This window comes from Geospiza fortis, unplaced genomic scaffold (assembly GCF_000277835.1).
Source record: "Geospiza fortis unplaced genomic scaffold, GeoFor_1.0 scaffold186, whole genome shotgun sequence".
Taxonomy (NCBI): domain Eukaryota; kingdom Metazoa; phylum Chordata; class Aves; order Passeriformes; family Thraupidae; genus Geospiza; species Geospiza fortis.
The window spans coordinates 6,484,501-6,546,490 of NW_005054331.1; the positions used below are offsets into that span (position 1 = coordinate 6,484,501).

The following is a 61,990-nucleotide window of genomic DNA, read 5'->3' on the forward strand; positions in this document are numbered from 1 at the left end:
TGGCTAGCCTGCTGGCCAAGCACAAGGGAACATCATCCTCTGGAATCCAGCACCTGGAGAGGGCTGTTCTCAACCCAGCCGGGGTGTCTGCTCACAAAGGTGCAGGGCAGCTGCCAATGCCAGTGCTGTGGGTGACACTGCAGCGTTGTGCAGCTCTCCAGGCTGATTCTGGCACTGCAGGGAGGGGCTTTCTCCAGCCAGGCACTTATCTCAGGAGCTGGAGGCTTTGCCCCGGGCCAGCTGCTCCCTTCCCACCGCCCCAGGAGGGTTGTGGGTCCCCACAGCAGCTGACGTGTCTCTCACCAAGGAGAGCACTGGAGCAGGCTGGCATGGCGAGGAGAGGGCGAGCTGGTGCCACGGGCACATCCATCTTCCCGTGCCTCTTTGCCATCCTGCTTACCAGGTGCTCCCCGGCAGGGTGTGCTGGAGGGAGTGACTCTGCATCCCACAGTAAGTGAGCTTTCTTCCTGCCTTGGGGAAAGTCTGCTTCAGGGAGTCCTCCTTATCCAAGGCATGTTGAGCTTGCAAGAGAGGTTTGTGGGTGGGTTTGTAAGGTTGGGATGCTTGTGTGTGTGTTGGGGGGATCATCTTTGAGCTACTCCTTGTGTACACTCTGCCCAACCCTGACCTTTGCTCTGCAGGCACAGCCAGCACCAAAGACAAACCTATCCTGTTAAACAGCATCCCAGATGCCGAAGCCTTCATCAGTGGTGCAGAGGTGGCAGTCATTGGATTCTTCCAGGTGTGTTCTGAGCATCTCCCCTCTGCCAGCTGTGAGCTCTATCCCACCCTGATGAGAGCATGAGGGTGGATGTGGTGTAAACACCTGCCAAAGCAGCTGTTGTCCCAAAAAGTGCCCACAGTGCTGGGGCTGTGGCAGGCATGTGGAGGGATTAGGTGATGAGTGGCAGAGAGAGCTCAGGGAATTTGGTCTGTGCATGCAAAAGGAGAGGAAAAGGGAGGAAGATGAAGGAGGTTGTAGGAGCCCTGGAGCAGGAGAGAGGGCAATGCTGTAGGAGAAGGAACAAAGAAATGCACATGGTAGAGAAACAGTGTTGGTGAGGGGTGAATGGGAATGTCAGTTATTTGCTGTAGTCAGCAAAGACAGAGGAAAGCACTGCCTGTGTGATGGGGATGAGGAAGCCAAGTCTCAGGGAGAAGTGATAGCGCAGGGCCACCAAAGTCTGAGAGAGTTTGGGCTCAGGCTGCAGCCTCTTCGTGGGGAGGATGTAGGCATGGTCTCTGTTTCACTTCTTTGTTCCCCAGAGCAGATACCCTTGAGACTTCTGTCCTTTTTATCTAAATTCCACAGAATTCAAAGGTGAGTGACAACTACGAGTCCCTTGCCCTGCCAAATGGCATGAGTATTTTTCCTCAGAAAATAAAAGGAAAATATTTATTGAGCTACAGCACTGTAAAACAGAGGCCTCTTTAATAGGATCCTTATCACTTTTAAGTCCCCAAGTTGCACCTTTATCCATGTTTTCTTTGAGCTCTGTTCTGCTCTTCTGCTGTCCACACACTGGCCCATGTCAGAGAAGGCTTCAGACTTTCAAAACCAGATCCTTCTGCAAGCACCTTCCTCCTCCTGCCCTGTGCCTGGGGCTGGAGGGCAGTCTAGGGAGGGCATCGTGCTCTTGTTACAGGGCAGTGGCATGTCCCAGCCCAGCACAGAGTGAGTGAGGACTGATGTGGAGGACTGATGGTGCTGCCTGTGCAGTGCGGCAGCAACAAGTCCTTGAGCTGTGAGTGCAGGAGGCTTATGCTCCAGGGCCTTGTAAGCACTGATCACAGAGCACCAGCCGCCTCCACTTTGGTGCCTGCAGGCGATTGGAGCTCCTTGGGGGTTGCTCTTGCAGCTCTAAAGCTGCAGTGCAAAGCAGCCAGGCAATCTGCACACGCAGAACGAAAGCGCTGAGCTGCCTCCTTCCCCGAGGGCGGCTGCTGGGCCTTAGGCAGAGCTGCACCAGAGCCTCCTCCTGAGCTACAGAAGGGACACGGCTCCTTGTGTCCTGTGCCACAGTGGCCTCCCTCTGCAGGACTGCATTCTTCAGAGGCAGACAGGAGCTGCTGCTGTGCAGCCCCAGTGCCAGGAGCACAGGGCAGCCACATCTCGGGCATTCGGCACCTGAAGCACGGCCGGGCTGCATTTGAACAGCAGATAAAGACGTATGTGTGCCATGAAGGCTTGGCTCTTGGCCTGAAAGCATATTCATCTAAATAAAGCCCATGTTCTCCGCTCACCATGAATTACTTCTCTGCTGCAGCCTCTCAGTTCACTGCAGAATGTGGCTCGGCAAGCTTCCCGTATAATGAGCACGGCCTCCCTGACTGGGAACAGCATGCCGTGATGGAAACACAGCACACTGCTCCAGAAACCCCTGTGTGTCTCTGAGAAAGGGCTGTGCTCAGCCTGATTAAACCCCAGGTTTCCCAGGAATGCTCCAAAACTCAGCGAGATTATTCCCACCCTCGGCTTTAGCGCTCTCACCAGAGCAGTGTTGATGCACTGGCATTTCCAAAACAGGTCATGAGAGATGTTTTTCTTTGGAACGAACAAAGAATTTTGTTTTCCATTCTCTCTGGGCTCACAAACAGCTGAGCTGACAGTTCAAACTAAAAAGAAAAACAAACCAATTTCCAAGCAGAGACCATGTCTTGAGAATTTATATCCAATAAATAGAAGTATCAAAAATACATCACTAAAAAGTTGGGAATGGGAACAGCAAGGAAGGCTTTAATACAGGCAAAGGATTGCGGTAGTTAATGCTCTCTGCAAGAAAGAGAACGGACCTCAAAATACTGAGAAATTGCACATCTCTATCCTTTGATGTACCTGAATTCACTACTTTTTACAAGATGTACCTAAGATGTCCTTTTAAAAGGAACCATGATACTGATAAGGCAAGGTGTTCAAAATTTAATCTAGAATCAAGGTTAGCATAAAAATGGCGACGTTTATATATATGTATATGTTTTAGAAACACACACTTATATATACATGCATATATATATATATATTTGTTTGTTTGTTTGTTTGTTTGTTTGTTTTAAATGACACCTATGTTCTTGTTCTGGCGAGTTCCCAAGGGCTCAGCACCCTCCTGGCGGGTTCCTGGATCCCGGAGCATCCCGCCCGCGCAGGAGGTGGCGGCGGCGGTCGCTCCCGCAGGGACAGAGCGGCCGGCAGGTGTCGCGCTCGGTCCGCCCGCGCCCGCTGCCGGTGCCGGGGCCGGTGCCGGTTCGGGCTCGGCCCCTCACCGTCCCTGCTGTGCCCCGCAGGACCCGCAGAGCCCCGGAGCGGAGCAGTTTCGCCGGGCGGCCGGACAGGTGGCGGAGGTGCCGTTCGGGCTCAGCAGCAGCGAGGCCGTGCTGTCGCACTACGGCGCCGCGGAGAACACCGTGGTGCTGTTCCGCACGGTGCGTGGGACAGCGGCGGGGCCGGGGGGCATCACGGGCCGCTCCCTCCCGGAACACGCTGCCAGGCAGAAACCTGCATCTCCAGCATAAGAGTCTGGCTCCGGGTCCCCCAGCGCGCTGGTGTGGGTGGGACGAGTGCGTACAGCGGTAAAAAGCATAAAACTCATCTCTCCTTAGGGCAAGCCAAAAATAGGGTTCTCATTGGCAGTCAGGCTGCCTGCCCACCTCAAAGTACATCCCTCTTCTTGCCCCAAAGTGGGCTTTTGCTTTTCAACTGCAGAGTGCCTGTCATTGAGACACAGAGCGTAAATTACACCTGGTAACATTCTCCTCTTTAGGTGTTTCCCTACCGATCTAGTTCAGCACCCAGAGCTCTGCAAAGAGCAATGCCTATGTTTCTACATGACCTGCCCAGAGCTTGGCATTAACTTGGATGGGGTTTCTGTGGTTTTGGAAAGGGTCCTGAGACACATGAAAAGCGTCTAGAGTCATGTCACAATGGATCAACACAGCAGGCTTGATGCCAAAACTTGGCAAGTGTCGCTTCAGGCAGGCAAAGCTGTCTCCTAGGGTACAAAACTTTTCCAATGAGACAGAAAACACATCCAGACTAGGTCTCTGCAGTTAAGAGATGCTGTGCCACCCTACACTGTGGTTTGCAGACTCATTTCCTAAATATGCTTTAGGCATTAGAAATCTTGCTTTGGAGTTTTTTAGGGATGGATGCTGTGCTAGATCATATCTCTGTTGATTCCAGCTCTAAGTGCAGGTAGCTCAGTGTAGCCTCAATGTAGCTATATTGGCTGAAATTTAAGGAGATGACATTGGGAAGAGCCATGTGCTTGCTGCAAAAGTACCAAGAAGAGCTAAAAGCAAGTATTCTACTGGTTACATCAATTTCCCCACGTTGCTCCTTCTTGCACAAGCATGGCAGGTGTGTCTGAAGAGGAATGGGGCCCCAGGCAGCACAAGATGTCCTAAAAGCCAGTGAAGTGTTGTGACACCAGACCTCTAAGTGCTCGAGGTGGGGAGAAATGGGTACACACCACGTGTTCTAGGGAAACTAAATATGGCAGCTTGGCCAAGTTCTAGACCCAGTTTGTACAAAGATTGGACAGTTTGTTCTCTTTTTCCCCCTCACCATTTCCTGCACCATGTTTACCACTGATATTATCCAAATAATTAAAAAAGAATGATCTAAGAGTGAGCAATAGTTAGGCAGATCCTTTTATTTAACCTTTTATTTGCTAGATGTTGCAATTTTCAGCAACACCCATTTCAGTTTTGGTTCTTAGTCATTGTGGTTTTCTTCCAAAAATATTGAAAAGATCCTTTGTTTTTGCACTGTGCAGATAGTGAGGATGGCTGCACTGGAAGAGAGTTTGATAGAATAAATTGTTTGGATTGTTGGAATTTGTATTATATTGAATATTCTTTGTTCAGAGCCAAGTTTTTGCAACTGAACTCTTCTTTAATATGGAAAAAAAAAACAGCCAAGAAAATAATGCACTAGTCAGGTTCAAATATGGTTGACAATTCACTTGTCTGATTGTCAGTTTTTCTTAAATTATCAGACACATTATTTTTTCTTTTATCCTGTGATGAATAATGTGTAGGAGTAAGAGGTCAGAGATAAAAAGGAATTTTAAAAGAACGGATACAGGAACTTGGAATGAAATACTCATTTGAAGGATACAAAGATGTGTCACCAGGATAGAAGTGAATCAGAGGCATAAATTAATTTTTTCTTTGCCTTTGCAATGTATGAAACACAATGCTTAGAAGTTTAAACCATAATTACAGTAGTAGGAGGGACTGTGTCAACTGATGAGACTTCTTTGTAAATAGGGGAAAGAAACAGATTTATTCGAGTAAGAAATCCTGACAGACCTAAAAAGAACATAGTTAACAGATGCTAACCACCTAATTATATGGAGTGATAAAGACATTTTGACTAGAGCTTCAACTATTAAATGCAGGCTAGTTTCCAGCCTTATTTTCTTAAAAACATAAATGTTGAGTGCTGATTCAAGATGTTATTATCCCCAAATGGAAGTCAGAGTTTTCCAGAAGGCCATGAAAGCCAAGAGAAGACTTTCTGTAGAGTCCAAGCTGCTTTAGACTGGTTCTCAAGGCCAGTCTGATCTCAGCCACCCAGGTGTTGCACTGTCCTGATCTTATTTACTTGAGCAGAGCTGCCCTTTCATGTTATGCAGGAGGAAAACCAGTGAGAGGAATCATGCCACACTGTCTGAAAATCACCAGCTTGTGTTGTCAGACAGGGCGGGTGACTGGTATCAAAGACCTTGCCAATGACCACAGAACAGCAAAAATTACTTTAGATGTCTGCACACCACTGGAAAAACTAACACAAGAGCTTTCAGAGGTTGTCCACATGCAGAGAATAAAATCTGAGGTGTGCATGTGGACTGCTTCTCAGCCCCAAGAACCTCATTCAACATGTGTATCAATGGCTTTCAAATCCCAAACTTTGATCCTACTTCATGTCAGAGACCACTGCCTCCACAGCTTAACTCCATCACATCCTATGGTGGTACTACACAGGAACTCTGCCCTTAAACTCTAGTGTATTGCTATCATTCAGTGGTTGCCTGCTTATTTCCTGTTTATCAGGTCATGAAAATCTCAATAAAATCACATCATTTTGAGGGGATGAAGTGTGGGGAGATGTGTGGCAGGATGAATTTTCCTCTAAAGCTGAAATATGCTGGCCTTAATATTTTTTTCTTTTTTTTTTCTTTCCTGCTGTACTGGAAGAAAAATCCTCTTTTTATTGGAGAGATTTCCTGCTTGCACAATGTTTCCAGGAATTCCATACCGGGCGATGCCAATGTTTATTACTTGTAGAAGAAACAGAATAAGCAGATGAAGATGTTTAAAAGGGACATAAAGCCAGTATTGATGTGAGGAGTTAGACTATTTAATGGCCTCTCTCCACAATGCCTAGAATAGTTTGTCAGCTAATTCTCCCTGTTTCCAGTGCATTGAGAGCTGGTAGTGTAGGGATGTCTAGAGTCCTCAGAGATTTCTATTATACCATGAGTTTGGCTTGTCCTTGGGAGGCTGGAGAAGGCTGGGAGATCCTTATCCCAAAGAGCAGGCTCGTTCCTGTAGATTCTAGACCTCCAGGAGTGGTGATGGGAAGAGGTGGGGATTGTGCAGTGGGGGAGAGAGGATGGTGGTGTCCCAGGGGTGGATGTCTCTGTGAGTGAGGGCAACCAGAGCCTCGGGAGGAGGTGCTGGGAGGAGAGGACAGCTGTGACTGCAGGTGTCTTTGCCTGACTCCAGGTAGACAATGACCGGCGGGATCTGGACATGAGCAGCAGAGAGGTCGATGCCAAGAAGCTGACCCGCTTCGTTCGCATGAACGAGCTCCGCCTGGTGACAGAGTACAACCCTGTGGTAAACACCAGCTCCCTGCATCCTCACCCTGCGCTTGGCCTTCCTCTCATGGTGCCCTCTGGCCCCAGTTTGCATATCCAGATGGATGTGAGGGTCAGAGCAACAGTGCAGGTGGGACTGGGGAAGTCACACAGCTCTTCACTGCTGCTCCACATGTGGGCTGGAAGCAGATTTGCTGGGGCATGAGTGAGGTGGGAGAGGAAGGGACTCATTGCAGTTCCTTTGGCTTTCCAGTAAATTTGGGATGTTGAGGGGCAGAGAACTCCATTTCTTACTACTCTGCAGGCAGTACTGCTTCCTCCCATGGATATTTGTCATGTTGTGCCAAGCCCGCAGAGCCAGCTCAGCCAGAATGCCGTCTCTTTGATGATCCTTGAGAAACATGGAAGCTCAAACGACCTGATCTCAGAAGGCAGGATTTATGCATCACTCAGCACATAGGGCTTGATGTAAGCCCAGATATTTGAATGCATATTCAAGAATGGGTTGGGAACTTCCCAAGCAAAATCTTTCCCATCCCTTCTGTTGTTCCTCCAGAATTCATCAGTTCAAGAACAACTACCACCAGAAAACAAACAAACAAACCAACCAACCAACCAAACCAACCAACCAACCAACCACACACAAAATCAGGCTTAGAATGCTTCCATGTTGGCCATCTTCACTGGCTCACCCATCTGACTGGCAGTGGCAGGGTCCCAGCACTCCTCCCTGCTGTAGAGGTTGACCAAGGATTTAGGTTCTTCTGAAATCTTAGCGGTTCCTTGGTCTCATTGCTGTGGAGTCAATAGGTATTAGAAGCCCCAGTTGCTGCAAGGCTGAGACTTTATCATGGCTGATGGGGTATTTTGTGGCCTTCTGGATAGCTATAACAGTGCTGACCAAGCTCAGCTTGTATCAGGGAAGAATGGCCCAACCTGTTGCAGAGCTATACCTTTTCAGGATAAACTCAAGGATCATCTAAGAAAACCCAATGCATTCAGTCACTTCAGTTGCAACCCACCAGTAGGAGAGTATTTTGTTTTGAAAAGTAATATCTTTTCCCGTTGTGAAATATGGTAGGACTTTGTTGGTTTTTTTTCTGTAACAAAAAAAAAAAGTTTTTTCATCTTCGAAAGGGAAAATTTTGAAATCACAAAATATTTCTGGGGCCTGCTATATCCTGCTCCACTGGCCTAACAGCCCTTTAAGAATACCCACGTCACATCAGCAGGGACGATGTTCTCATCTTTGTAACTTCCCAGACCTTCTGAAACCTTGGAGCCCCCATTAGATCCTTTTGCAATTCATGGGTTCATGGGACAATGTCTCTTTCTTGACGTATTTCTGCTGATGCTTTGGGTTCTTGCTGCATGGTGTCCTGTTTGGCACCCAGGCTGTTTCCCTGGCTGAGAATTCCTCAGCTGTTCAGCTGGTCCCCTCCACCCTGATGTCAGTACAGATGTTGTTACAGGTTTTTTTCCAGACTCTCTGGAGCTCTATCAAGGTGCTGCAATTAACAGTGCCTCCTGCAGTCCCTGGCCCAAAGCCCTCCCAGCTTCCCTAAGGTAGCTTGGTTTTTCATAAATATTTATTCCCAGTGCATATGCTGTTTGCATCCAAACATGCTGCAGGTCAGCAGATAATGGGGTCACATGGCTCGCACCAAGTGCTGCCAAGAGCTCCTCTCCCCATCCTGGGGCCCTTACTGTTTCTCCCACATACTTTAGGAATTTTTAGGCCATGTTTACCCTGTGGGCTTTTCAGGCCAGTCAGATGTGATGCAGCCCTGCTGATGAGCTCTGCTGATTGCTCTCGCACAAGGCTGTGTGGACAAGCACACCTTTGTGCGGAGCTGCTCCCTCCTTGTCTGCTCTCACCCAGCCCTGTCAAGGGGCTTGGTGTTGGCTGGCTTCATCCTCACCTTCAGCCTCCTCCTCTCCCATGAGGTCCTCCAACGCTTCCCAGCTTAGCTTGCAACCTCTCCACTGTTCCCCACCTCAGCTGCACGCCATCAGAAAAGTGAAGGGATACAAAATATCTGATAAATATGAAGCAAACAGCAGAGTCCCGTCTGCCAAAGTCTAGAAGCTCTGTTATTCACGGCCCTTGCCAGCATGCACTCCCTGACCCCTTCCTTGTTACTCCTGGAGCATGTGGAAACTTTCTGCTCCCACTGGCGGGGAGCTGCACAGGCTGTGCCTCTGTGGTTTCGGTGGCACTAGGGAGGAAGCAGGTCTGGCCCCTCTTCTGTTTAATTTGAGGGAGAGGCTGCAGGCCTGCAGGAAGCAGACAGAAGAAGTGAGATGAGGAGTGAGAGGGTTCATGGAGATGGTGCTGTGGCTTCTTGGGCAGTGCCAGCCCTGGTCCCTCACAGAAAGCCAGTGTGCAGTGCCCACCTGGCCCTTGCCCAGGGTGTTCTCTCACCATGGGACAGCAGACACAATTTTAAACCCCAGCACTCAGGAGTGTCCAGGCCCTCAGGCTGCTGAAACTGTGAACTCATCCCGGTCTTACATAGAGTGTAACACTACAGAAAGAAAATAAGGACAAACACCAACCTTGACACCACAAATCCTTCCCACTTTCTTGCTCGTTTTTCAGACAAGTGCTGGACCTCAGCGATTTAGGACACCCTTATATTCAGTGTTTGCTGGCCTTGCTTTTCACATCTTTAGTCTTCCTGTATTCTGCCCTACTCCTACTCCTCTTGCCTAGTCACTGTCTTAAGGCCAGTGATGGATCTTTGTGGTCTTCAGACTCTTGTCTGGAGAATGAGCAAAGCCAGAGGGTTAAGAGCTTCTGCAAAGAATCCAGATTGGATCCCCCTGCTTTAAAGAAATCTGTCCTGTTTGTGATGCTGATTTGCAAAGAAGCCACAGCTGAGCCATGTCCCACTGACACTGCATCCAATGCCAGCTGAGCGTTCCCAATCTCCTTGCCTGTGTTTCTCCCTCTGTGCTGGGCAGACAGCAATAGGTGTGATGCAGAGCTCACTGCAGTTTAACCTCCTCCTGATCACGGACAAGATGTCTCCAAAGCACCCCGAGCGAATGCGCAAGTTCCGGGCGGCAGCAGAGCTCTACAAGGGCAAGGTGAGTCCAAACAGAGAGAAACAGGGGCTGTGCGGAGGGGAAAACCCAGTGATTTCTGCCATGAATGGGGAGGGCATGATCTCCTCTGTGAATTATGAGAGCAAAGGTCAAGTAGCAGGAAAAGAGGATTATCTGGATAATAAAATGGACGGGCTGGTTCTGTTCACCTTTTCCCAATTTGCCACCTCATGGGGTTAATCCCCTCTGTATCCTGCTCTCTGCTCTCCTGGTGAAACATCGGGGCCTTTGTTGCTTTTAGCCCAGTTTTGTTCCCTTGTACTGGGAGAGGACACACAGCTGCTGCTCTTCAGTCTGGCAACAGTTGTGCTCTACTGATGTGAGAGATGAATTTGTATCTACAGCCTGCAGGACGCCAAGGCAGCTTATATAAGTGACCAGATAGCAAATAATGTCAGTGCTTCTTAACCCTTTCACTTCTGGAAATGGCTATTTTAAAGGAACTGCAAATAGGCTGCTTCGATTTCCCACAATAAGGTGATGAGATAGATGAGGTGTTTCAAAGAAATTTTGCCTGAATTTCAACCCTCTGGGAACAGAGCTCCCCAAATAGTAAATTCTCCATTGTCTGCTTCTCTGGCAGCAGCTGGATTACAGTGGAATTTTTGTCCAAGGAGCAGAGGAATGAACTTGCAAGCAAAGGAGGATTGGGAGCAACAGGAAGGCGTTTGTGGCAAGGGAGAACAGCAGATGGGAGGGGGCAGAATGTCAGAGAAGCGGGGAAGGATGAGCTGAGAGGCACTAAGAGGTCTTCCTCTGGGAAGTGTGGAGCTGGAAAGATTTGGGATCTGATAACTAGAATATCTGTATGCATCTGGTTTTGGTATTGAAGGAACAGATTATAAATCAAGTATACCCTCACCTTTGAATCCAGGGACCATCTCAGATCCATGCAATCTCAGAAGTCTTGAGACTTGCTTATGGCAGGACTGCTTTGGAACCTTTACATCTTTCCTAACCATTGCAAGAGACTAGGCAGAAAATATGCATCAAAATCAAAAGGTCTCTTCAAAAATGTTTTGCTTTGATGAATATGTAGTTATAAAAGAAAACTCATTTATCTGTAAAATTCCATTTATCTATTGTGAGATGTGTGTTAAAGTGACACAATTAACACTGTTTTCCCTGAGAAGCAGCGTCTGATACAGGTCTCCACCTAGCAGCTATTTCTTCCAACACAATGCTGTTTAGCGTCACTATCCATTGCTGATGCAGCTGCATCTTGTTTTCATGTGACTTGCCTAGATCTGAGTAAATAGCTATAATTTTCCTAGAAATACTTCACAAAACATTGGATAAAATGTTGTACTGAAGTTCAGACAATTTATGAATTCTCAGCAAGCCAGATCTAGGGGTTTTTTATTTGTTCAGGAACATTTCCAACTGAATCAGTCAACAAGTTTGCCAGAGTAAAGTACAAACATTAAAGATGTGGGGATTTGACTAATTATTTCCACTTTATTGCTGTGGTACTTGAGGACACAAAGATGAAGTGACCTAGAGTCTAATAAGTTATTACTTCACTATTATTATTTTTCCCTGAAGGAGTGGCACTCTGAGGAGCAAATTGTGTTTTGGACTGCCCTCCTGGAAAGCAGTGGGAGAGAGCTAAGATCCCTCTGCTTGGATTTTAGGTCTGGATAGTAAGGAGTAAGCAGAGTGATATGCCCACTTAGGTTTGTCCCCATTGCTCTGCCATATAGAAAGTCCTGAATTAGTTTGGGTATCAGTATTCCACTGCACAATACCATGAAGATCCCTGCTGGCTAATTTTCCTTTGTGAAGTTATGTGTTGTTGGAACTACCAAGTTAATTGAGGTTTGCCTCAAAATAAGTATTGATTAGATTTTGCCTTTCAGCAGCTTTCAGTCTGAGAATAAAAGCAAGACTCTTGACTTGAATTTTGTTCAGGATTACCAGTGAATAACTCCTGTCCTGTGGGATAGTGGTGAAAGGTTTGTTTGTGCTGAGGGGTCAGTGCTACCAGTGGTTTGAGCAAGGAATCATTGCTGTGCAGTGGAGAGATGTTCAGGCTCCTGTGAGCATGTTCCACTGCATCCTGCACTGCTCTACAGTGACTGCAGAGTGCCAGAACAGACTGGGGGTACTTGGTGTGTGTTGCAGCATTTCCACAAGCCAGTAGAACACAAACAGAGCCTCAGAAAGGATCCCAAGCAGGAGAAGGGGTACTGATCGTGTCACACATCTCTGCTGCATGCTGATCAAAGAGCAGTCCTTGTCATTGGCATCACCAGTGGGAGGGAAAAGAGAAACTTGTCACATGGACAGAGAGATGAAGAGGAGCTGCTGCTGGGTGACTGACCCCAAAGAATGAAGGAAAACCATGGAATGGTGTAATAACTGAGGTTGGAAAACATCTCTAAGATTATTGAGTCCAACCTTTAATGGATCATGAGGAGGTGATTCATCTGTCAGTTTCTGGATTATGGTCCTTTCACCTCTGGTTTATGATATTTTCACTTCTGCCCGAGGGACAGCTTAAATTTTCAGCTGGAGGATCCATGAGGCAGGATGGTGAGGACTTTCATTTGAAAACTGTTGCACCTGGAGCAACAGTGGAGGCAGTCAGTCTGAACTGCACCTGGAGCAACAGTGGAGGCAGTCTAAATTTTCTAGATTTTATTGTGGAACCTGAGCCCTGTAAAATGTTGGAGACAAAAATGCAAATCATAGATGATGTTAAACCAGTAGAAGCTGACCACAATAAGAAGAAATATGGTACTTTTCTAGCACTTTTTGAGAAACAGTTGTGGGTGGATAACAGCTAACAGAGTTCAGAGCACTGCAGCTGTGGGAATAAATCCACCAGTCTTTTTAGATCTTCAATCAAATATGTGCTTATTTGAGAAAGTACTGCCAAGAGTCCAGGCAAGGAAAGGAAATGCACTGGAAAGGAGATGTCAGGATTTGCATTGCCGAGCCAAACTAGAATACTTATATTCAGTTTTCTAACATGATAATTACAGCCGGTGTAACTCATGGGTGTTTGCAGAAGTCTCAACAAGGTGATGTTGGGAATAACAAAAGCAGCTTTTGTTGCAGCTGACATATTTGGTTTCCAATGTCAAAATGATTTGGGTAGGGATGTTTGCAAACTCCCTTTTAATTTAGATGTAGGTCCATTTAGAAATGCATTTTGAGAAACTCCTGGTGTCCTTCAGGAGTTCTTCCATGGAAATGAAAAGATGATGCCCTTTCTCTTGAAGACAGTTATTCGTACAACTTTTATTCTTCTTGTCAGACACTGATGGCTCCAGAGCTGAGAGAGATAATATTTAGAGATGCCTTTTTTAGCCATAAACAGAGAAGTCTGTAAATACAGACTTTTTATCTCACTTAATAGATATCTGCAGTAAAGTTGTTTTTATAGCTGTCTTTCTTTTTTAATTCATGACTGGTGTTTTTGTTTTGCTTTGATGCACTATGATGTAGGAAATTACTCAGACATCAGAATTTGATCTTTTTGCTTATACAAAACAGTGAACTTCAGCTCTCTCTCTGAAGTTCAAAGTAAAAAACTGCATATAAGACTTGACCATCCTTTCTGTTTGTCTTTGTTGGAGGAAAAACTAAATAATGGCAATTTGGTTTCTATCACTGCAGTGCTATTTTCAATTATCTTTAATTCCCTGGGCAATAACATCATTCCATATCTTAGTATCTACCACCAACTTGATGTTCTAAAAGCACTGGACTAGGAATCAAGTTGTTAAGACATCACGACAGCACCAGTGTACAAAATTTATGAAAGGTGGTTTATTGCAAGTGACAGTGCACAGAAAATATCATGTGTGAAGGGGACATTTTGTGTGAAGGGATTTCTCATTGATGCAGGATCTCCTTCACTGCATGAAGCAGCAGATCTCTGAACACAGGCAGGAAGATTGCTACACAATGAAAAAAAAATCATGGAAATAATCTCAGAATTTAAAACACCCAACCAGCTGTTGTACAGGATGGTATGAAATGGAAAGGGAACTTTCTGTTTGGGATGGAACTAACTGATCTCTAGCAGTGACATTATAGTTGTCATTATAAGTGGGATTTGTTTTTGGTGACTTCTAGCTTTGGTAGGTCATCTGAGTGAAGGTTTTAGGCTCTTTTTAGCATAGAGAGAGAAGGACAGGCATATGCTTCCTTCCACCCTTCTAAGATGGGTGGAATAAAGTGCCTGTCCCTGTTTATTGTATAGGTAATGTAGATGACTGGCTGAGACGAGACTAGGATCTGGATGGCAGAGGTCAGGCAATGTGAATCCTGCCTCATGGTCAATATAATTTTCCATGGTTACTGTGTTCATTCTTTATGATTGGAGCTGACTGGGAATCTCAGAACAAAATAAATTCCTCATGAGAAAATTCCAGTACCACAAGAACCATGGCATCTGTCATGGAAATGTGACAACTGAGAAATTTTCTTGGCTTTCAGCTGCTGTGGAGATCATGCTTCCAGTGCTAGTGGCCTCTGGGCCAGCACATCCTCCCTTCTGCTCCACAGGTGTGACCCTGAGACCAGTCTGGCAGGACTCCTGGAGCACAACTAACATAGATGGGCCCTTCTGCTGAAGGAGGACCCATCCCATGTCACAGACCTCCCAGGAATGCACCATTCTCGTAGGCATTACGGTGTCTTGTTCTGAGCTACAGTGGCCAAGTGCAATTGCTCTCTTTTCTGTATTTTTTGAATGTAGGCAAGAAGGAAACTTTGCTGTGCTTTGGCACACTGTAGCTCTGTGAGCCAAATGGGAGTCATTAGAGAGATCCAAGTCAGGAAATCTGAATGACAATGTTATCTCAGCCTCTCTAGCTGAGGGGCCTGTTTGTGTGTTTCTGTTTGCTCCTGTGAGGAAGAAAGCATTCAGAGTTCTAAACCTCAACCTTTTTGCTCTTTTATTTTTACTCTGTTCTTGATATTCACGGATAAAGTATGTACAGCTTTTTAGTTTTGGATGTTTTAGCAAAGTCTGGAGGCTTGATGAAGTGAAGAATATTGACTAACATTTATTTATGTTACTATTTTAAAATATTATTCATCTGTTTTAAAGGTGGTGGAGATTTTGTATAGGAAGTGATGCAACAATACTTTTAAAATTTTAATTACCTCTTCTTTAACATTTGATTAAAAAAATATTGTTGTCTAGTCAATCTCTTATAGAGAAACCCAAAAGCTGTTGAATGCACCATGAAAATACTGCACTGACACTCTGAAAGTTCTTCCCTCCAACACTGGCCTCTCTTTCTAGCTATCTAGTTGAAAAGAGAGCCCTAAAACATTTCATACTGCTGTTCCATCTGAAAGCCTCTTAGATCATGTCCCTAGACCTGTGAGCCTTAAATATGGGACCTTTTTCTAGCTTGGTGTTTTATCCTGCAAAAAGATGAATTAAGTGCTCTGGGAGAAGTGCCCCACCACCTGTCTGCTCACTAGCTTTTTGCTCTTGGGGCACAGTTGACTTTTGGAAGAAAAATTACAAATGGTGAATATCACATATCTAGTGAAAGTGCTGTTCCTGTTTCTGTATTTCACTAAAAAACTGAAGTTAAACCTTACAGCAGCCTAAATATCCCTCCTTCCCAATAGGCTGTTGCCTAGGAAAGTTTTCAGATATATTTTTTATAGAACATAAATTTAATAAGTAAAGAATTTTGTATTTATGAAGTTTATTTATAGAGAAGAAAACAAGTTTGGAACTAACTTGAGTGTTCTTCATTGAAAAGAAACAAAAACATGAGTCACAGCCTGGGAACTGCGCACATAATCTTCACATTACATTGCTTCTTTATTTTTAAAGCTCTTATTTTCTTGTGTAAATGAAGCCATAGCCTTGTCCATAGGTACACTGAATATGCTAGGCCCAGTAGATTGCACAGGGTAAAAAGAAGATAAAGTTACACATGCTAGCTGGGTGTTTTCTTCATTGACTTCAATCACATCTGCTGAGGGATTCTATTTAATCAGGTCACTGATTAAATTGTTTAACTGCTATATTTATTTTCTTTTATAAATTTTATGATAATGACTGTAGGTCATTCTCATCCTGGCTTATTCATGTTGAGCTTCTCTCCTCAGGTCTGAATGCTCCACTGAGCTGGGCTGTATGGACATCAGTATCTTGACAAAAACTTCTGTTTCCCAAATCCTTGCATCCTCATTTCTGCTCACTTCAATATGTCCTTTGGTTTTGGTACTCTCATGTTCTTATCCTTGCAGGTTCCTGATGCCCTGTACTTCATTCTCATATTCTTGCAATTAAATTTGATTCTTCCCACACCAAAACCCCTTTTTACACTGGGTCTGGCAAGGATGTGAGCATCTTATCCAAATAATATGCAAGTAAAGGATTCAGCTTCTTTGACATTTGCTGTTAAGATAAAAGACATTTTGTTTCCTTATCTATTGAGAGAACAGGAGTGGAGACTCCCTTCCTGTTGTTCTGCAGATATATTTTTAAAGAAGGTGAAAGAAGACATTTTGTTTGGTAGTGTAAGTCTGGACTTGATAAAATACAGACAAATGTACTGCATGGAGCTGCTAGATAGTGGCCAAGGAAAGCGTTGTCCTAACAGAGTATGGATGGTTTTCTCAAAATCTTTACCAAAATATCACTATTAATCTTCATATGATCACTGTTTGGGGATCTGTTCTCCATCTCAGCTTCTGTTTTTCTCACGTTTTCTTTCCTATTTCCATCACAGATCCTCTTTATCCTGTTAGACAGCAATTTGCAGAGCAATGAACGAGTACTGTCATACTTCCAGCTGAAGAAGTCCCAGCTGCCAGCTCTGGCTATATTCCACACCCCAGATGATGAGCACGAAGTGGTGGCTGTGAATGACATCTCCATTGAGCGTGTGCAGGACTTCTGCAATCGTTTCCTACAAAGAATGCCAAAGGTAAAGGGGGCCCTGATGCTGTTGTTTACCAGGCTCTTGGAGAAGGTGACTTCAGTTCCTTGAACTCCTCCCCATCCCTGTCACTTTCTCTTTCATGTACATTTCCACCTGAATATCAGAGAAACATTAGATTTTGGGCAGAGCAGAGGTGGATGTCTTTGCAGAGCCTCTTTCTTCATTGACCTCTGCCTTCCAGTCTACAGCAAGAAGAATTCACTGATCTCTGCAGCTGTATGAAGGTCTCTGTGAAGCATCTATCTTTTGGGAACTGTTAGGGAGACAAAGTGAAGGGTGCTTTTGGACGCTGAGAGGGGAGGTGGTGGATGGCAGCATATGAGAGCAGGTCAGAGAGACCAGTGGCACGGTCTCTCTGAAATTAAAACTACCAGGAAGACTACAGAACAGAGTGTACAGATAGGGCCTTAGGACTCTACCAGTGGTCTCCACTGGCAGAGGCACAATTAAATCTTCATGTTCATGCAGTTTTATAAGTTCTCTCTCTGTCAAAAATTCATCCTCCTGTAGCACAGGGTCTTTGTGTCGTGTGACAAAAATGAGATAGGGTAGTGGCATAGACAGCAGAGGGAGGCATTTGAGTTATTTTGTTTTCTTTATCCCTATGCTGAGAAACCAAGTAATGTCAAATCTGATTTCATCCCTCTAATGTGTTTTAGAAGGAAGACAAATCCGAGGAGAAGCCCCTCAATGAAGAACTCTGATTCTTTCTCAGCCGAGAGGATGACTGTAGCCAGAGTCTGTTTCTGGTGTATGAAGAGTTCACTCAGCCCTACAGCTCAGCAATTCCTGAGCCAAGTCAGTCATGGATTCCCATCATCATTCCATGTACATACATGCTGTCTGTCCTCTCCAGGAATCTCTTCTCTCTTCTCTCTGCTCATTTGTTGGCTCAAAAGCTCTTTTTTCAGTACTTCAGGACCTCTGGTATTGTCCTACAATATGTTTTCCTGTGCCACTGTTGGAGCAAAGGGTGGCACAGTGAAATGACAATATCAGAAGTGAAGCTAGTAGTTCCAGGGATCTGTTTCCCTCATTCTTTTGGGTTTTGGTGCTATGCTGGGATCCACTGTCAGCCTTGCCTCATACTACAAATAGGTTTGTTGCTTGATATCACATGAAATTTTCCGTTTATTTTACTAAATAAAGCAGTAAGTGAATGGCCTGAATTTTTATGCAAATGTTATTTCCCACTCCCCTCGTCTTTTACTTAAGGACAAAGTCTCTATTTATGAGTGAATAAGCTCAGAAAACCTCCTTTATCTGAGTTTAACCGATGCAATGCCTAACCAGTCAGGTTGATTGCTAAGAATCATTCTCTATGGAAATGGACCCATTGTCAATAGATATTTCGACCAGGACAGGACATACCTGTGAAGCTTTGGGACCAGAACAGCACCAGGTAAGAAGGTCTGAGACGGTGCAGCAAAAATGAATGAGCCTAAGATGTTGCAGTCAGTAATCTTACCCAGGAGAGGCTGCTGTGGATCAGAGCAAGGCATGCTCTCACCATCAGTATGGCCAGGGAAGACAGCTGTCTGCCCCAGGTGACCTTTTGAATGAGTGTGTGTACAGCGGTAAAATATAAAAATATATGTCTGAATTCTGCTGGATGCCCTTCTGGCTTTTGTGCATTGAAAAAAGACTATACAAGTACAGTATAGATGCTAAGAGCTGAAGGTTGTGCCCCAGAGAGAGAGGAGGGATCTAAGGTGTCAGAATACCTTGCTGCTTTTGCCCTGGGAATGAGCAGAGGTGGTAGCACTGGGCTGGAATGACTTGTGAATGAAGCAGCTTTGGTGCTGATGTGTGAAGGTGTGAGCACAGGGATCAGGCCCTCTGAAACACCGGGGAGCCAGAGGGTCCCCTCCTAGACCCTGTCACAGTACAGCTCTGAGGATGAGAGATGGCTCACCTCCTACTGGCCCAGATCCCAGGCAGAGCAAAGTCACACCTGCCTTCCAGAATCCTCATGCCAGTGGTATGTGATGGGTCTGAACTCCTGGTTCTATGCCAGCCCTAGAATGTGCAGGGCTGTGCCTCCTGCCAAGAGCCCTGCTCACTTTCCTTCAGTTGGAGAACTGCTCCTTTATACAGCAATAGCTTGCTCCTCCCTAGGAAGGGTTTATTCCTTTCTCTGCAGTCTGACAGAGTAGGAGAGGTCTTCTGGGGAGACATCTGTGAGCAGTCTTAGCATCGTAGGTGTTTCCAGTGCCATGCACATCTGTCTGTGGCCCAGATCAAAGAGTGTGGGGGCCCTGACCTGCTGCACGAGTACCTGACGTCTGTCTTGGCCAGCTGCAGAAATTGGGCGCAGCGACGTGACTCTTTCTCAGTGCTGCAGGGAAACAAAATAGGACATGAATGAAGTTCTGGTTCTGCAAACAAGCCTGAGAGTAGAAGCAGTGTCCCCAGTGACTGCGCTCACTGTGTACACAGCTAATTATAGGGATAACTTTTCAGGAGCTTATGTACACTGGGGAGTTTAATTCCCTCTGCACCTTACAGGGCTCTGCATCTAACCAACAAATTTGGGAGCTGCAAGCAAGGCACAGGAAAAGCCTCCTCCTTCTCCTCCTCCAGCAGCTCTGCAGTGCTTTTCAGGACTTACACAGCACAGACAGCCCTGGGGGATGCCCTGTGCACAGATGTGGTGGCAGTGGAATAAAGGGGTCTGCCTTAATCCCTGTGCTCAAAGGCTTCTGCAGTGCAGCTTGGTGGGCTTAGCCACTGCAATAGGGCTTTGGAGGTAGAAACCAGGGGCAGAATCATGTACATGGGTCAATCTCTTGTTTTATTGTTGTGCCTTGTGCCCCGTTGTGTGATCTCTGACCTGAACTTGTGAGGGATGTGGCCCAGATGTTTTGAGCTGTCTGGGGAGGCTGGTTTGGTTAGCAAATGGAGGAAGTGCTAGATGCAAATTGACAGAGGCCAGGATGAAGGGGTTCCCTTTCACCTCAGCACTGCAGACACACTGTGGTATGAGAACCCCTTCTCTGCAGCAGCATCTGGACTCAAAGGGCATTCAAAATATCTTAGATGAAAACTCAATTTGCCTAACAGGAAAGTGGGGCTGCAGAGGCATGTCAGAGCTTCTGCCTTTACCACAGGGAATGGGGAATTGGGTTGTGTTGTGTAAGATGCAATTTCATATCCATCTTTGGTGAGAAAGGATTTGAACATCTCCAGAAGCAGAATGTTACAGAGATCTGGAGGTTCAGCAAGGGGACTAACATTTTCTTATTTTATTCCCCTGAACCGTTGCGTGTGACATTAAACAACAAAGTGTTGCTTAGAGGTGAACTAGCCCCCATCTGCTGCAGGTTGAACCAAGATTTTGTGTATGAAAAGCTGTGCCTCAGCTTTGTCACTTCAGTCCCACTGCACACAGAGTTATGGATCTGGCTGTGGGGGACTGCTGAGCTGCAGAGAACCTGCCTGCAGAAGGACTGAACAACCTTTGCACCTACCCTGAAGAAGAGGAGAGGGCACTGTGAGTCTGCCTTGTCTGCATTGCTCCTGCTCTTGGCAGTGCCTGGGAGGTGCTGAGAGGCCTCTGACAGCCACACAAAGGGAGGAGACATCTCCCAGGCCATGCACCCCTGGTGCCTTATGCATGGAGAGGTCAACCAGCAGCACAGCAAGGCAGGACTGAACTTCTTCCTTTCTTCTTGGGATTCTGCCAGCTTTGAATCCTGTCAGCTTTTTTTTTTTTTTTTAAATCTCTCAGCAATTTCCCAGAATAGCTGTCACAGGATGAACTTCATGGTGCCCAAGTCAGATCCCATCTCATGCACAGAAGTCCAGCACTGAGCTGAGCCTGAGTTCCCAGCACAAGGAGGAGACAGTGATGATTTAGAACGACATATGACAGGAACAATTGTCCTCCTTATCATAAACAGATGAAGGGCATGGCTGTCTGACACCTCTGTTCACAGAATCACAGAATGGGTCTGGTGGCAGGGACCACAGTGGAGTCATCTGGTCCAAGCTCCCTGCTCTAGCAGGGTCATCCCAGAGAACATGGCACAGGATTGTGTCTGGAGGGTTCTTGAATATCTCCAGTGAGGGAGACTCGACAGCCTCTCTGGGCAATCTACTCCAGTGCTCAGTCACCCACACCATAAAGAAGTTCTTTCTCATATTCAGATAAAACTTCCTGTGCATGAGTTTCTGCCATTGCCTCTTTTCCTGTTGCTTGGCACCACTGAGAAGAGTCTGAATCCCTCCTGTTGAGACACCCCTTTCAGATTACAAACATTGATGAGGTCCTCTTTCAGTCATCTCTTCTTGAGCCCAAACAGGCCCTGCTCTCTCAGCCTTTCCTCATAAGAGAGATGCTCCTGTCCCTTCATCATCTTTGTTGTCCTCTGCTGGACTCACTGCAGGAACTCCATGTCTCTCTTGTGCTGAGAGGCCAAGGGGAGTTCATCTGGAAGGAGGCTAAACCAATAAATCTGGGCAGAAATATTAGAAACAAATTTTCTCTTGCTGGTGGACAGATCACAGGACTCAGTCACTCTTAATCACCTCCACACAGGATGCCTTCCTCTCAGCACCACAAGTGGCAGCCCACGGGATGGCAAAGACGTGGGGACAGTCGGCACAGGAGGAGGAAATATTGTCTGAAGGATACAGCTGGGACAGTGGTTTGCAGGACCATGAAAGAGGAGAGCAAGGAAGAGCCAAAGGCTGTTTTGAGAGGAGACGACTTGCCCAAGGAGTGATGTGGCCAGCAATGGGTAAGGGTCAGTGAGGGAAGGTGCTGGGTCGATACCACAGAGAGCTGATAATGGTGGAGAAGAGAACACACAAGTGTTTTTTCTAAGGCTGTGAATCAAATACCTCTTTGACCCATTTTGGCTTAGTCACTAAGGAAACTTCAGAGGAATATTTTCAGTGGAAAAACCTGCAAAACCACATGATACATATTGAATAAGAGCATACTTGTTCTCTCATTTGAATTTCTCCCTTCTCTGCTGAAGTGCCTGCAAATCCATACAGGCAGGCAGGCTAGTTGCATGATCTGTAAGGCAGCAATTTTGTCTGGGTTAGAGGAAAGGCCCATGGATATCTGTATCCCTGCCTGCACCAGGCCTCCAGTACGGCAGCTAAGCAGAGCTGCCCTCTGCATCCCAGCTGCAAACAGCGCTGTGTCCTCCTCCCCTTGAGCTCACCAGGGCTCATTGGATATCTATGGATCAAAACATCCCCTGGAGAGCCCCACATGGTGTCCACATACAAGCTGAAATGCCAGCCCCATCCAGTCTCCAGCCTGAGCACATGGGCTGTGTGAGCACTCCAGGTTTCTCCCTATCCCTGTGTTATGAGTATCAGATATCCTTTGTGTCTTCAACCTTCCTCTCTTCCTAAGCCAGAGCCCGCATCTCATCATCTTGTTAGGGATTAGTGCAATTCTGTGCCAGCCATGTCATGTGTTCTGTATGTCTACATCACCAGCATTATTTCTTGCCTTTTACCTCATAGATGAGGCATTGCTACCAGTACCTTTCTCAGTCCAGCTTAGTTCAGCACATCGTTACTTCCACCGGTGCCAGAAGACATAGCACGGGTGCAGTCCAATTCTAGTTCCTTTGTTTGTGTGGGCAACTGCAGACAAATGTCAAGTCCTTGGATATTCTAATCTGCTGTCAGAAGAGCAGGATGGGAACTTGCAGCTTTTCTGTTTTCTTGCTCTGTTAGTTGCTGGAAGGAATCGAATAATCACCTCAAGAAAAAATGTTCAGCTGTTTTCTTCTCCACTAAAGGAGAGGGAGATAGAGGAAGAAGAGAGGGCTGTATGCCTGAAAGATTGCATTTTAAAATACAGAGGTGATATTTTTAACATAAATCTGTTGTTCTCAAAGTATTCTTTGGCATCTTGGAATTCAATGTGGGTGTTGATCCTGGATATATCATGACTTCCCATTGCAATCAAGACTTTATTTTCCTTGGCCAATTTTTTCTGTTCTTTGGCTGAAAAACAGAAAAGACAGACAGTAACTTACCCCAGGCTGTTGATGAAGCCTGTAGGCAGAGCTGGAGACAAAGCCCAGATCTTCTGCATGCAGATCTCCTGAATGTAAGCCATATGGCCACACTTTCCCTTCACCTTCCCTCTCCCTGTGACTCCCAATGGCTATTTGCTGAAGTTGAAATGGCAGTAAATGAGTAAAAGGCTGTCTTGTTTCGTTGCTTGTTTGGCACAGCTGAAGCCGAACAGATCCGGATCATTGTTTTCCCTCCATCTCCCACTCCTTGCCAGTGAGACCTTTCCTCCTGGATGGACTTTATTCTTTTGGGGTCTGATGGTGAATGTGTTTCCTTGCTGCATTGCTTTCTCCAAGCAGTTGGCATGCTTTCTTGGATGCCTGGGCATCCTGGGTTTCAGAGCCCATCTCGTAGCAACATTTTCAGGTTTTTTGCTCTGTTGAGATACTAGCAGTAGAGAAAATATTATGTTAAGCAGATATTAAGAAGATACATTTGTGTCATCAATGTTTTAATATTATTTTGTATAACTAGCAAATATTTGAATATTATGGTGTTTAAAATATTTTATTACAAAGACATTAAGAAGGCATATTTGCATAATCAAGAAGTACAAGTGGCAGGTGAGAAGAAAATGTGAATGAACCCTTGCTTGGTACATTTTAGTCATGGCAAGACAGTAGCAGAAAGGAAGGTATCGTAAAAGTGAAAGGCAGTTTCTCATGCTATAACTGAGGTAGTAATGCTTATATCAAATGATCAACAGTCTTTAAATGTTCATCAATCTTCTTTTCACAAACCTGTTCTGTCATCCAGGAGTCTGGATACTGCCGTACTTAATGGGGCTTCCAGGTGCTTCCATCTTGCAGCTCTCTAGCACGGGAAGAGCACATCTTTGGTGTCTGCAGTGACTGGGTTGCTCACTGCCCCAGAGACACAAACCACCCTGGAGAGATGCACTGCTCCCACAGAGCAGCAGGCAGAGGCAGGGTGTCCTGAGAATCACCCTGGTAAGGTTGTTCTCAGGATCCCAAACCAGGGTCTCTTCTTTCTGCCTTGCTATCTGAGAGCAGCATGGAGACTTGAGCGTACAAGGCACTCCACACGTTCCCTCTCAGTCTCCAGGACAGGGCTGGCTCTAACTGCACCCTCCTCCTCCCTGCTGGCTCCCTTCTCTGTGTGAGTGACAGGTCCTCTGACCCTGGTACGATTTTATTTCTCTTTTTGCCCATACCCGTGCCCTAGAGGCAGCTCTGCCTCAAGCATAACACTGCTGCTCCCAGGGAAAGTGCCTGCCTTATCACTTGTGCCCCAGGCATTCCCTTTTAAAAAGAACAAATATCCTATGCAAAAGGAGAACAGAGAGAACCTACCAGGCACCCTCTGTCAGAGCGGTGATGAAGAAAGACTTAAGCAACACAAGTAAATGGATTAGCACTTTGCCTGGGGCCCTGTTCAAAGATATCTGTTTGGTCTCTGAGTCCTGAGAGTGGTATTTCAGTGGACTCCTTCTTGGCAAGTCTGGCTCTGTGATTTAGGACAATAAAACCCTTCTTCTTTTAAAAATAAAGATAACTGCATCCAGAACATTTTAAACTCAAGAAACTGCTTTACCAGCATTTTACAAATAGGGTGAGACTTTCTTTGGCTGTTCCTATGGAAATGAGGTGATCTGCGTGTCTGCTTGTCCTGTCCCCACTTTCAAATGATCAGACACACCTGAGAGCAGGGCAATGGTCCCTAAGGTATTATGGTGCTACTGGTTTTGTGAGACTGTGTGCTGGGCAGCAGTGGAAAGTCCCAGAACTGCATGGTTAGCTTTTTCATGTCAGGGGTACTGTAGTCTTACTCATAACATGCCCTCACATGCTTGCTGGGACCCTCAGGTCCCCCAGGATGATCTCCCTGAGAGCTGCTCCTTGCCCATTGCCTTCAAAGGTACTGATGTTCTCTGACTCACTCAGTGCCACCTTCCTGAACATTCATGCAGGATTGTTTACTTTGGGCTGGTTTATCTGAATGTCTGTCCTTATGCTGGGAATCCATCAAGCATGCAAACCCAAAGCTCCTGAAGTAGTTGGCTTCTATTTCTGGCCATGACAATCAGCCAAAGACTTGGCGCTGCTTTATTTATGTTTGTTATATTAAATCTGTCTGTGAATTTCTCTGTGACAGACAGAGATGTCACAGATGGACAACATGTGTGGGAGGGGACTCTGTTTCTGGACAAGCACCATCCTTCTCTGCTTCTCACAAAGCTCCACCACGCACTTAGAGAAATCCCAGGGAGCCCATTCCCCAGATCACTGACAAAAGGAGCAAAAGCTCCCACTAAGAACAGGGATGAGGGACGTTCCTGGGGCCCAGGAGCTTTTCAGAGAGCTCACACAATTTGGTAGAATGAAGCCACCAGGCAGGCAGGGATAGGCAAGAAAAAGCTTCAGCAGAAAGACATCAGGAATCTTTTTCTCCAGAGCAGTTTTAGGTAAACTTTGTGCCTGAGTGCTAAGTTTTGCATGGAGGAGGCAGAAACCTGATTTGAGATTTCAGGTGCTTGCTGACAGGCAGGAGAGAAGGAGTTAAAGCCAAGCTCTCAGCTGTCATGCCAGCCTTGCAGATGTCTCTTCAGTGGCAGTACAGAGCTCCTCATAGCACTCCTGCTGCTCTTTCACTGATGGTGTCCCTTTCAGGAAGTGCAAACTCAGTGTGATAAATTATTTTCTTATGTTCCTACTTACTCAAGATCTTCCCAGATAAGGTAATGACAGAGATTTCTATTTAGCAATCCAGTGCTGCAATAGAGGATTGGGGCAGTAACAGATCATTGTCAGAGTGATAGCACAGAGAGCCCAGAGAGATCAGACAATGCAGAAGAGCTCCAGGGGCTGAAGAAGAGAGTGAACTTGGGACGTCTGTGTGTCACTTGTCACCGCCAAGCTTGGGAAGGCCAGGCAGTGATAAGAGGGCCCTCAGCTGAGGGAGGTGCTCCTGCCAGACCTCTGCTCTTGGGGAGGGCTGAGGACAGGCACATCCCCACAGGTCTCTCCCTCCTGCAGCTTGTGCAGCACTTAGCACAAACAGGACCTTAACCCTAAGGAGATCCCTGGGCAGCTCTAACAAAATGCCTGTCCTGACTGCAGTCCTTACTGCTCATTTCAGGACTCAAAATAGACAAGGGTCTTCTTAGGAGACAGTGAGTATGTCTTATTCATTGTGTAGTGTTGCTATTTTATTTTATGGCTCCTCCAGTAGGTTTGTTGGTTCCTCCTCCAGTTCACTAGTGAAATGACCATCATGAAAGACAATAACCTGCCTCAGAGACATGAAGTGACAGACAGATGCTTGGCCAAGTAACATGGGGGGAAGGTGTGTTCTACAGATGTGTAGAGATGTTTGGTATATAATATATGCACAGCAGAGATTCTCATTCAGTGTCTGCTGTATGAAAATGTATGGTAGCAAACAACATTGTCACTAATCCTAGGCTTAGCCAGCCAGCAGGGTTGTAACTGCTTGTGTACCCAATATGTGACTCATGAAGTGTATTTTCCTGATAAATGTACAGTAATATTTTCCAGTGGCTGTAGGTGGGAGACAGTGAACAGAAATCCCAAATAATCCCATCCAGTTGGTGCCAGGAAGTATTGTAAGCAGATTCTATTACTGGAACAGAGGGGAAGAAAACATTGGTTAAAGACCAGGAAGGACAAAAGTGTCTTTGTTGGCAAAAGTCTTTAAAGGAAAATTCTGCTGTGGAAAATAGCAGAATGCAACTTCTATGACTGATACATGTTGTAAGTCACAGGTATATTCTTATGTGATTTTTGACATCTGTATTGAGTCTAAAAATTACATCCTTCATCAGGTAGGTAGACAAAAAAGGACAGATAATTTCAGCAGAAGAGACACTAGTCAGCTTTTTCTGAGCAAATAAGGGGGAATGTTGAATCCAGAACTGTCACCTCATGCCTGCCAGCACTGGAATCTTGCTCTTTTTCTTGTAGACCCATCCTGGTTTTCCTCCCAGTGCCTAGCTAAAAGGATCATGAGACAAAATGGCTCTGAAAGAAACTTATTACCAAAAAGATGATTTCCAAAGCTGCAGAACAACTTGAGATGGGTTTGGATAAAGAGTTTTCCATACTGAGAACATCATAAGAGGTCTTTATACTGCCTTCTGATACTTCATTTTGTAGTGATTATTGTTGCAATATGGAACAGAGGGCAATGCAAGACACTATAGAAAGCAAAGGTTATTTTATTTTAAACCACACTGATTTCAGTCACTCAGACTAAGACCCTCATAACCATATATTCATAGGCAACAGAAGGAATCTGTTCATACTATTCCATTTTCTTGCAATCACACAGAAGGTTTAATTCATGGGCTGTGGAGTTCTTGTTAGGTCTCTGGTGTTTCTCTTAGTTTGGCCACCATATGCTCATTTTAGATGCATCTTTTGCATCCTGAAGGAGTTGGCAGTAACTGTTCTCTATTTTGCCTCCATCCTTTCCCACCTCTGAGTATCATTAGAACTCATCCTCCTTTGTCTCCTCATCTATGTATCTTAGAGCTCAATCTTGTTCTTCATCCAAGCACCATCATCTCCAGACATCTAATTTTTAATTTTTTATTAAGTCTTAGGTGTCTTGCCTCTTGTTTTAGGACTTACCTGGTTTTAAACTGTGATTTATTTTTTTCCTCCCATCTGGATGTCCAAAGGATCTGTGTCAATATGCTCAATATGGGTCAATATGGATTTTAATGATCTGCTAATCCAGCTTCCATCAGTATGTGCTATTCTTGCAGCTCCTCTTATGCCTTTCTTCCCAGTGCTTCTGCACTCAGACCTCTTCTTTGTTCTCCATTTCTATTATTTTATTGTTTCTTTTATAATTTGAAGAAAATCGGGACCACTAATGAAAAAGACACCTCTCACAGAGTGGTGGGTTTTGGAGTCCAGTGCCATTTTAGGAAGAAGGGAAAACGAATCTGAAAGATCTGATAATCATTGAATATACTGAGTCAGAAGGGACCCATCAGGATCATGAGTCCAGCTCATGGCCCTGAGCAGAAAACCCCAGGAATCACATCCTAAGCCTGAGAACATTGTCCAAATGTTTCTTGCATTCCTTTTAGCTTTCCTTCTCCTTTTAAAATTATTTCCTGCTTTATGTGAACAAAACATTTCTTAATAAAAATGCCCAGTTGCCAAGTTTAATGCAAATAAAATAAATATGTATCCAAAAAGCATATGAACAGTATGAAATTAATATTAAGGAAGGTCATCAAGTCAAATGATTTGACTACTATGTGATGTTAGGAACATTAATATAATTTGTAGTTATGCACAAGAAGATAAGAGTAATCAGATTTCATGCTTCAATAAATAAGAATTCCTTTCTTCTTGTCACAAACAGCATTTCACAATTAGCTGTGTATTGTGTATTTCCCTCCACTCCCTAGCATTCCTTTCTACTCTATCTGATATTAACAACAGAGGCCAAGACCAGAGGCTTGATGTGCCACAGAAAAAGTTATTCGCTTATTTGCAAGTTGTTGCTCAAGACAACATTTATGATCCTTTAGATACTGAACTGAGATAGAACAAAGAAATGGATATAATATTGTAGGGATGCTTGTAAATACTTCAGTGGCCTCCTGCATTCAAGACAGACAGAACATAAATGTTTCAATCCAATCTTGGCTTCACAAGGGCTGGCAGATTTGGGATCTAAGATGCTATCCTAAGTATGTTGTTAAAAAAAAAAGAAGCATTATTGTTATTTTTTTATTTACCAGATGGATGAGAAGAGTGAAACCACAGCTGCTGTCTTATCTCTTCCCATGTCTGTACAGGAAATAAGGCGGCTAAATCTCATCTGATCCCAAAGAACTAATCAGGTCAGGACATTTTTGTGTTCATGTGGTGAAGCAAGGGGGATGGGTGTGGAAAAAGAAGAGAGATTTCTGTTCCCTTTTCCCATAAGTGCAATCCAGAAGCACGCCTTGTTTATATAGACAAAGTTTGAACATTTTGCTTGCCCTGTTTTTCATAGGATTCTTCAAGTACAAGAAATGCAATTTTCTTATATGGGTTATTTAATCTCTGTGCAAGAACCTCTGCCAATTTTTTCAACATCTAAGTAATATTAATATTATCCTGTCTCTTCCTTCTTTCCCGGATTGAAGGAGAAATATGCTGATCAGTGGATGTGGACATGTGTGGGTGGATGGGGGTGAAGCCAAAGGAAGCAAGAGTTAGCTCTTAGCCCTGAAATGTTTTGGTTGCTTTATTCAGTGAACTGAATAACCTTGGTCTGACTTCTGTGAAATTTTAGTCTTCTCTGCTCATGAACTTCCTATTACCAGCCAAACACAGCTGTTCTGGCAAGTTCTGGCCAAACAGAGATAGTCAGTCTTTGAGGTAACTCAGTGATATCCCATGGAGTGTGCTGAGCTTTGGACTTGAAGGCTTGAGCCAGGCTCACTTTTTTCCAACAAGCAGAACTGGAGAGCAGTGAGCTCCCATTAGGCTGTAGTGCTGACACCAAATGCTCCTGCATTCATAGCCAGACTGAGATTTTTCTAGGACACTGGGCTTTGTTTTGAAGCTTGACGGATTACAGGGAGTAACTTTGAGGATCACAGCTGCATGGAGGTTGTGTCTGGACACTAATCTCAGAATTTCAGTAGAGTAAATGAAATTTAATTTTGCCACCACTAACCTAATGCAGTGCTAATAGCCTCCTCAGTTTACCAACCAACCAACCAATCAACCAGCCAACCAACCAGCCAACCAACCCTCACAGCTCACCAACTATAAACTTCTCCTTAAGGTCACAATTAATATGGAGACAGGCTCGAATTCTGTAAGTCAGGGCAAGTGGAAGAAGAATTATCCTCTCACCCTCTGAATTTGTTCAGGGAAGAAGGATCTGGGCCTTTAAATGGTGTTTATTTTTAGCCCTGGTCCTCAGCCCTGGTACACTGAGCAACCATTTATCCCACAGCCCAGAGTGACATCCTTCAGGTTGGACATGCAGGTGTACTCCACATCCATGGGCAGGAGAAAGTTACTGGCAGTTATTACGTAGGATGGAAAGGGAAGCTTCTAAACTGTCCAAACTATCGGAGGAAGCATGAAAGAAAAGAGCAGTAAGATGGTGTGGGAACCTTCCCACCCACAGAAGACTGACACTGTCTGTGAGCTTCAGACAGTGGTTTTTACAACAGTCCTAAGACTACACATGGATCCACATTGTTAGAACCAATATGTATTTTCACACTGGAAACTTTTATTTTTGCAGAAAGTTGTAATGCTGGGGGCAAAATTTTCCACAGGGGAAAAGTCAAGACAGGTCAAAGATATGTGTTTAAATATTTTTGAAAAAAACTCCCATCACTTACTTGTTATGAAATTACTCTTTTTTCCCCATTCCATCATCAAAGTGGAAATTAGTCATTGCAGTTATTTTGAAAAAAAATTGTTTGATTGATATGAAACTAGATTTTCCTGTTTATGTCCTCCCCCATTCTTTTAATCTTTAGAAAATTTTAAATCTAATTTTGAAATGTTTTTTTCCCCAGGTTTAACTAAGCACTTGAACTAGTTTTTAATTTTGAGTGGCTGAGTGAGTTTGCTGCCAGAGCTAACACACATTCAGATATGTATATCAAGTTCTTTAAATATCTGAAATGTGTTCTGTTTATTTTTATTTCATAGTCTTTTGACTAGCTTCTGTGTTTAAAAAACATCTCCCTTTCTAAAGCTTAGTGTCAGTATGCTAGTTTTCAGCACGATTTATTCCATGAGGTTGTTGACTTTAATTATATTGTGGATAGTCAAACACTCTTACTTAGTGGCTCAATTATTCTTGCTTCTTGGACCAGTTCCTAGGTATTACTTAGGACTAAATGGAAAAGTAAAAATAAAGTCTTGTTTTCTCATGTGCTGTAGAACTAGTTGTTCTAAGAAGCACTTGTTTATCAGGTTGAGAAATCTCTTTGTAAGCCATAGACCATGTGGTGGCTGACTAACTTACACCCTGAAACACAGAAGCAAATTTGGAAAGGACTGTCCAGACTGGCAAGTCCAGTTGCTGGATACTCAGGGTAACCTGCATTTAGAAACCTTGCTCAGCAGCAGAGCTGATAGGGTTTATTCCCTTACTGGAATGCTCAGCAGCTCTGCTGAAGCCTTCCTAGCATAAGCTGTGCACTCACTGAGGGAGACATAGATGTGGATCATGGCTAAAGACAGAGGTTGGAGGTGGGACTTCTCCTAATCGTGAGAGTTGTGGACTGTGACACAGCCCCTGGGGGGAGACTGGAAACAAAACCTGACTGCTAGTCCATTGTCCTGCTGGAAAATCCTTGAGGTCAATGCAGGGATGGAGAGGCTTAGCAACTCCCACAGGGTATGGTGAAAAGGTCTGTCATTTTGGGTGTGAGTGCAAACCATATTTTAGTCCTCATCTATAGCACTTCCCAGCAGAATTACTCCATGAAGGGGGTGACCTAGGCCATGCAGAGGAATCCTGCTGAGATCTCCCTGGTAACTTATCCAGGGGCACTGACAGATGCCCATGTCTGCTGGCACATTCTCAGTAGACATCTCAGAATCAGTGTTCTGTCCTTGCCTACATTATTGTTGGTTCATAGCTCTTCTTTTTGTTCCCCAATTACTTCTAGCTTATAAACTTTTAATTTACAGCAGGATTCTTACTGCTAATCCCGATGGCAGACCTTGCCCTTGCCCTACTGCATATTATTCTGTTCCTGTTAATGAAGATTTAAAGGTCATCCTTTTCATCCTGTAGGAGCTCTCAGACTTCCTTTTTACTGCTGCCTTCTTGCTTTGTATTATTGACAAAATTCCTCAACAAGCATTCATTTTTAAAGCCCGTCATTAAGAGAAGTAAAGTAAATCTAGTCCCAAGAGAAATTCAATTGGCAATTTCTCATAATTTCTCCTTTTCACTGCTTAAGTTTTGGCCCCATTTGTCCAGTTCCCTACTATCTTGCCATTTTGGTTTTAATGCCAATTTTCTTCTACTTAACTAAGAGTTTGCCAGATGGCACTGGGGCCAATGATTTACCAGTACCTAGGCAGATGAGGGTGACCAGATCTTCTGAGTCCTGATTTCTTTCAGGGTTCAGCATATCATAGGGTTGAAACTTAGATGACCCCAAAGGGTGGTAGACAAGGGCAAGAAATGCCCTCCTGTTTGCACTACTTTCCAAAGGTGGCTCCTGATCATGTTCCCTTTGCCTTGAGGACAGTTCAATATTTCTGCCCTCAGGCTCTGAGGACCAACAGCTGCCTGTACAAGGACACAAGTAACGTGATACTTCATTGCCACTGTGAAGTCTGAACGTTCCCCAAACTCATAGAGCACTCTAGGAGCTAAAGATAAAACCCTTGAATGGGAGCTGCTCACCGTTCTCTGTTCAAACAGTGGTGGTTCTTTATCTCCATGGATGTGCTATCATTCTCCCTTTGGCCAGAAGCCCAAAGCCCAGTCCAGCAGTCACAGGTCCTGGGCTGCCCAGCACTGCTGTGAGTCCCATGTGAGCAGAGGGTGCACGTCAGGGGGTTGGGTCTGTGTGTAGCTGCGTCACTTTTGGGGGTTTTGGACCTGACACCTTTGCCGTGTGAGTTTTTAGTCTGATATTAGCCTGCCATTAAGAAGGGGGATCAGTTGTAAAAGCATCATGAAATGAGATGGGAGAAGGCTCCTGGCCTACTGTTCCCTGTGGAAGAACAGGTGCGCTGGCTAGCACTGTAGCCTGAGATACAGCACAGCCAGAAAAGGAGAGGGTGAAAGGCAGGGGGGTTCTTGCAACAAAGAAGGAGACTGCAGCTTGTACTCATATCTCTGTCCACTCACTGCTCCCAGGCACAGAAAAGCAACCTGGATGTGGCTGTGTCCCCACTAGCCGCTGGTGTGTGCTCTGGCTCTGTCCCTTTTGGCTCAGCTCTTTGATGTCGCTGGCTTCCCGGCTGTGGGCAGAAGGTGGTTCTGATGGTAGCCTGGGGGTGGATCAAGAGTGGGAGAGGGGAGGAGTCACTGATCGATGCTAATGAATAAAAGGTCCCTCTTCTTCGGTCCAGGGTGCAAGACGCCAGGAGAGCTGCCCCCTGAGACAAGAGCTGCAGACTGGCAGGGAAGCAACAGTTTAGTGAGTATTCAGGCACTGCCTTGCTTTTCCTGCACAGCTGCTTATTATCATTGCCTTGCTGGTGCTTCACCGCTGTAAAGTGTCAGGAGTGATTGCTACAGCATGTGTAGTGTTGTGATTTTCCACTCCAGCAGCAGACACATCAGGGCTGCTTTTCTGATCCCTCCTTTATTTGTGAGTCTATAGAGATTTCCCTGGCATATGTAGATTTGTCTTAGCTCCTTTCTGTATTTCTAACCAGTGGATGCTGAAAGAAAGCAGAGGGTTTGGGCTCACTGTGCCGCATGGTATGTTACCCCCAGGGCAGCCCACTGCTGTTGAGTAGGGGAGATGTGTGCTGGGAAAGTATGGGGTGCAGGGGGAGCAGAAAGAAGTATTTTTGCAAGAGGAAGAATTCCCCGAAGGAGATTTGTTGGACTAGGGCTGTGTAGCTGGCATGTTCATTCATCCCTTGAAAAATGTATTGCTTCTGTGGTAACAAATGAAACACTGGGGTTAAAGTGGTGTTTGTGGCTGTTCTCCTGTGGTTGATGGCAGGGTATGCTCCAGGCATTGTGGGATCAGAGTCCTCTGAAATGGGAGCAGAGTCTCCTAGGGAGCAGAAAGCTCTGCCCTGAGTGAAGACAAATAAAGAGGGTTTGGCTCGAAAGCATGTTGGAGTTTCTCACTGGGCAGCCTCACTTTCTTTCCAAAGTACACCCAGCATCTTCCTCTCTGTGCCCCACTGCTTTCCCACTGGAGTCTGTCCTCCAGCCTCTCCCTCATGTTTTTCTTTATTAGCAGCTACTGTACAAAACATTTGGGAAACATAAAATCCACATTCAACAATAAGTCCAAAACTTCTAAGTTCTAAGAAATGAAAAGGATCCCAGAGCAGAGAATTTCCTTAAAGAGACTGGAGTGGCAGGGCACAGAGTGGCAGAAGCAAAGTCTCAGTTCCCATTTCACCTTGTATCTATAGCAAACTTATGTCTTTTTCCCAAGTTTTCCTCCTCATTTCAGGCTAAACTCTAAACAGGCAAGAAGTGGATGTGTATGGGGGGGGCTTGTTGTTGCAGGACTGAGCTGCTCTCCACATGGGGTGGGATAACAAAGATGAAGAGCAATTCTTTCTCTTTGGGCTGAAGTTGAAGTCCCTGGTCAGTTTTTCTTCCTGAGACAGGAGGCTTCAGGTAAGGGTCATCAGTTTGACATTGAAAGAGTAAATTGCAAAGCCCAGAGAAATCTTTTTCCAATGGATTTCACTCCTCATTGATTAAGTGTTAGGCTTTGGCTAAATGCCCCTGTAGTTCTTGGCTGTGTTACCTTCAGTGTGGCTTCATGGATTGGCCTCTGAAGGTGACAGCAGTGACAACAGCACAGTGGTTTGGGGAAAATGGTCTGCAGCCAGAGTGCATTCACTTTGCATCCTGTCAGTGAGAAATCATGATACCTGCATATACACACAGACAAAACAGGCAGTAGTCTCAGCTTGGATGAGACACAAGAATGGTTCCTGTGGCTTAGGTTCATCCCCAGGCAGTGTGTGGGGTCCCAGTCCCATCTCTGCCACTGGGAGGGCTGGCAGGCAGTGGGTGCCCACCCCCCTCCCTACCTTGCCTCTAGCAAACTCCTTCCTTCTCACCCAGCAGGGATAGCATTCTCTGGTAACTCCTTTTCTCTTTCACTGCTTTCTACTGTTCCAAGAGCTGGAGAGTGGAACACCTCATGTTTTGTCCATCTCTGCTGCCCATGATATCGGACCCAGTCAAACTCTTTTAGGTGTTAAAGGCAAGGTAATTCTCCTTGAGACTGCTGGCCTTGAAGATTCATCCCAGATGAAAAGCCTTATGTTGGCATATGCCTTCAGTGCCTATGAGGCAAGGACTGCTAGTGCTAGACCAGAGAGGGAAATGTTTGCCTCTGACTCCACCAAGATGTTGTCCTTTGGGCTGCAAGAAGAGTCTGGGGTCAGCCCCACAGTGAGAGCTTTCAAAGATAGAGTTCTGGGTGCTGCTGTCATCTCAATGCAAAAATCATGATAACACCAGCAGAGGGATTCTTTCAATCACTCCTGAAGCAATAAAGTAGGAGATGAAAAGGAACAGCAGGGTTGTATTCCTCCTCTGATAGCTGGCAGGCCGACATTGCAGCAGAGGGCAGCTGGAGAGAGGGGGACCGAGTGGGACAGGAATGTTTGAAGCCTCATGCTCCATGTCTCCATTGGCAAAGCTGACAGAAGGGTTGGGCTGGTTGTATCCAGACAGAATATGGTGAGGGCAAAGAGAGCAGATCAGAGGAAAAATCAGAAAAACAAACATTTATATTTGGGATCAACACACACCTCTGCCTTTGGGGCTCTGGCAGCCTGTGAAATTCCTTCCACTTGCCTAGGCCAGCTTTTCTGAGTGTGGAGTGCTAGTGACATGTTTGCATCTGAATCATGTCCCCCAGCCCTGAGCTATGAGAGGAAGGGGGCATTCCCCTTCCTTCCCAAAACCTAATCCAGTCTGTTAATAGAGGATGTTTTGTAACAGCTCCAAGAAGAGTGTGTACCAGCTAGCTGTCACCTTGCCCAGGCTCTTTCATGGGCTCCCTCCTAGCTCTGTTTTCATAATAAACATTCCACTGCTAATTTTGCAGTCAGCCCAGGATCTCCAGCTACCCTCAGTGAGAAGAGAGCAGAGCCCAGTGAGAAGGACAGAGTGAGAGGTTGGTCCCTGCCCTGGCACAATGCGCGCTCTCGTCATCCTTGCACTCCTGGCTGTCCTGGTGCTGGCTGCCACTTCCTATGGTAGGTGACATTCATTACTGGGTAGAATGAAAACTCCAAACCTGCAGACATTTATGGGTCTGTTCAGATGTTTGTCAGTTAACTTTGTGTCTTCTTTGCCCTTAATTTGATCTCTTGCCTGCTTTTCTGCCCTTGTGTCAGATCCTCCTAGCCCTGATCCAGAGCTCTTACCTCCAGCCATTGGAATTCATGGTCCAGGACACTCCAACCCCTTCCTCTCTATTCCAGCTTGCCTCACAGACTCCTCTTTTTGTCCCTTTGTTGTCTGAACTATGATAAGAGTGCTAATTCTTAATTATTCCTTGCTAACTGGAAGATTTTCCTTTTTCCTTTTGTAATATCATCCCCTTTTCCTGGTGAGGCACACAGTTCCATATTGGTGGAATTAAGATGCTGCTTCATGCAAGAGTCAAGTGCATTTCACTGTGCTAATCCATTCTCTAAGAACACATGCAAGTTTTGAAGGCAAATTGGTATCCTACCACTGTAGTGTCAGGAGCAGAAGGTGAGGAACCATGCTGGACAATCAGGCTGGATGACCAAGCATGAGTCTGGAAGCACTGCAGGTAGCTCTGTATTAAACTCCTGAGCACTTTAAACTCCTCATATAAATTCTAGGTCACACCACTGATCCCTTTCTCTTCCCTTTACACATGTGCCTTAAAGCCTGTCTTCTCTGATTTCTGTGTGTGTGCTATTGACCTGTGGTGTATGAAATACTGAATCCCATCAATACAGTGAAATAATACATGTTTCATTCTTTCTTTCCACAGAGTCCCATGAGAGCATGGAGTCCCATGAGTATCTCAGTAAGAGACTGTTTTACTATTTTATTGAATTTGAAGAGTGCTACAGACATGTCCAAGATCATTTACTCATACTCCTACTAGGGATAAAATAGGTAGAACAACTGAGCCCAGGGAAATTGAATTTACTGAGTGATGGAGTTTCAGAATGAAAAGGGAGACAGTTCAAAGAAGACTCCACATGTTTTGGCACAAGCTCATACCCCTATTTTGCATAAAATATAATGAGAATTGAGAAAAAAAAAGAGAACAGAGCTCAAGCCTCTGTTACATGTACCAAAACCAGGTTAACTGACAGTAGAAAAGGACATTGCTCAAAAAGCTCTGGGATGAACATGAAAAGAGCCACTCTAGAAGCCATGTACAGAATTTATTCTCCCCCAACTACAAGGAGAGCCTTACTCTAAGCACCTTGGAAGCAGGCAGGGTGTGTGAATAGGGGGGATCCTTTGGCTGGAAGAGGGAGAGGAGAGTGTCACAGGAAAAGCATGAAAAGGGTGAAGAGTCTCACTTTGGAACAAGCAATATCCTGGAGAGGTTAGAGAACAGGTGAATCAAAACTAAAAAGAAGTTAGGACATTAGGACATCTGGAAGAAGGACTTCACAAAGCATAGTCAGCAACACAAAGGCACATGACATCCACAGACTCCTGAACTCTGCAACAGGACTGTGATGTTTCTTAAAAAAGTCAGAAGGGACTTTCAGGCCCCCCAGTCCAAAACTGCCACACAAACTTCTCAATGACTGTCTAACCTTGGAGGCACAGAGATTTACTCAGGCCCTTCCTGTGCACAATTTCACAGTTCTTGTAGTTCTTCTGAGAGTGCTCAGATGTCCCATGGTCTGTGTAGCATGGTGCCTACTTCTTCTGGGCCAAGCTCCACTCAATCAGAGGGGCTGTGGCAGCAAAATCACAGTAACATTCCTTAGGGTGGTCTGAATAAGAGCAGCATGGGCACTTCTGTACAGGCTGCACTGGCTGCTGACAGAGCCTATAGATGAACCAGCCAGGGGACAGGAGGGAATATTAAAAGGTCCTGTATTTAATTGTACACAGGAGGGCAGACAAGGAGGCTGTTCTAAAGGAAGAAGCCAGCTTTTGTTGAAATCTGGCATTGACAAAGTGCCAGTCTGAATAACCCCTTGCTTTTTCAGATCCCTTCCTCAACAGGAGAAGGGCCAGTGACTTCATACAGGGTGACACCAGACTCAGAGGCATCACTCAGGAGAGGTATGTCATGGCCTCAGGAGGCTGAGCTTGGGATGGGGAGAGATTCCTCCTAGCCAAGACAGGCTGTTAGCAGGGGGGGCAGCCATGGTGACTGGTGAGAAGCCTCAGTCCCTCTTTTAATGTGAGGTACCCCAAACCCAGGAAAAGCAAGAATTCAGATAGCAGAGAGCAGGTGCTTTGATATGGAGACATGTCACATGCTGAGAAGACTGATGAATTTTTCTGAAGGAAGCACCAACAGAAGGACAGAGAATGAGTGTGGGATGGTCTGAAAGAAAGTTTGAGATCTTTTTCTAGTCCTCAGATCTCATGCAGAACTTGCATGACCTTTTCTGAATCAAAGGGCCATCTGAGGCCTCCTCGCCTCATTTATAAAGTACAGGTATAACAAATTTCATGCCTTATTCAAGGCTTGTGAAAATAAAGACTGAAACATAGAAATCATCTCTTGGCGTGGCATAAGACAAACCTTCTCCTCAGTGCCAGGTGACCCCTTTGCAGAGTATTTCAGGTCTTTTTTCTATGTATGTGTTTGGGAAAGAGCAGAAGAGCTGAAGGGATCAGGCTGAGGAAGGCTGCAAAGGGGCCCTTCCTCAAGCTGAGGCAGGAGCCGTTCCCCTCTCCCCACCACCTCACTTAGCCCCTAAATAAAAGGTTGCCTGAGGAGGCTAGTCCCTGGATGTGGTAAACACAGAAGCTGGCATGCTAAGAGCTCTGTAGCTGGATGACGGACTCTGATGGTGGATCCTTGTGGAATGTTTCATCACTTTGGGTCACCAGTTGCGGTGGTGTTCACAGGGGTCCCAGGACGAGGGAAGAGAGGAGAATCTTGACTCCGTGTTTCAGAAGGCTGATTTATTATTTTATGATATATATTGTATTAAAACTATACTAAAAGAATAGAAGAAAGGATTTCATCAGAAGGCTAGCAAGGAATAGAAAAGGAATGAAATGATAATAAAATCTTGTGACTGGCCAGAGAGTCTGAGACAGCTGGACTGTGATTGGACATTAATTAAAAACAACCACATGAGACCAATCAAAGATGCACTTGTTGCATTCCACAGCAGCAGATAATAATTATTTACATTTCATTTCTGAGGCCTCTCAGCTTCTGAGGAGAAAAGATCCTAACAAAAGGGTTTTTCATAAAATGTGTCTGTGACAGATCCTTAATCCAAGTGGGGAGTTTCAGGACAGGAAAGGGCTGTAGAGAGATATTTAAGATGACAGCACTTACCCCTTTCTCTCCTGCCTTTTCAGGATGAGGGAGCGTAGTAAGGCACACTATGAGCATCAGAGGGAGCTCTGCGAGGACTACTACCCGTGTGAAATGTACGCTTACCGCCACGGCTACCCTGCTGCCTACAAGCACTATTTTGGGGGCAGGAGGAGGACTAAGTGAAGGATGACCTGTCCCCACCCTGGGGCCTGGAGTCCAGGGTATTCTCCCCAAAATTGCAATGGCTCTGAAACATACTCAGTTGCTTGTATCCCTGTATGTTATCCTGCCTGCTGCTTCTCTCCCATGTAGCCATGGATTCCTACACTGTGTTAACTAGCGCTGAGCTGATGTAGCAGAGATCACAGAGAGTTCAGGATGTGGGTGTTTACTACAAAATAAACTGCTGGTTTGATACTATCTTCTCATGAGTCACAGTATTTTGGAAGGGGGGTATGCAATTTTCCATGAAGGAACTGAATTTGTGTGTCATACATTCTGTTGCAGACTATGGGGAAAAATGTCATTACCTGGCAAGCATATGGCTTTGGAAGAACCTATAATGTTCTTGTTCTAGGTTCTACAAGTAGCTTCTTTCAAAGGTCACTGGACAGTTTCAGCTCCCAGTCTTAGTCTGAAAACAGTGGGGTGTTCAGAATGCAGATGCACTTTTTGAAAATCAAGTCTTTCCTGAGTTGGGGAAACAAAATCCAGAAGGCACCTATTTAATCTTAAAACAAAGTGAGGGTGAGAGTTGGTGACATAAAAATCCTGTAAATTGCCTCTTGTTTATCCAGCTATCATCAGGTGCTGATGTTAGGTGCTCCTTTAGAAAGGAGTGTGTGGTCCTGACTTAACTTGTATTTCCTTTTGCAATCCCCTTTCCTTTAAGGGGAAGAAATACCCTTCCACTTGAAACTACTCTGGCAGCACTTGAAAGCTGCAGAAATCAAAGCTGGAGGGGGGCTCCTGGTGGGAAATAAATAGAAAAAAGAAATCCAGTGTTTGGGGTCAAGCCCAACTTTGTTCACATGGAACAATTTCATTTGACTGTTCACAAATCGTTTGAAATCAAGATGTGGCTTGGCCCTGTGCACAAGTTACTGAGCCCCTCCTGGACCTCTGAGGAGTGAGTATGGCTGCATTCTGCTCACCATCACCAGGACCTGCCCCCAGGCCAAAAGGCACCAGTGCTGGCATGTCCAAGAATTCCATGCTGCTCTGGGCTTGACAGCAGCCACAGCAGCTGGGACACGCCTTGGTGAGATTTGTGTAGGAGACAACATCCATCTCAGCTCAACACAGATGGTTTCAGTACTCACATCTCCAGGCTTACACAGGCACCTGCAAATTATAGAAACTGGAAAGATTCATGGCATGCAATCAAAGTCTGTGATGTATAAAATATCCCATTGTTGACTAATCTGTGAAATTAGGTCTGGAGCCAAATCTACCTGGCCCATTAGAAACATGCATCTCCTTCCAAAACATGCTTCAAGGTTTGCCAGCTCTGAAACTGAATTTGAGAAATAAATGTGATTTATTTATTGGAAACACTCCACCCTGACAGTTGCTAAAGTTTTGTCCAGAGGAAAAAGTGAGAGAGAAATAATTTTAAGGAAAAAAACTGTACCGATTTGGTATATTGGCACACACTTGCTCTCTATCTTCTCAAGTAGGTGAATCTTGTGATTGCCAACTGAAGCAAACTCACATTTGCTAAAATCAAGTCTGCAGTGTCTGGGTTTGACTTGACACTGTGGCACCACCACAACAGAAGGCACAAGGTCTAGTGCTGTCTGGGTCTGTGTCCAGAAATATCCAGTGATTCCAATCCCCAGTACAACCAGTATAAATAATGAATGACACCAGAGATTTCTGTGGGATTTCATTAGCATAGGCAACAACCAAACAGATTTAAGAGACGACATGCTGGTTAGAAAGCTTGGGAAAAGATGGGAGGATAAATAAAGCTGTTTGGATTACTAGAATTGTACATTTATATATTTATATTATTTCAAGTATTCATCTGGAAGCATAACTTTCCTAGAATACCTATTATTTTTAGATGTTTATTTACTTTTTAACTGTTGCTCTTTTGCTGGAATAATATATATACAAGACCTCTTGCTGGACGTCATTAGTATATATATTCAGCTTTCCTGGACTGTGGAAAAGTTAACAGGGAAAAACTTGGGGTTTATTTTAACCTTGAAAATTCTCTAACTTAAAAGACGGTGTTTCTAAGAATTGGAAAAATCTCTGATGGCTCTGATTTTCCTTGTGAGCCTCCTAAACCTTACTTCTGTGGCCCTGCACATGGATCTGAAGAGAACTGGATATGAAGTGGAGGAAGACTATATCTCTGCTACCAGAAAGAATGAGCACACTTGATTAAAAAAACCACAAAACAATTACCCAAACTTGGTCACCTGGTCTGTTCAGCCAGGAGGAGACCTCATTGCAGTGTTCAACATCCTCCTAAGGGGCAGTGGAGGGGCAGCACCGATCTCTGCTCTCTGGTGATCAGTGATAGAACCCAAGGGAACAGCTGGAACTGTGTCAGGGGAGGTTTAGTTTGGATATCAGGAAAAGGTTTTTCACCCAGAGGGTGTTTGGGCACTGGAACAGCTCTCCAGGGCAGTGGTCACAGCACCAGCCCGACAGAGCTCAAGAAGAGTTTGAACAATGCCCTCAGGCACATGGTGTGAGTCTTGGGTGTCCTGTGCAGGGCCAGGAACTGGACTTGATGATCCTTGAGAGTCCCTTCCAACCCAGCATATTCTGTGAATTCCAATGCTATTTGTGGGACGTGGCTTTGGTGACTTGGGTAGTGGATTTGGGGAGTGTTGGGTTATTGACACATAGCCCATGCAGGGCTCTTGTTTTACCAAGTAACTTTAGCACTCAGGTCCTGAAGAATAAAACACTTTTGGAGTCTAAATGTCTATTTGACTTTTAGCCAAGAGAAGCCAAGATAAAGCTTCTAAATTATGAAGATTTCCAGGAGAAAAATAGAAAGGTCTTCCCTCTAACTGACTTCCGAAGTTCCTAAAAGTATAAAACCCTCATCTCTCCAAAGTGATTTGGTGAAACTGTGAAACTGTCTGAAAAACTACTGTCTTTGCTCTAAGCAAACTGATTTACAGGTTTCTTTACCCTCAGGGTAATGAGTCAAGGTGGGGTGGAGGAAAAGGTCAAAAGGTCACCATTGTGTCCAGTCTCATTTGAGAAACTCCGCATGAGAGACCTCCATCACGTGAAAAGAATTGTTCTACTTCAGTGTGTGCTGGTCTCTCCCCAGCACACACTGAAGCATGACAGAATGACTTTCAAGTTTGTAAGAAAAATTATTTTTAAAAAATCCAGTTGTTTTTCTTCAACAGCCCCATTCAAAACCTCAGATAAAATCTTCTGGAAATGCCCCGAGTCATGAGATGGATGCCAAAATGACTGCCAGGACCCAGTATCTCCCAGCCCACAGGATGGGCTTTGTTTTGGAGCACACACACAGGAACACAAGCCAGACCCCTGATCTCTCCAAGAAATCACAGGATATAAACTGCTGCCCAACAGCAAGCCCTGGAGAACTTCAATAGCCTGCAGGAAAGCTCTGAGGTTAGGGAGACTAGCACAGCCAAAGAAGACATGAGGAGTCTGCTGGCACTGCTGATCCTAACTCTGACCCTGGCAGCACTCTGCTGTTGTGAGAAAGGTAAGGGGACATCGTCCCAGGAAGGCTCTCAGAGCTGCGGAACCCTGCAGCTTGCTGTCAGCCTCCCTCCAGCCTGGGAGAGGCACAGAGCTCTGGGAGGGAGGAGATCACCACCAGTCATGGCACAGCTTCAGGTCTCTGCTGGAGAGTCACGGATCCTAGAGGGCTTGGGAACAGACACCTCCATCTTTTGCTGGGCATTTTCTTCCACTGGTCAACACCCACTCACCCCCACCTCAGTTGCATATTGAATTGCAGCAGAGAATTTGAACATTTTAAGATTTCAACTGGTATATTATTTAGTCTCTGTCTAAATGATGGGTGTTAATAAAACTATTTCAGGAGAAACAGAGCTTCTATGTAAGTAGGGGGAGCTGGATCTGGAGTGGTGGGATTCAGTTACAGATGAGGATGACTCACAAGCATAGAAGGACTCACAAGCAGACTCCTTTCTGTCTGTCTGTCTGTCTGTCTGTCTTCCAGATCTCAAAGAACCCTCAGGATCTCTCAGTGCTGACAGTGAGTATATAATTCTGCCTGATGCTCAGCTCCATTCTCCTGCATCTGCCTTCTTTCTTCCCTTTGACAGGTTCAAGGGCTAAACAAGAACCATGCTGAGTCCCTTCTAACTCTTCCCCTTTCACTCCCTAATTCTGCAGTCCCTGAGGTGCAGGAGCATGTGCAGCAAACAGAGCCTTCCTGTGTGAGCAGGTGACAGGAGGGCAGCCAGTGTCCCTGCAGTAGCAAGGCCAGCGCTGCTCACTGTGTGCAGGTGGTTGGCAGAGCCTCCCTGCTCTGACCTGGCTTCAGAGACCTGCCCAGAGTGACTGCTCATCCCCAGGCTGCTCTGAGAGCAGAAGCTGCCCACATCAATGGGTTGTGACATGCCTGCCAAACCCTGCAACAAGGAAACCCTGAAAGAGGGGGGCTTCCTTGGCTGCTCCTGAGTCCCTCCTGTCAGGTCACCTGGGATGCTGGGATTTGCACACCTTGGGTTGTTCACAACTTCTGCAGGAAGCTGATCCTGGCAGAAATCTGTATGGAAAATCCTTTTTGTTCTCTCATGTCTCTCCTTTCTCACACTTTAAAGGATAACATTGCTGCTGAGAAGCATGAAAGCTGGTATTTTCCAGTGAGCCAATACAAACACAGATTGGGAAAGAGAAAAAAAGATGTAAAGACTATTCAGGGAAAGGTGGTAGTTTCTGACAATTCATTAACTGGCAGTTTCTGTGTAGTCAGTATTTTGATCCAGACTAAAGCTCAGTTTGCTAGAGGCAGGATACCTCTCACCTCCAAAGAGAAACACATCCAAATACTCCATGATGATGAGGGAAGGGACAAACCCCACCATCTCCCCACAGGCAGAGGTCTTAGAATCTTTTTTCCCCCAGAGACAGCAACAATTTGGCAGTTTCCATGCTGGAAGGTGTATTGGTGTGCTGCTGCCTATGTTGCTGCTGTGCCAGCACCTGTGCCCACCTCTGCTGTTGTGGGACCATCCCATGGAGCGAGGCTGGGCTGTGCTGAGCCCTGGCTGGGGCTGGGAGGTGGCTGTGCCTGGTGTTTGTGGGGTCCTTCACAGCACCATGGTGTTGGCACAATGACAATTCAAGGGAGCAAAGAAGAAATTTGCAGACATGACGTGTTAGTGGAGAGCAGGGGCAAATGCTCTCATGGCTGAAACATCTCTCATGTTCTCCAGGTCCTGAATGCTGGAATCTTTGCACATCTTGGGTGTATTTCTCACTGGGTGATGTTTACTGTCACTATTTTATACTCTTCACCTTTCACAGAACTCTGTACATGTGAGCACTGGTATTTCTGTGTGCTGCCTGTTGCTCATTGCTTTAAGGTCTTCTGGTTGGTATCCCACATCATTCTCAGAGTCCAGACACAGAAAGGAAGCCAAGACTCTAAAATTAAGTAGGCCAGGGAGAGAGGTTGCCATTCTCCTAATTTTCTTCTTATTCATATTTTATGCCTTCTGCACATTTGCTGCAGACTCAGATTATGCTGTGTGATAAGGAAAAGGAGTTTATGACAGAAAAAGCCCTTGCTTCATGGAGATGTGAAGGCTGCAGTGAGGAGGGAGCTTTGAGGGGACAGTGGGATGGGGAGAGATGAATGGACCACTAGGATTGTTTGTGGAAGTCACTTGCTTGTGAAGAAAGTAGATTCTGCTTTTCAGAGGTTGGATTGATCTTGTGTGTTTCAGTGCTGCATCTCTAACCTGATGTGCTCTCTTGGCAGGCATCAAGATTAAAAAAGAAGTTGCCAATGCCTTTGTGAAGAGGAAGAAGAGAGCCAGCCCTTACGAATGGTAACAGCTCAGGAGCTGGGCTGAGAGCTGGACTCTGGACCTGCTCTGAAGAGGGGATGGGAAGGCCTTAGGGCATGACAAAGCATTATTTTGTTGTACAGCTATGTTATTACCTTCATGTGTTGAAGGAAAAAGGCTGTAGGAGACATTCAGTAATGGAAAACTGGTTCTTTTCTAATTAAAACCCATTTGAAGGCTCATAGCTGGACTCTAGTATTCCTCCCAGAGAGAAAGACAGCGCTACTGCACTAGCCCTGGAGACAGTGGGATACAAGTTAGAAGCTGCTCCAATATACAGGATCATCAGAACCAATTTTTAGGATAATGAGAATCACAGAGCCTTGATCATTGCCTCTGGTTTCCCACAAAGGAACAGCTTTTCCCACAACAGCTTTGTTGCAGGAATAAGGCTAGATCAGATTGGCTGTTCTTTCTGAAGCTGTAGAACATATATTTACTTGTGCCAAAAAGTAGACACAAAGATTTGGAGAATCCCAGCTATTTGAGAAATTTCAGGTAATGCAAGGAAATTCTTCATTTCCTGGAAGAGGTTGTTAAGCTACTCTTTCCAATACAGAAATAAAGTAAAAATTCATGAGGTACTGGTGGGATTTCTGTGGTGGTATGTACAGTCTTCAGGAAAGATTAACCAAACACAGAAGAGGAATTGAGAATGACATCCAAAGTGTACAGCTGAGACTGTACACTTTGGATGTACAGTAAAAAAATTTGGACTTTTTTAGCCTGGCAAAAAGAAAAGAGAAAACTACATGGAGATAATGCTCCTGTTTACAACAGAAGTGAGGATTGTTAGAGAAAAGTGTTTAAGCTAAAGGAAAATAATGGCTAGTGGGCAAAAATAAGTAGGAAAAAATAAAATAAATATGTTACTAAATAAATAACAAAATCAAAAGAAATCCTGCATAGGTGGGGAATGAGATTGAAGGAAAAAAAAAGCCAAATCCTTACAACTTTTGTGGTATCCTTTGCTGATAAAACCTCAAGAGCAATTGATTTAAGTTGGGTTCAATCCCATATTTCCCAGCATTGATCAAGCACCCTAACTGTGTGTAAACAGATGTTTAACTCAGCATGACCAGTCCTCTGTTGGATCTCCCTGAGGATTGCAAGGAGCATTGCTCCAGAGGATCACTTCTTTCCTGTCAGTGTCAGGTGTATGAACTGTGCCCAGTGCATGGGCTGAACCTGCAGAGTGGTGTCTGTGTCTCCTGCAGGTACCTGGAGTACTACAAAAGCCCGATGGAGCAGATGCACGAGCGCTGTGAGAACTATCCCCCCTGTGACTATCTCTCTGACCAAGTGGGGTTTGCCCTGGCCTACAACCGCTTCTTTGGCAGGTACTGACCATGGGAAGGTCCCTCTGCTTGTTTGGCTTGGAACACTCCAAACCCCACAGGAGAAAGAAGCTGTGTTTGGGAAGGAGGGAAGGAAAGCATCTGGACTGGCGTCTTCTTCTGTTGTGTCCCAACCAGCTGGAACACCAAGGCAGGGACTATCCCACTTGTTGAGCTTCCATTAACTTTCTTCCTTTCATCAATAAAGTCTCTCTTCAGACATCTTTTGTGGTATTTTGAGCTTCACCAGAAGACCGTCTTATTTCCTTCCACCTGAATCCCCAGCGCACAATATTTGGAAAATAGGAATTAGTTTTGAGAAAACCACTGCATGCCTTAGAAACATCACTAGATCTCTTATCCTCTTCTGCAAAATACAGGAGGATTATGGAAGAAGAATGTCACAGTGTGTGTAAATGTGATGGATCTGATCCTGGGATGCTCGCTGTGAAGAAGGAAGAACACCTGTCTCCTGTTCCAATTAGTGGGAAAGTTCAGTGTTTTCATGTAGTATAATCACATTAAATATGCATCACAGTAGGATCATTTGTAAAGATAGAAGTGTGCAAATACTCTTGCATAGATAGCAATCAGCTTCTGGTACAATCTTCTGATTACTCTGTCATAAAATTTGCTGTATAGCAACAATAAATAAATCCCAAAAGATGTGTTTAAGGAGTCTCTTTAGATGAGGCCTTGCATTTGTGTGCTGCTTTTCATGACTGTAAAAAAAAGACCTCGAATTCTCTTAGTTTTTCTGGGTTTTTGGTTATGGTTTTGTTTCTTTTTTTCCCAACCAGCTCCTAGTGAAACTAAAAATACCCAGCAGAACAAAAAAAAACCAAAAACCAAACACAAAAACCCCCCTTTTCTCCTCTGTTTCTTTTGCATTTATGCTTGAAACTAGAAGTACCTAGACAGCTAAAAAAAATTTAAAAAGAAGAAAAAAGCTATAATCATAATGAAATTTTAAAAAAATTGTTCAAGGATGGATTGAAATTGGGGCAGTGTTTTGTTTATTCAAGACAATTGGTAGCTAAATATATATATATAAAATGTATGTGGTTTTTAATCTACATATTGTCTTCCATCTGCACTACTTCATTCTGCTATTAATATTATACCTTAGCAACTTTCTGCATAACCTTCCTAATTTACTCTGTCAGCTTTCCTTCCCTGAGGGATGGACAGCACATCACACCTCAAGGACAGGGACTGCAGATGCTCAGGAAACTGGCAGAGTCAAATCTCTGGTTTCATGCAAGCTGGTGCAACCATCCTCAGCTGCTCACTGCAATAAATACTGCTATGTAAAGCAGGTTGGTGTGCTGCTTCTTTCTGTTCCTCTGTACAACCTTTACCTGTGTTAAAAGAGATGCCTGAAAGACACAGCCTGCTTTTGTGAAGCCTGAGGAGCAGGAAGCCAGTGCATGAGGCTTCCTTCTCCCCTCCCATGCCCCAGAGTGAATCAGAAATGATGACACTGAAATTTAGGTCATAGGTTCAGCACTCTGTGACACTGAGGGAGAGGAGGGCCAGAAAAGCCTTGTCCTGCAGTAAGGACACAGGAGAAGTCTGCAGAGGTGGCTGCCAGTGTGAGCCTTGCTTGGCAAGCTGCTGTGGCTTGCACTGCTGACAGTGATTTTGGCCAAGGAGAAGACAATAAATGTCTTCTCTGCATGTCTTAGTCAAATGCCTGTGGCTGGTTCCTCTATTGACATAAACTAATGGGGCTTCACTGCTCACAGTAAAACTCTCCTCTGAACGCCATCTAGTAAAAATTTACAGAGTGCCTCATTGAAAACAGTGACATTTTTGCTTGGAAAAATACCAGAGAGATTAGCAGAATCCTAATATCAAGTGGACTAAATATAATAAAATAGGGGTGTTTTGGTTGTTGTATGGTTTTGTTAGCACAAAAAGTTTCCTGTCTCTATTTGCATCTTTCTGTTAGTTTTATATTTTTTCTCTCCCTTTCAGTAAATATTTTTTTCAGGCAAAAAGAGTTACACCCGGAGGCCTCCATTATGTCATCTGCTCTGTGTCATCAGATCTCTTCATGGGCTGAAGTCATTATGACCTTTGGGGATCTGAGCACTCAGATCACGTTACAAATTTACTGCTGAAATGGAGGAATTCAATTGTCGCTTGGTCAACGCAGCGCTAAGCACCGCCACAAATCCTCTGCTGCCATCTTTCGGCCTTTGTATTTGTTGTAGTTAATAATAACTTGCATTGCTTCTGAAGCGTTTGAAAATGCAAAACCTGTCCTCCTGATTCCCTTCACACGAAACATTCACTTACAGGTCAGAGGGGAAAACCAGGGACATAATTTACAAATGGATTATATGCAGCTGAACTGACATTTTAGTGGGAGTGTTTATCATGATTGCCATGCTCCCAAGGGAGTCTGGCTCAGTTTAGGTCTGTTTTATCTCTACACAAACAGAGGTGGAGTTGCCTCTGAATAAATTTGTGAGCCCTCCTGTGGACTCACTTTTAGCAGTCAAACAACCACTTTCTGAAATACAGCCCAAGATAACAGAGACATTCCAGGATGGAGAAGTAGGTAGCCTGCATCCATCACTTTGTATGGCACTTCATGGCATCATCTCATGTCACCAGCAGCAACTGCTTTGAAAGGAGCCCAGTATGAGACCTTTATGTCACCCCCCACCCTATCTCAGCACTATTTTGCAGATGCCCTGTTCACAGAATCTGAGCAGCTTCACAAACCCCTCTTATCTCAGGGAATCACTCCATGTCAGGAAGTGCTCCCCTCACCCAAGCTATCATTATCAGGCCATGGAAAATGGGCTTCACTTTTCTGTAGTCAGAACCAAAGCCTTGACTCTTTTCTTGGCCCTTTTTCCATACAGAAGTGTTAGCAGAGGCCATGGGGCTCTGTGGGTGAATAACCCACTGCCAGTATTTGAAAGGGTCTCTAGAAAGCAGCTGCTAGAGAAAGGTTTGTCTCAGCACAGAATCTGCATTTACACACTCATTTTGGCTGTGCCAATGCAAACAGTCCAGCAAAGTGCCACTCTGCAGGGCTGTAGGATTGGCAGCACAGGAGTAGAAAGCAGGGGGTGATAAGGACGAGGAGGAGAGTTAGGTTATCACTGCTTCCAGATGGGATCCCCACCTACCCTGCACTTCTGTGTTGGCTTTATCACAGTCAACTTCTTTAAAAGGGCTTTTAAACTCTTAACCAGGGAGCAGTCACCCTGGCACACCACTCCTCAGGAGAAGTGCCTTAGACTTCCCCAAGTCATAGTTTTCTTCCTTTTTGCAAGAACAACACCAAATACCTTGGAATCAAAAGAACTGTCAAGGTGATGGACACTCATGCCAGCTGAAGTTGGTGCAACCAGACACTTCCTTATGGATTTTGGGCACATTTCTACCAGTAAATTGTCTGCTTGGATTGATTAATGACCTCTGAATTGCAGTGAGAATTTGGTGAATGATCAGCCACCAAAACCTGAGTGCAAATTACAAGCTGCAGAATTTTCCAGTTCAAAGAAAAACAGAAAGAAACAGGTGCAAATTACCTTTCCTTTAAAAAAAAAGTTCTTTACAGTGTCTTGGATGAACTCTGGGAAGCTGGTGACACTGGGCAACCTCCTGTTGCTGATCTTCTCACAAATACTGGTAAAAGAGGTAAATATTGCTCTTTATTTGAAGCAATGAAATTTCTTATACCACAGAAATATTTTTTTTTTCCATTTGAAACGTGTTCTTTAAGGAGTTTTGGGTTCAACTTTAACTTTTCTGCTTTCAGTTCCTCTGTTCCATTTATTACCTGTCTTAATTTGTTTTAGTTACTTGGTTGGAATTTTCCTCCTGTTTGCAGCCAGATGATTTCATAGTGTTTGTGAGTAGATCTCATGGAATCTTTCCTCTCCTTTTCCAGCCTGTCTAAATCGACCAATGCTCCTGGGAGCTTCTAACATAGCACATCCACATCAAATAAGAACTCTGTCATCCTGACCTGTGGTGGTGTACAGACAATCACCTGAGGTTGCTCAGGAGGGTTTTGCTAAAGATTTGCTACCTGCCTTGCTCGCTCTGCCAATAATGACAAAGAGGCAAGGAAAGGGTAGAGAAAAACTTGGCTTGCATCCACAAAGATACACAAGAAATTCACACTTCTGATGCTTATCTTCCTTTGCTTTTGTGTTGCAGGCTGTGTCCCCCATCCTGATGGATATGGCTCTGCAATCCTTTGATGACCAGTATCTGGGGTGCAGAGAGGAGATGATGGAAGAACTGGAGCAAGGAGACTATTTCCAAAAGGAAATAGCTGCTAACAAGGACTACCTGCGTCTCTGGAAGAAGGCTCAGGAGGCTTTGCTGAAGAGCCCTGTAGGTCTGCTGAGGGAAATGCGTGACAGCCATGCCACAGCCCTCATGGCTTACACCATGAACTCCTCCCTGCACTCCCAGCTGAACTGGGCCACATCCACAGCAGGAATCTCTCCAGAGCACTACAGACACAACTTCAGCTTTAAATATTTTCACTTCTACCTAACAACTGCTATCCAGATATTGAAGGAATGGCAGAGCAGCATGGGGGAACATCAGTGCTACCAGGTGCACAGGGGTGTGAAGGACTTGTATATCAAGGCCAAGGAAGGCAGCAGGGTGCGATTTGGCCGTTTCACTTCTACCTCCCACCTCAGGAGTGAAGCCCGGAAGTTTGGGAATGAAACTTTGTTCACAGTGACGACTTGCCTGGGAGCAGCTATGCAAGGCTTTTCTTACCACACATCAGAGAAGGAAGTCCTCATTCCACCTTATGAGATATTTCTTGTCAAAAGCTTCCTTCAAACCCAGCAGGGTAACCGGCTGCATCTGCATTCTGTGGGGAACTACAGCAAGTACCAGTGCCAGCTGGTGGAAGGTATTGTACACAGGCTCTCATGCAAGGGGGCACAGGACAGGCTGCTCTCCACTGCCCCAGGCAGCCCCCACCAGCTGCACCCACACGGAGCCACACTCACGGCCAAACCTGTACCCAACCTCTTGTCTGGCCTACAAGACCCAGCTTTTACCCATTTGCTGTGAAACCTGGGACAGCTCACTAAAGATGAATCAACAGCAGGTCTCAAGGTTCTTCTCAAGGTTCTTTGCAGCCCCCATTTATCCCAAGTGTCACTGCAAGGATGTTGTAGGACTCATGGTTTGGGGTCCCCAGCACTGTTATTGCAAGAGTGGGTGAGATTTGCTTGAACCAAGCAATCTATGCTGGCGTCTTGCAATGCTGCTACACTTCATGTTTCAGGACTATTCTAGGATTTGGTCCACTACTACTCTGGCAAGCTAACACTTCCACACTTATCTCTGGCAAGTTGAAAGAACTGTAAACAAAGCTACTGTCATTTTAGCAGTGACCTCTCTCCTAGCAGGGAGAAAAGGTATCCTTTGACAAAGAACACACTGAGTTTCCTGGTTATAGAGAGAGCTCTATGCTGGAATACCTCATGGGGCCTGTTTCACATCCCTGCCTTTCTGTGAGTCTGCCACCAGCCCAGGACTCTTGCTTTTGTCTCTTTGCTCAGCAGTGTGTCAATGTGATTTTTGAGCTCAAAACAATCATTTAGGAATGAGGGTTTGTGCGTCCAAAACCAAAATAATAGAGTTGAGAAAATGGCCTTTGTGGGCAAAGGTTGTGTTAGCAAAAGCAAAAAGCTTTAGGCAGTGAATAGAGGTCTGAATGACTGCTCTCTTTATTTTCTTTCAGCTTCAAGAAGCAAGAACAGTGGTTATACTACATTTGCCTCTGCCATTCTCCCTAGTGTGCTTGGAGTTTCCCTGTGCTTGGCCCACAGTCTCTGATTCTCTGGCTACATCTAGATATGTACAAGAAGCCTCTGGAGTTCCTGCTGCTACAGAAGGTTCAATCTTCCCTTTGCTTTCAGCTGCAACTCTACAGCTGAGACTGGAACATTCAGCCTGGTTCATCAAAACAGACATTCCCTGGACCATTCAGGTAGGAAGAAGGTTGTCTACGGCCTTTCTGAAAACTAGATCAGGGATTCAGGACAGACACACAAGAGATCCTTACAGATCTCTTAATAGCTTTATTTTTAGTGAGAAAGAGTCAGTCTGTGGGATGTGGAAGGCACCATGGCAGTAAATTCAAGTGGGTAGCTGGGCAGCTGTGCACATCTCCTTTGAGAGCAGGGAAAGGTGGTGCCAAGATGTGCATTGAGGAGCCAGATTATTGTGTTGGCTGAAGAGACAGAGAAGTGCATTAAGTCGCAGATTCTGGCAGACCCTGAACAGCCTTTCTTTGCCACTTTAAAAAAAAAAGATGAACTAAAATTTCTGGAGTGGTGTCTGACTCTGAAAAGCAAACAGAGGAAATCCAGAAGGTGTTATTACAAGGGAATTACAGAGGAATAAAGGTGGATATATTTTTTGCTAGATTGTTACATTTCTGAAATCAATTATCCAAACTGCTAACCCAGCTGATCCATTCTCCCCCAAGACATTAGTTGGAAGAAAACATAGGAAAAGTTCTTTACAGCCTTTTCTGGGACCTTATCAAGAAGCCAGCAAAATATGGTGTAAACAGCTGCAAGTATTGTTACTCTGATGGCTGCAGGACGTATGACTTTGACTTATATTCTCCAAAGTAAGGGAAATGCTGTGAATTAATTATTCTTACGTTTTGGTGTTTTGTGGTGGATTTGTATAAGTCCTAGAAAACAACTACTTTGCATCATCCTCAGAACTATAATCCTTCAGTTTGTAAATACTGGTGGGTCTACACAGAACTGAACAGTCATTTTTGGGTGGGGGGAATAGACACAGCAAAGTCAAACTCATGACATCTACGTTAAAGGGACAAAGCAATTGAAGACTGAGTAATGCCACATTTTGTCAGGCTACAGTTCCCTTAAAAGCGATTTCTATTAGTCAGTTAATACACTGACTAGATGATGCAAGCATCCCTTGGTAGGTGGAAGCACAAAACATTCTCCTTGCTTGGGTGCTCATCATGATACCATTTTGACTGCTAAGAAAGTTACGTCCTTCTGCTTGCACCTCTGAGTTCTCCCAAGGCCAGCTAGACATACATTCCTGGGATAGTGTGCAGCTCAGAGACTGTTCCTGATGTTGCTTTGCTTGTGCCAGAGCCCTGTAAAGCTGGGCTGGTTGCAGCAGACATTTCGTCAGCTATTGCTGTGGTTAGATGTGTAGTCAGAAGTGTTCAAGTAATTGCAACTTCCTGTCCCACTGTATACTTTCAAAACCTTATTTTCAGAACTCAGTTCAACCATCTGCCTTTTCCTCCATTTCTTTCCAATGGCAAAAGGGGTCTGAAATTGCATGAAATGGCAAAATTGATTTTAGCCTTCACTGCTGTTCAGAGCAGAGTCTGGGCCTCCACAGCACTTCTACTCTCATGGCATCAGAGACCTGGCAAACTGCAGCAAGGAAGGATGACTGACACCCCAAATCAAGTATTTTCCTCCAATTTAATAGGCCTGCAATAATAGCTATTAATCCTCCCAAAAGATCCAGAGTAAAGCAGGATGTCTTCATATTGTTCAAATTATTTTCTGTCTTGTTCCAAACGATGAGGGCTCTAAAAGAAAAGAATTTGTATCCACTGCAAACACAGAAGACCTGAAATCAGTTTCCAGAATGTGACACACAGGCAGTTGCCTGCCTGATCAATTCAATTCAGTTCAATATAGCATGAAGTATTTCAGGACTACATGGCATTCTCTGTGGAAAATACTCAGCAGTCACAACTAATTGACATTTCCAGAACTATAGCAGTTAAATCATTTAGTGTTCTCTTGCAGCTTATGTTCTCATGCCCACAGCTCTGACAACAAGAGAGTTTGGCACTCTGACTGTGTTCATTAGAGCTGAATACAGCAACTCAACTTTCAGATGAAAACACATTGACAATTGCAAAGTGCACATTTTATGCTTCATCTTATATTTTCATCTGAGAACTCAGCCATCCTCTATAGTGGAAGCAGTGTTCCTAGTGAGACCCTTGTGGGCTGCAGGTCCACCTTTCTAAGGACAAGAGCATGAAAGATGTCTAGCTTGGTTGAAGGCATATGTACAAGCTTGTCTTACTGGAACAGACAGAGCCTGTTTCCACTCTCTGTGGTGTCTATTTTTCAGTTTATGTGGGACCATTGAATTTTTCTTCTGTAATTTGCAGGTGTACAAAAGCAGTCATTGCAAAAATTCATTATTTCAAGGCATAGGTGCAAGGATTCATTTTTATATTTATAAACAGTAGAAACCAGTAAAAAACATTATCTTGTATCTATTTGAATTAGAAGTACTGTCCTATAGCTTTTATGTTCTGAGGACAGCAAGTAACACCATCCCCTTTCAGCCATGGCTGTAGCTGCCTGTGATGGCACCTGGGCTGCAGGCAGGAGGGATTTGTGCTGTACCCATTCTCTCCAGGAAGAGAAGGCCTTTGGAGGATCTAGTAATTGGGAACTAGCATCAGGTAAACTGAATTCTCTTAAAATTGGAGGGAAGGGGAGAGGAGGAAGAAAATGAGATGGGTCTGGGTAAACATCACACAATAGAATTAATGACAGGCACATTAGGATGCAGCAGAAGCCCAGCCTCCAGATCCCTAACTCATCACATGCTGCTGGAAAACACCAGGCGAGCAGAGGGGAAAGAGGCTGAAGTTACTATCCCATACACATTTCAACAGGAGCATTCAGACCAAATCAGGTAGGCAGTGTATATGTTTAATTAGAAAAGTTTCTGTGGTAAATCTCCACAGAGAGATCTCTGGAGAAATTGAAATACAGAAATATATGTGGCCTGCCTAATTCTAAAAGAAAAATATAAAAGCTAATGAAAGTGCTAAGAAATAGAAATACAGAAATATATGTGGCCTGCCTAATTCTAAAAGGAAAATGTAAAAGCTAATGAAAGTGCTAATGTGAAGAGTAAGAAGTAATTTTAGCATTAGGAGATATAAAATCTAGAGCAGCTGTAAGAAGCCGAAATAGTCATGTGTAATGAACAGATTCTAAAAGTCTTCTCCACACCTGTCGAGTATGTAAAACGTCTGTTGAAGTGCTGTTCCATCTAAAACAATTTGTCTTCTCAGTTTCTACCAATAAGGGAAAACAAATGACCTTACAACAAAACAGCACTGGAGTGGAAAGGTTTTAGTATCACATTGAGTCAGAAAGCAAGCCAGCAACATCCCTGAGGCAGGACTGATATGAAATCATAGCCTGCATTATCATGGCTTTATGTTTCCAGAAAATCACAAACCTTTACTGTAAATGTATTTGGCTCCTTACAGCTTGTATAAGAAGATGTGTTAAGCATTTTATTCTCTTGGCAGAGATTCAAGGTAAGTGGTTGAAAGAAATATACAGTACTGTGCAAAATACTGGGGGAGAAAAATTCTTTTCAGACTGGTTTGTGTTTCAGCACTGAGATTAAAAGTTGGCAGGGGATTGTGGAAATCATTCTGGTTTTCAACAGTGACCTTGTGGGGGAGGGTATGTTTAGTAAAATACAGCTGGGTCAGTGTCAGATGATTTGCAGCTAACAGACAGTGCAAGAACTACAAAGGACCAAAATGGCACAAAGGTATCTTTTTCAGAAGAAAAATCTGGGTAGTCCCCTACACATAACTATGTGTAGCTCTAACTGTGATATGTAGGCACTGACAGCAAGAAGAGAAACATCTTAGAAAAATGCAAAGCACTGCACAAAAGTGGCCCAGATTTGCAATAAGAGGGCTGAGACCATGAAAAGTACCAACAGAGAAATGAGTCATCCTATTCATTCATAGTTTTCCCCTGTAGCAAAGATGCTTGCATTTAAGATGAAATAATGTTAAAGCATTTTCACTTTGCAGCTGGTGAAAGGTTAAAGGAAGTGACAGTGTTGATTACAGAATCTTAGTGATGAGGAATTACTCCATGATCACTGTTAACTCAGTCTCTTTGCACTCTATGTTGGCATGAAGTTTATGAAGAAATAAATATCACGGAAGGAAATACAGTGAGAGATGTGTGTAAGGCTATATAGGTTAGGATGGGGTTATTATAGACAATTTTACTATTCATTATTAATTCTGAGTGTAAGCTTCTTAGTATAAGCACAGAAGGCTTATATAGTATCATTTTCTCCTGAATGTTGGAAGAAAAAGGCTATAGTGGCATAAAATGCTTTATTGTGGCATGTACCATATCTACCAATCATCACGGTTGCTGAAAATTTGAATGCCACTAAATGGATAAAATAGGCTGATACAAAAGAGTGCCTGGAACAACCCTTTAATCTTTAAGCCACATCTTTAATTTTGCTGATTAGATGAGATTGTTCCATTTTTTAGTGAACTAGTTCAGCTTCTACCATCTTCAGTTTCCAAGGCTGAGTTTCAATCTCAATCTTCAATTGCCAATGGCTCACATCTATTTTACCAATCGGTTCTGCTTGTTACATATTTGTTAGCTATTTTTGTTGCTCTGACCATACCCAATGTCTTACAAGGTCCTTTTCCAATCACTTGGCGAAGATCCAGAACAAGAATTAAGAATTCCACATTTACAAGCTATGCCTTGGGATTTGACCTGCTCAGTATGAAAAGAACCAGTGGGGCAGAGACAAAGCAGATTGCACTTCTCTTTAGGGGCTATGGTTATGGGTGTTAAACAGAGTAAGAAATTTCTTTTCTCTCTTGAAGTAGCTTATTTCTGAAGAATGGCATTGAGTGACCTCCTTTACCCAGATAATCCCAAGAGAAAGCAAGAACTGATCCATCTGCACCAGGAATTGCTTGACTCTATGTCCACAAATTTCCATGCAACAAATGAGCTGGTTGGAGTGCTGAATGAGCACCTGGGCTGCACTATTACCCCCATTGAAATGAGAGAGAGCAGCACAGTCAAGGAAAACTGTGAGATTATCATTCAAGTGATGAGTGAAATTCAGCATCAGGTGCAGAAGATTGACAGTGACATGAAGGACAAGCTCGAGCCAGTGCTGTACCAGAAGCTATATGATATCAAAGAGCCCGAGCTGGAGAAAATTGCAATAGCCCAGAGAGTTTTTTCCATTATTTTTGGAGAAGCAACTTCAACAGCTGCAATGGTAGCCATCAAACTTCTTGGCTCTGATCATTTAACTCTCACTGTGAGCAAGCTCATCGGTGTCCTTGCGCAGATTGGGGCCTCTGTTCTTGGGGGAGTTAGCATTACCATCATTGGGCTGGGCCTGGAGATGATTCTCCATGCCATCCTGGGAGCTGTGGAGAGGAGCCAGCTTCTGACAGCTGTGAGGAGCTATGAGAAGCACCTGGCTGAGTTTAAAGCAGCCTCTGAAAAGTACCAGCGTGCTATACATGAAGTGACTTCTTTGGTGAGACAGCAAGTTCAGTAAATGAAGGTGGAGTTCTCTCTTCTGCTGTCACTGCAGCTGCAGCAGCTTATGCCTCCAGAAACCTTTTTGATTCATTACGACAAATGAACTACTGATGGCTTTTTATTTTCTTTTTTGTGGCAGCAGAACAAGAAAAGAGTTCAGGAAACTGGCACTGAAATACATTAATAGAGAACTGGTTTACAGGTGTTTTGGGGGGCAATGTTTCAAATGTTTGCACCTTTCCTTAAAGCTTATTTTCTGGGAAGCATTGTAAGTAACCTTGAACTGTAATTCATACTGGAGACAACAATACAGGTAGTGGTGAGAAGGTGTGTTTCTGTATCAAAGATGACAACACAAAGGGAGAAAACAATTTCAACAAGGCAATTCATGACGGCATCTGGAGGCTTTATGAAGACATCTGTGGTTGCTAAACCCTTACTGTGGTTTAGTGCTTAATCTGATAGACTGAATTCAATTACAAGGACTAGCTGAAGCATATTTAACTGCTATTTTCTGCCCTCCTAAGGAGCCAGCAAGAGATCTTCTTTAAATAAACTCTAATCCCAGTAGATTGGCAGGTAAGAGAAACATGGGCCTAGAGACATGCAAACAGACACAACCTTGCTCCACCGCTGAGAGAAACCAGCTGCTGTGTTCTGGGTGTGCCTGGCCATGAATAACCTCTTGTGCTTGTAATGCTCTGCTCCTGCCAACCCACATGTAAAAATTTCTGTGCAAAGTTGCTCTTTTGTTGATTGGAGTGGGATTATACAAATGTGCAAGTGCTGTAGGATTGCAGCCCTTTTAAACTGAAGTTATTTTCAAGTGCTTTACCTGATCCCACCAATGTGGGACTGCCAAGAATGTGCTCAGATTCTGCATTTCACAATATGCTACCAACTGTCCTTATTTTTCAGATTTTAAAACCAAAGCTGGAAGCAAGAACATTATTTGTAGTGTCTTGCTCTGATCTGCTGTGGATTGTTTTTTCTTGATCTTAGAAAAAAAGGTAATTTGAGAATTAATAAAAATGTACATGAGTATTGGAAGACTTCTCTTCTTTGTACTTGTTTTTTTTTGTTTGTTTGTTTTTTTGTCTGAAAACCAATCTTAAACCAAATAATAAAGAAGTATTAAAAGCTTCATTATACAAGCAATTCTTTTTTTTAATCCATGATAGCCCATCTAGTAGGGTTGTGCACAGGTTCCTTTTTTTAGTACCCACTTCCCCTATACTAAAACCATGTCCAAATTCATACATGTTTGCTAATATTCAATATTAGCAATCTTAATTTATTAATAACCAGATAATGCCTATGAAATAAAGAAATGGGTGAGATTCACAACCCTTCCACTCTGCGGATTGGGGGGGTTTATTTGTTTGTTTTGTTGGGTTTTTATTCTCCTCCACTTCTGTTCTCACTTTAATATTTTCTGACTCCTGTTTTATGCACAAAAGCCGCTAGATGGCAATGAAACTGCTGGTACCCAACAGCTCTGCCAAGTCACCAGGGAGAATGCCCAGGGATCAGGAGCATAGATGGGTGCCAGGGCCTGAGAAACTGGGACCAGCTGCAGACTGGGCTATGTGAGTCAGGAAGGGCACTTCAGTGGTGGCACAAAGCACTGCCTTGCCTGCACGAGGTATTGTGGTGGATGATGTGGTGACCTGACGCATCACTTCTCCAAGATGGAACACCTCTTGTCTCCTGGCACAGATGGCACTCTAGAGGCACCTCTGCAGAGGCAAGGGACTGTCAGTCAGTAGAACAGCAATAGCTGTGTGTTGGAGAGGCAGGAGCTCCTGGCTCCTGTTTTCTATGTGCAAATGTACACTCTAAACTAGGAATTAAAATCAGCTCTTTGAGAGATTGCCAATCACTGCTGTATGAGAATAGTGGAGTCAAAGAAAAACAAATCTGTTGTATTTTTCAAGCAATTTGCCCACAAATGTTCTTGAATGTGAATGCTAAACAGTGTCAGGGGAAGTGAGGTACACAGTGAGGAACACAGAAGCATAAAACTGCTCCTCACCTCTAGGTATGTCCTTGTTCCTGGTGGACTTAAAGGATTAAGTGGGTTTCCCCAAAACAGATTTAATTCCTGCTCTCTCTAATGCTCTGGCCAGTCTTATGTTTGGTGCTCCAAAGATGTCATAACCAGTCTGTTGATGTTTCCCCTCCAGACTCCTTCAAGCTGCCTCTCAGTGTGACAGAAGTACCAAGTGAAAAATGTGAGAGGACTATTGTTGCGTGGAGGAAGAGAAAACTCTACAACTTTTTTTTTAAGTTATAGGGCCGGTATGTTTATTCAGCGCTGGACGCAGGCCAGAGACAGAAAGACTGCTCTCTTTAAAAGGGCATGCGCACTTTTGCGAACTCTAGTCTTCCCTTTTATTTCTCTTTCAAATGCATATGCATACAATTTCACAATAGGCTCATACATATTCATTTCTATGAATTTCGCAGTGACTTTTGCTGCTAATTCTCATTATCAGAAGGAATTTCTTGTGTCTCTGTCTTGTTCTTGCGGTGTCTCTGTTTTCATTTCACTGTCTCTTCTTTATCTTCTTGTTTTTCTATCGAAGCAGCTTTTCTCTTTGGCCTTAACTTGACACAGAAAAGCACCTTTTACTGTTTTTACTCTAGGGGGGATTTTACCATGCCTCACTATTGTCCTCCAAATCAGCAGACACAGCTGAGAGAAAGCAGTCAGGGCTGAGGCAGCACCACTGTCCCCACTGAGCCCAGGACTGCCAGGACAGAAGACCCCAAGCCTTGTGAGGTGGAGATAACCTTCGAAGACTCAGCCATCCCCCCTCAGCATGGCCCCTGACAGGGATGTGTATGGCCACAGCTTTCCACCACATCCTCTTGAGTGTTCTGCCTTTGCTCAAGCTGTTGTTCTGGACAAAGGATTAAGAATTAAAACTGTGATATACGTGTTCCAAATAAGAACAGCCAAAAAAAACCCTGCCAATCAACCCAAACCAGTGGAGGCTGCTTCCAAACCTATGTGGAAAAATAGTACAGTTGCAACCAAATTCTGCTTGGCTGAATGTTCTTTCTGGTGACAAGAATAATACAAAGAGAACATGCCAAAGAGGCACAAGGTGGGGGTGACCATGCTGTGCATGTGGTTAGCAAAGCTCTGTAGGCACTGAGAGCATCCTGCAGCCTTGGCTCTGAGGATGCTCCTTGATTTTTGACTTTGTGCAGCTTTTGACTAAATGCTGGCTTTAACGCGATGTATAGCTTACAGTCTTTTACCTATCCTGCAATGATCCTTACATATTAGTCAACTGAGTCTCCATTACTTGAAAAATTATAACAACATTGCGTTGCAGGAGCAGGGAGTCTAGAAATCCTGCCCAGGGATCTGACCACCTCTGCTCCCAGATGCCACCTGTGCAAAGGAAAATTTCCTACCTCCATCTCCTTCCAGGCATTCTAGTTCTTTAAGCCTGCATCCATACTTTATTGAGTGCACATTGATGTTTCGTGCATCTTCATCCTGGTTCTTCACGTGCTGTGGACTTTTGCTGGAAATTGTGCTTCGGACGATGACACAAAACAGCTCCCACCAGGTGTTCACCAGCCTCGCCAGTTCACCACAGCGGGGGCTGTAGGAAGAGACAACAGAGTAGCTTCTGTGGTGCCCGACAGCATCAGATTGTCTCTGCCGTTCTCTTTGTACAGAGGGGTCCCAGCCCCGCTCGCAGGGGAGCGGCGCTGCCGGGCCGCGAAGCCAAGGCCGCAATAAACCACGGGCAGCCCCTGCCCCCGCAGCGCTCTGCGCACATGGACAGCGCTCTACACGCACGGACAGCGGCTTCCCACACGTCCCTCGGCTCTGCCTTGTTTCGGGGCACGGGGGGCACTTTGGGGGATCTCTCCTGGAGAGCGTGAGGGGGCAGAGGCCGCGTTCGCAGCCCTGTTTCCAGCGCTGGCCGTACGGGAGCATCCCTTCCGCACCGCGTGTGTCCACCCGCTCCCAGAGCCCGCCGGGGCCGGCTGGGCGCTGGTCTCTATCACTATCACTATGGCTATCTCTATCGCTATCTCTATCCCTGTCCCTGCCTCTACTCCTGTCCCTGTCTCTGTTCCCGCCTGTCCCCGCTCCCGCCCCG

The 61,990-nt window shown here is 44.7% G+C and overlaps 5 protein-coding genes across 5 annotated transcripts; all 5 read left to right on the forward strand.

The window, feature by feature from the left end:
• Positions 1–329: 329 nt before the first annotated feature.
• ERP27 (endoplasmic reticulum protein 27) lies at positions 330–17,726 on the forward strand. Its single transcript, XM_005421629.2, has 7 exons — positions 330–450; positions 642–742; positions 3,283–3,420; positions 6,730–6,843; positions 9,792–9,917; positions 16,652–16,849; positions 17,524–17,726. Exons 1-7 carry the CDS (start codon positions 330–332, stop codon positions 17,566–17,568), a joined length of 843 nt encoding a protein of 280 aa, XP_005421686.1. The 3' UTR covers positions 17,569–17,726.
• Positions 17,727–32,934: 15,208 nt separating this feature from the next.
• On the forward strand, positions 32,935–39,494 carry MGP (matrix Gla protein). The gene is made up of 5 exons (XM_005421630.2): positions 32,935–33,041; positions 35,664–35,814; positions 36,588–36,623; positions 37,777–37,852; positions 39,116–39,494. The coding sequence occupies exons 2-5, from the start codon at positions 35,754–35,756 to the stop codon at positions 39,255–39,257; spliced, it is 315 nt and encodes a 104-aa protein (XP_005421687.1). The 5' UTR covers positions 32,935–33,041; positions 35,664–35,753; the 3' UTR covers positions 39,258–39,494.
• A 3,141-nt stretch (positions 39,495–42,635) lies between these two features.
• On the forward strand, positions 42,636–47,124 carry BGLAP (bone gamma-carboxyglutamate protein). The gene is made up of 4 exons (XM_005421631.1): positions 42,636–42,789; positions 43,273–43,308; positions 45,043–45,112; positions 46,348–47,124. Exons 1-4 carry the CDS (start codon positions 42,723–42,725, stop codon positions 46,475–46,477), a joined length of 303 nt encoding a protein of 100 aa, XP_005421688.1. The 5' UTR covers positions 42,636–42,722; the 3' UTR covers positions 46,478–47,124.
• A 2,239-nt stretch (positions 47,125–49,363) lies between these two features.
• Positions 49,364–52,500, forward strand: ART4 (ADP-ribosyltransferase 4 (Dombrock blood group)). The gene is given in 5 exon segments (XM_031057544.1): positions 49,364–49,373; positions 50,051–50,121; positions 50,656–51,398; positions 51,400–51,483; positions 52,392–52,500. Coding segments are annotated over 5 exon segments (1,017 nt in total).
• SMCO3 (single-pass membrane protein with coiled-coil domains 3) lies at positions 52,362–57,950 on the forward strand. Its single transcript, XM_005421632.2, has 2 exons — positions 52,362–52,462; positions 57,182–57,950. The coding sequence occupies exon 2, from the start codon at positions 57,199–57,201 to the stop codon at positions 57,874–57,876; it is 678 nt and encodes a 225-aa protein (XP_005421689.1). The 5' UTR covers positions 52,362–52,462; positions 57,182–57,198; the 3' UTR covers positions 57,877–57,950.
• The last annotated feature ends 4,040 nt before the right edge of the window (positions 57,951–61,990 follow it).

Bases quoted from the DNA above. Each gene is read 5' to 3' on its own strand.
- ERP27 (XM_005421629.2), top strand. From the start codon at position 330: ATGGCGAGGAGAGGGCGAGCTGGTGCCACGGGCACATCCATCTTCCCG. The intron at 3,421-6,729 runs GTGCGTGGGACA...GCCTGACTCCAG, and splicing joins CCGTGGTGCTGTTCCGCACG to GTAGACAATGACCGGCGGGA. The intron at 6,844-9,791 runs GTAAACACCAGC...TGTGCTGGGCAG, and splicing joins TGACAGAGTACAACCCTGTG to ACAGCAATAGGTGTGATGCA.
- MGP (XM_005421630.2), top strand. From the start codon at position 35,754: ATGCGCGCTCTCGTCATCCTTGCACTCCTGGCTGTCCTGGTGCTGGCT. The intron at 35,815-36,587 runs GTAGGTGACATT...TTCTTTCCACAG, and splicing joins GCTGGCTGCCACTTCCTATG to AGTCCCATGAGAGCATGGAG. The intron at 37,853-39,115 runs GTATGTCATGGC...CTGCCTTTTCAG, and splicing joins AGAGGCATCACTCAGGAGAG to GATGAGGGAGCGTAGTAAGG.
- BGLAP (XM_005421631.1), top strand. From the start codon at position 42,723: ATGAGGAGTCTGCTGGCACTGCTGATCCTAACTCTGACCCTGGCAGCA. The intron at 43,309-45,042 runs GTGAGTATATAA...CTCTCTTGGCAG, and splicing joins AGGATCTCTCAGTGCTGACA to GCATCAAGATTAAAAAAGAA. The intron at 45,113-46,347 runs GTAACAGCTCAG...TGTCTCCTGCAG, and splicing joins AGAGCCAGCCCTTACGAATG to GTACCTGGAGTACTACAAAA.
- SMCO3 (XM_005421632.2), top strand. From the start codon at position 57,199: ATGGCATTGAGTGACCTCCTTTACCCAGATAATCCCAAGAGAAAGCAA.